Below are 69,951 nucleotides of genomic sequence, written 5' to 3' on the forward strand. Positions count from 1 at the left end.
AGATTTGTTTTAAGTTGTAATTTTAAATTGTGATATTTTAATTTGTATAAAGGTAAGAATATTAAATGAAAGTTCATCAAAAACTTCATTGTACACTAAATTTTTTCGTATATTACGCATATGTATCATCTTTCTCAACAATAAGTATTTCAATCCCTTTGGTAATCTTACTTTAAACAACGCAAATATAATTGGTCATGAGAGCATATATGTCTTGGCAAATATAATCTCCCATAGTTCAATGACTGATTTTGGCTTTTGTTAATTGTCATGGTGTAACAAACTTTATTGAAAATTGTTTCTTCTTAGCATAAAATATCATTTAGAATTATTTGTGGTAAAAACTATATGTGTTATAAGCACTTTTGCACCAGTGTTACTTCCTGAAGTATTTGCGACTCTATTTTCTATTCTCCTAGATGTACAATAATTAGTTTTATTCCATTGCACATTCCTAGGGTTGGATTGATGTTCCTGAGTAGCATAATTGACATTCCTACTTTAAGGTGCAACAATGGTTTGGGTATTATTGAAATTTAAAGAATTCAAGAACTTCACCGGATACATGAACTCTTGTTCAGTTATATATATTATCATTTGCAATATCCATTTGTTGAATTCAGATGCCAATAAATTAAGTTGAGCAGATGATGAAGTGTCAACGATCATACTTTTAGAAAACATAAAGATCTTGAAGAAACCAACAATGTCTCTTAGTGTTCTATCAAGGGATTCAAATGCCAACCTTTTAGTCATAGGTGTTTCATTCCAAATAATCAAATCTATTTGAATTATTAATTGAGCAAGCTGAGTATTTTACTTGATTAAGCTCGTACTATCTTCAAAAACATCTAGAGGTATTTTAAATCGACTATGAGTGTTGTACCTCAAGGTAGTAATTAATAATGATACGCTCCCTGGAATTTTTAAAAAAATAAAAGATTAGAGTACAATGAATTTAATACATATTAATATAGTGTGATTATTTAGTTTGTAAAAATGTATTTTTAAGTTACTAAAAAAATGTATTATTAAGTTCAATCATCATTGATTAAATAAAAAGATAAATATTTGTTAAATATTTTTTAGTAAGAATAATTCAAATATTTATCATCAATAACAAAAGTAAATATTAAAAAAAATTGACAAAAAAAATAAATAAATAAAAAATAACAAATATATGAGAAAAGGGAGAGTGAGACACGCTTCCCCCCCTAGCCACCACACCTGGCCTCTCCTCTTCTCCTCCTCCTTCCCTTACGACCACGAAACCACCAGCCAGGCCTCCGACAACTTCCGTCAAACTTGTGTTGCACAGGACAAACGACCACCGCTGCGTGACTTCCAGCGAGGCCCATAGAGTTCATAATTGTAGACTAAAGTAGTAGTGTTACCATGATATTCTCTCTATGGTATGGTCATATAATGGAGTTTGAATTGTGGAGGTATTTTCTTCACTGCCTTTTGTTCTTTGTGGGCTATTCTGTGTTTACCTCTTCCTCTATAATTGAATTATTTCTTGTTTGTTGGTTCTTATTGTCATTAAATTAAATAATAGTATTAAAACAACCATTTAAACCTTCCCTAAAAAAATGTCATTTAAACCTTAAGGGTAGAAATTGCTATTGAAATGAAGGAGTCTTGAGGTTTTACTTGCTTTTTGAGAATTTGTATTAAGGAGCACTTATCTGTTCGTGATTGTCTCCCCTGGTCTGCAACCAAGATGTGCAATTTCTGCAATGTCTACTCTTCCTGGGGTTCTAATTTTACTTTGTATTCTTTTAAGCTTCTACTACTTTTATTCTTACCTTGTAGTTTTGCTACTGTTTTGTACTGATCAATTTTGTTTCCTTGTTGTATAATCTGGGAGGAGCTTTTCCTCTGACCCTTTATATATATGATATCCTTTTCTCTTACAATTTTTTTTTATTCTAATTCAATAATAATAAACAATATTAACACTACAATACTATGTTTTTTCACAGGAAGTATACTATCTAGGCTCATTCTGTGGTGGTATCGAGCAAGGAGGGAGTAACTGTGAGTGTTTCAGCTTGACATATATATGTTTATGGTTTCTGATTTTATTGTTAGTGTTAGTAAATTTGAAGAACCTTGTGTAGAAATGAAATTTCTCTTTTTATAGGATATAGATTGACTTTTGTTCTATGAGATATTCATATAGAAAAGCATAAGATAGATATAGAGTAGTTATTTACCTGATGAAGCCACATCAAGCACAATCTTTTTTTTCCAGCCCTGAGCCTTGCAATGATTGTCCTATAGAGAAATTCAAGAGAACTAAGTTTAGTGATAATAAAATGTTAGTAAAAGACAATAAAAAATTGAAACCTTCTTGTCAATTAGATTTAGAACCATATCAGTGATTTTTTTTCCTATATATATTCAGAGTGTCCTATATCCATGATACTCGTACTTCTATTTTCCAATCTTGTATTGGAGGATAGATCAAGGAATGCAAGTTCTTTGTTGTCGTTAATGATCTTTCTCCTGACACAAAGAAAGAAGAAATGAGTAATAAAAAAAAAGATTTAAAATTAGCTAATGTAATAAAAAATGGCATACTTGTTGAAATAGCTAGTGGAAGTTGTCATTTTGCTCACATGGTGATGGAGTGTAAAATATCTATAACTTGAGTGTGTGAGTGATTTGTTTATATAGAGATACACAATAAATGCATGGTTTTATATGATACATTTATATTTATTTATTTAATGTAGGTAACTGAATAAATTTTGGACACTGACAATTTTATTTAGTTTCTGTATAATCAGTTACGAAATCTGTCATGGTTTGTTATGAGTCTATTCTATTCTCTGTGGCAATTATTGATATCATGAGTGGTGAGTTGTTGATGCTTTATGCAGTAATGAATCCCCTGTATCTATAGTCTTACATTTATTTTTTATAAGTTTGGTTTTACATCGTGAAGGATAATGACTAAATCATAAGAAAAAATGAAAAGTCATGAATTTAATTTGCTTGCAGGGAGAAACTGCTAGGTGAATAGGCATTTCTTCAAGACAATGTGTAACTGAAAAAATTTCAACATGAATAGGTGGAAAGCAAGCTTGTGTGGTCTTCAAGGCAATGTGTAACGGAAAATGAATTGGTGGAAAGCAAGTTCGTGGGATCTTCAAGGAAATGTGCAACTGAAAATTGATATTAAATTAGTCATTAACACATTGCTCATTTAAAGTTATCTGTCAAGCTTCCTTTTAGTTAGTATCCACTTTGTGCCTTCAAACACATGTAGGCAATACATTTTGCCCATCCATAGAAACTGCCCGGTTAATCAATGTTATACTATTGAATATATTTAATGTGTTTGCAGTGGGTTATAATTTTTATTCAGTTACAAAGTTGTTATTGCTTCTCTCATTAAAACATCATTTTTTTCCTTAGTAGAATCTCATGTGTTATGTGTATTTGTATTTAATACTTAGCTCAAGTGAGCTTTACTAATATATATAGATATAGATTAGTTAGTCCGTTATTAGTCCAATTATTGTTTGGTTTTCCATGAAGCTCCATGGTTTTGGAAACAAACACAGCTACTTACCTCCTCTGTTTGGGTCCTAACCCATGGATTTTGCCAAGTTCACATATTTTTTATTTTCGTGGCTGATCTTTATTATGCTCTATGGTTAACTCATAACAAGTCTTCAGATTTATAGCTTTTGTTGGACTTGATGCAGATGATTATTGCACCATTTGAAACATGATTTTTTGCCTCAGTCCTTTAATTGCCGCTTCTTCCTCAAAGACCAAATTCATGGTGTGGAAACATGCATTTTGCCAATGGATTTGATTGTAAATCATTTTAACCACAACAACCTCTTTTGATCTACAAAATCATGAAGTAGTGGTTACAAAATTGCTGTTTCTGCAATGTGGATGTGAGAAATTGTTGTTGAGGATCTTCATGTTTCACGGACAAGACTAATGTTGTGAAGCGTTGGAGGGTGTCATGGAAATCTAAGAGTAGTTTTGTTTAGGTCAGAATATGTCACGATGGGGATGACACAGTGGGGGAGCTCATCGCCCACCATGTGTGTTTGCCGAAATTTCAGAATGATTTGATGTTGAATTTGTGGTTGGTGACTTGTGAAGATAGGAGTTGTTTTGCAAGTAATTAAATAAAAGTAATATAATCTACCATTAATAAGTTGCTTACATCATATAATTGTGGTTGTCCTATATTAGTCCAAAGTACCATACCTAGTTACCTACATTTGAAATAAGGTACCACATCAAGCACCTTTTTTTAATTTATAATTAATTAAGTATTTTAATATTTAATTATAAATGAGGTTTTAATTTTAGAAAGTATGAGAAGGAAATATAGTATAGGAAAGTATGGAGGAAGGGCATTTTGATAATTAACCTTGAGAGATGGGAATAAGAAACTCTAGAGAAGGAGGAGGAGGAAGATCATGGAGGAAGAACTTCATCAAACATTAAGGAAATTCATGGCAAGTTGGCAACCTCCTTCTCAAGAGGATGAAGGCCATAATCAAAACCCCTAATCAGCTAAACTAGTTAGTACTAAGAACTAATTCTAATTATAAATATGGTCCAGGAAAGTTTAAAATATAATATTTACCTTGGAGTTGATGTGAAAATATTTTACCTGCATCGTGTACTGTGTATTGCATGGCAAAGGGTAACATGATCCGATGGTCCTTAATGGTCCATCCATGGACCATAAAAAAAACGTTTTAGAATTTTTTTTTCTCATCTTTAAATATATTCATAAAATATTAAACTAGTGAGATTAATTCATATTAAATTGTCCTTTTACCATATGGTCCTTGCAGGCCTGTTTCCCCACCGACGCCTTCCTCGCAACCTCTTGCAAACTAAGAGCATCTCCAATGCAAGGTTCTTAGTTATTATTTCTGAGTTAAGAACTAAGAACTGAGTTCTTAACCATTGGAGAGGGCTGACGTGAAGTTCTTAGTTCTTAAAAATAAGAACTAGTTCTTATATAAGAAGTTTTACTTTTTGAGTTCTTAACATAAAAATTTAATTTTTTCACTCTCATTCATCAACTCATTTAATTTAAGTATTGAATTATTATTTAAATTAAAATTAAAATTATATGAATATAAAAATATTAGTAATATAATGGTATTGTGGGACCAGATGAATAATGCTAAGAACTAAGAACTTATGGTTGAGCAAAATCTGCAAAGAATTGCTTAAGCACATGTGGCAGTACGGACCCACATGAATAATGTTAAGAACTAAGAACTCATGGTTAGAGCAAAATCTGCAAAGAATTGCTTAAGCACATGTGGCAGTACGGGCTCACATGAATAGTGTTTAAAACTAAGAATTAAAAACCTAGTATTAGAGATGCTCATCTCTAATACCCCAACCCATGCAAGATCAAAGAGCCAAAAGAAAGAGATTGGAAATCCAATGAAAAGAAAATATTCCAAGTAATTTCTTGTGGTTGAGGATCTGAATTCAATGAAACCTTTATAGATGTTTAATTAACCACAGGTGAAAAATTTAGATTCGAACTAGTTATCTAAACATAATAAGCTTTAATAGGGGTTGTCTAAATGACCAATAATAAAGTTTGGGTTAAATAATCAATCATCCAATCATATTGAAAATAAATGAGTTGGAAATAAATTAATAAATAAAATAAATGAGAATGTAAAGCATCATTAAAGAGTAAACATATCATATCAGCTTAATTTTATTGGACCAAATCACTAAAGTAGTCTACACTCGACTTAACTCCCATACCACCATTTCAAAAAAAAAGAAGACATAACTCCCATACCAGAATGTTTAGTCTTGTGTGATTGTGCCCAAACTTTTCCATTTGACTTAACTCCCATACCACCATTTCAAAAAAAAAAGACTTAACTCCCATACCAGAATGTTTAGTCTTGTGTGATTGTGCCCAAACTTTTCCATTTGATAGCCAACTTAGACAGTGTCTTTGTAGACGACCCATCTTCCATCATCGCACAAGCAGCAAACCCTTGCAGTTCTTTCACCCTCTTCCATATTTCTCCACCATCCAAACCCTCCATTACACCCTTTACAAGACCAACAATCTCCTCCTTCACCACCACACCATTGCCACCAATTTTCACCCTCAAAGCAATTTTCAAGCCATCAGTAACCAAAGCAGCATTCAATCTCTGTTCAGCAAACAATGGCCATGCAATCATCGGCACTCCATGGACAACACTCTCCAGAATCGAATTCCAACCACAGTGAGTTAAGAAAGCACCAATGGAACCATGACTAAGGATCGCACTCTGTGGTGCCCAACCAGACATAACAAAACCCTGTCCTTTTGTTCTCTCTAAGAATCCTGGAGGTAGAAATTGCAAAGGGTCAGAAAGTTCATTATCATCACTCAGGTAACTAGCTGTGGCACTATCATTTGGTGCTCTCACATTAACCCATAAGAATTTTTTCCTGCTCAATTCCAATCCCAATGCAAGCTCATTGATCTGATCTTGGGAAAGTGTGCCCCCACTTCCAAATGAGACATAGAGAACTGATTTTGGTGGTTGTTGGCCCAGCCATAGTAAACACTCTGAGCAGTTTTTATTGTTGTTGGACCAGGTTTGTGTGATAGGCCCAATTGGATGTACTTGTGGGGCACCATTACCGTTTTGGGATATTGCTTTCATGGCTTCTGGTTCCATTTCTGTGAAGCTATTAACTAGGATACCATCTGTTATGTGAAGTTGTTGGCAGCGGCGAAGGTAGAACTTGTATGCTGGACTTGACCTGTTCTGAATACTATTTGGGAGGTCTTTGCCATGAACAGATATGCAACCTAAAATTGGATAAAATGGATGTCATCATGTAACTAACTTGATCAGTGAAAATACGTATAAGAAACAAATACTAGTAGTACAATTTAAGTGCACAATTAGAGGTGTGACAGCAGCATCAAGGTTTTTCAAGTTTCTAGCTATATTAACATCCGCATCAAAGAATAATTGCAACATTATACTGTAACAACCATGATTGGAAGTTGGCAACCACAAGTCCACAACTTATTTAAAACCACAAATATCTAGCTACCATAGTTTGCATCAATTAAAGACACTAACCTAGTCTTAGGTTGGAGGGAAGCGCAGTGAATGAGGTTTTTTTAAGCTTATTTGACTCAATTTTTAGGAGCTGATGAGAAAGAAATCAAGGTTCTTCCGCATAAGAGCTTCTCTTAACAAATATGGTTATGTGACTTGTTAAGTGTCGCGTACCCTATGAATAAATTGAAGGGAATTGATTTTAACATCACCCGTATAGATATTCATCTCATCATCTTCCATATTTTTAATGTGTATAATGTATTATTTGTGTTTCACACTTAAGAGTGTGGTATGTCATTGATTCTCATACTTATAAGTGCGACTGGTGATGAGAAAACGAAAAAGGGTCATGTTAAAATCAATTACCAAAATACACTTGCTGCTAGCCTTAAACGAAAAAGGGTCACGTTATTCATATCACGCTAATATGAAATCAATACAAACCGCTAGATGTTAGATGTGTATATCATGTGACCTCTTTCCTCTTTCTTCCACCACTACCACCATCACCACCACCACCATCACCAACACCGTCACCACTGCCACCACCACCACCGTCACCACCACTGTCACCATCACCACCACAACAACAACCTTCAACTTCTCCCCCCTCTCTCTCTTTCTCTCTCTCCTCTTTTATGTTGTTACAGTTCATTTTTAGAAGTTTTTTTTTCTACAACCTATCGCACATTGAAAGTGCGACCTTAACGCAGTTTCAAAGTGAGACTGAACTGTCTCACTTTGAAAGTGAGACAGTTGTCTCACTTTCAAAGTGTGTGAGGTGTGATATGGGTCGCACTTTCAAAGTGCGTTCGATAAGGGTATTTTTGAATTTCTGGAATTGTTTTGAGTACAAATAGATGTGGGGGATCTGAATAACAATTCCCTATAGGGTTTATTTGTTAGAAATGGAAATGAAGAAGAAAAAAAAACTCATAAGTTAAACATAAAAATTTCTAGGAGTTTTCTCATTTTAGTTGAAAAAGCAAAAGTAGAAAAGAAAAACTAAAGTGGGACACACTTATAAACTTTTCCCTTCATAACACTTAGGAGAAGAAATTTGGATCATCTCCAACCATTTATTCTCTCCAGCCACTCCAACACATTTTGGGCCACTGATTTAATTTTACAATCCAATCGTTATAATTAATTTTTTTAAAAAAAATAAGTGATAATTATATGTATATCCTCTCCCACTTATACCTGTCAGATGTGCATCAGCGGGAGAGGATCTGAATTCAAGGAGAAGATGTGGGATTGAGAAGTATTTTAGTAATTTGACTACAATAACTCACTTTACATTTTCTATTTTTGTACATTGGAAAGATAAATTGCACCATTCATGGATTGATCTCAGGACCTCCCCACCTAACCCACATGTTCCCTAGCTTTTACTACTTGAACTATCATTCGAGGACTTTACATTTTCTAATAATAATTAAAATAATTATAAAACATTAATAATCTGCAATAATTAATATATTTTACTATACTTTTATAACTAATTTTGTGTGTCAAAAGTAATTATTAAATTTATTTTTTCAATTAAGGGTATTTAAGTCATTTCATAAATTTATTATTTTCTTTTTTCTCTTCACTTTCTCTCCAACCAAAACACTTAAAAAATCATCTCATTTTCTACTACTTTCTTTATTGTCTCTTTCTTTCTTTTCATTATATTTTCTCTCACTTTTCTTCTATATACCATACACACCCTTTATAATTAGGAAAAACTGTACCCTTGCAATATAAACTTTTCTTGTTACAAGAGGAAAGACCCTTGCAACATAATTTAGAGATTAATGCAAAATAATTAAATTTTAAACTTCAAAGAAATTAATTTAACAATTCACTCACCAGGAATCTCTATGGGTTGGGGATGATCTCTATACTCACAAGAAACAGTTTCATCCAGCTTTGACGAGTGCAGGCCCAGCGATAACATCATGATCGAACATGGAAAGTAGATGTAAGACAACATGTTCAATTCCTTACCAAACTCCATAGCTTCATGTGCAAACGCATCAACAACCAGAGCAACCACCTTGGAGCTAGAAGCGAGTGACCTCAACGCTTCACGCACCGACGGCATGGCGTCAGAAATCGCAATCTGAAGTTGAGTTTCAAGCGGGTCATTACCATTTTTAACGTTCACTGGAGGTAGGAAAATGCACTGTATGCTTGTGGGGAGAGCATTAAAGAAGGGTTTGGAGGCAATGGTAGGTGAATTACTGAGTGTGGGGATGATGCATGTGACTTGGAAATTGTCTTGGTGGAGATGAACGAGTCGCTTGGCAAATTCAAGGATTGAAACTTGGTGGCTTAAGGCAGGGATAGAGACGAGGGCTATGTGAGTTCTTGCTTCCATGGGAACTCCTAGTAAGCAAAGTACAAATGCAATTTAAATTGATGACTATGGATTGGAAAGTGCTGGAATATATACAGTTAATTCACTTGGCAAGTATAGTTATCGGTTATTTGGTTGCTTTCATTAATTTCTTGTACAGACAGTAACTCTTTTCATTAATGCTGCAATTATGGTTATTAATGTCCTTTATGCAATATTAATACATTAACTATTTTTAATGTATTAAAAAAAACATTAACTATTTTTTAAAAAAGTAACAATTTACTTTTGTTACTTTTGTTAATGTCATTAATAATATTAAATACAATATTAATACATTAACTATTTTCAAAAACATGAAATTACAATATTTGATTTTTTTTTCGAAAGTAAAAATTTATAAATAAAATGATGAGGAGATATACACGATATTAACCCTCTTCAAAGGGTTATGGATAGCTGTCATTTGGACTATATGAAATCTTAGAAATAATCTTATTTTTAGGAATGGACAATTAGACATTGCAAAAATGTTGGATGGTATTCAATTCAAGACATGGAGCTGGCTCAGAGGAAAATTAAAAGGCTTCCATTACAACCTTTATGAGTGGCAGGCTGAACCTCTTCTATGTCTCAATTCTCTGTAATCTTTGGTCTCTCTGTCGCCCATGTGAAGCTGCTATTGCAAGTGTCTCCACTGATTTATTATGACAACTTTTGTGGCTTTTTGTTAGTCTTCTTTCGACTGGTACAAGTGGGATTCAGTTTTTATTTGCTTTGTCCTTGTAGCGGTATACGTTGCCTCATAGTGTGTTAAACTTTTGGAGGGCAATTGCTGGTTTTTTATTAGCTTTTGCTATCATTTGTTCATCTTGTATTATATCTTTTGTACTTGGTTGGAGTACCCATTGTACTCTTTATTTATATCAATTTGGCTTAATAAAAAAAAACCCTCTTCAAAGGGGATCCAAAAAACCAACAAAACGAACCAAAAGTGCCCAACTAAACCCTACCAAAAGAAGCCCCCAAGGCCACACCACACCCACGAACACTACAACTAGAGGTATAACAGAGCCAAGAAAAACCACGAAATAGCCTAAAAAACCCACCCCAAAACCGCTAAAAAACTAGAAAGCTTATGAAGAAAGACATAAAATGAGAGGGTGACGCTTGTTGGCGTTGTCACTTTTTGTTTAAAAAATAATACTCCTTCCATTCCTATTTCACTGTCCACTTTGAGTGGAGGCGCACATATTAAGGGAGTGATTAATTTTGTTGATTTTTTGAAAAAAGTGAGGATTATTTTTCTATTTTACCCTTTAAAGTATGTGTTATCTCTCCTCATTTATTGTACTAACAAGGACATTGGTTGTAAAAACATCATTTAATGTTCTCTTGAAATGCTAAGTGAACAGTTAAATAGGAACAAAAAAATTATTCAAAGTGGACAGTTAAATAGGAACAGAGGAAGTATATAGTACAAGACATTTTAATTACATTTTTTTTTTCAAATTTGTTATGCTTTGAATCAATATAATAAAACTATTTTAATATTTCAAATGCATATAAGAAAAGATGAATTGAAATACAAATTTTTTGAGTTAATTTTAAAATCAGTCATTTAAAACTATTTGATATAATCTTGAATGTAATTACATTCAATACCTTTTTTTTTATTTTGTAGTAATATAAAAAATAGCCATAATCATTAAAAAAAAACTTTGTAGACATAGTACATCTTAATAGTATAAAAGTCATAATTGACTTTTATTAATTATTCTAATGTCATTTATAACCATTAAATGCAATAATATTAATACATTACTTATTTTTGGAAAAAATCACAATTGACTTATGTTTTTTTTTTACATCGGAAATATAAATTGTACCCGCCAGGAATTGATTCCTAGATCTCCCCCTACCCAACCCATATGTCCCACAGCTCCTACCACTTGAGCTATCCTTCGAGGACACAATTGACTTATGTTAATGTATTAATAACTATTAAATGACATATTAATACATTAATTAATTTCAAAAATATATATTAATTAATTTTTAAAATACTAGAAAACTAGATATTATACCCGTGCGTTGCACGGGTTTACTTACAATATTTTTTAACAATATATAAAAATTATTATAGTTTAACTAAATAAAAGTTAAAATATTTTTTAATTATAAATATAAAAAATTTGTGTTAAGACATTTCAATAAATATTATTATATTTCTTTTTGTATAAATAATTAATATTACTCAAATTTAATTATTAGAATAGAAATAATTTTAACAATAAAAAAAATTATTAATTTAATAATATGAAAAATTATTAACTTACTTTGAAATATTTAAATTACATAAAAAATAATAATTAATAAGTATTTAATGTCATGAAATTAGTTTTAATATTTGTTTTTGTACTTTTTACCTGGAAAGTCATTTGCTATGACATGTCATGACCAAGAAGAATAAATTCATTTTAACTATTTGAATTACAATAAGTGATAACTTAATAAATATCCTTTTGACAACAAAATAACCTAAAATATTATCTTGTGAATTTAATTTTTTTCAACTTATTTGGTATGCAAATGTTTTTTTAAGTCAATTTTAAGTTGATGAATTTTGTTATTTAATGTAAGTTGTTGAATTTCTTTATGACCATAAAATTTGTGATCATGTATATTTTCCCTTCTTTTAAAATATTCTTGAATCTGGATGCAAAATTTCTCCCTATAGTAGCATGTATGTAGTTACTCTGAAAGAATTGTAACAATGAGAAATCAAGAGTAAAAATTAGAAATCAAGAGAAGTTTATTTAGTGATAATAAAAATCTATTAGACAATATAAAATTCAAACATTCTCATCAATTAGAACCATGTTGCTAATTAATTCCTTGTTTCTGTATATATTGAGAGTGCCTCATATTCGTGAAACTCGCACTTTTATTTTCCAATCACCCGCAATGGAGGATAAATCACTAAGGAATGTGTGTTCTTTGTTGTTGTTGATGATCTTTCTCCTTAAACAAAGAAATAAGAGATGAGTAATATGTAATAAGGACAAACAATTTTTTTTTGCTAATGTGATGAAAAATGACATACTTATTAAAATAGGTTGTGACAGTTGCCATTCTTTTTTTGTAAGATGTTGAAGTCTAAGGTATGTATGATTTGAGTGTGATTGAGTTGTTTATATAGAGATATACAATAGTGTATGGTTTAGTGTAATTCATTTTTTTAAATTAATGTAGGTAGATGAATAGGCTCTTTTTATTATCAAATTTTATCAGTTTTTGCAGGGTGATTTATTGCTTTGAAATGACAGGTTATGAATTTGTGCAGAATTGATGAAATTGAGGGACAATAGATCAATTTCAATTTACATTGTTATAGTTATAGAAAAAGGTGCTCAAAATTCCAATGGGTAAAAATTTATTGTATTTCATGGCTGTGCTAATTTATTGCACTGTGTATTTTTCACGGTTTCGAATGTATCTTTCAAATGTGCTTTTCATGTATATAGAAGATTACTTTGAGCCGTTGAAGAAAATTCCGTTGGAAAAATTTCTTTAAGTTGACTATGTAGTCAGTTTCATATTTGTCATTTTCATTAAGTAACAAAAAAAAATGATTCCATTTAACTTAAGTAACTGAAAATGAAAATTAAAATAAATTGTTAATGTGTTTAATGCAATTTTTCAAGTATTTAATACTTATAGCTCAAGTGAGCTTTACATATATATATAGATAAGAAAATATAAATATGACACCATCTAGCTACTAATTATAGAATGAGAGAGAAAACTTATGAAGAAAAACATAGAATTAGAAGATGACACTTGTCGAAGTTGCCACTATTTGGTTTCGAAAATAGTATAGTCTATGATGTTTTTAGTTGTAGTTTTCGAACACCGCTAGACACAAATAATTTCTTTAAAATAATTGTTTAGCTAGGGGTTTGAAATACCCGCAAAATAAAGGCGTAATTTTGCAAAAGTGTGAGCAGCATTCCTAAACTGCAAAAAAAACTTAAAAGAATAAATGCAACAAGGGTTTTAAAACCCTTGAAAAATAAACACGCAACTTTGTGTCGCCCTTCTAAACTGCTAAAAAAAATTGTTTATATATTTTCTAAACGCAAATATATAATATGTTTTAACCTAGAATGCAAATTGTAAGCTACGTGTGTCAATCAGGGGTTGACTCTCATTATATGTCCACGAAACATTATCGTAATTGTATAGTGTCATAACGATATATTCTTTCTATTTCAAAATAACATAAAGAATACATATATTAAAAAAGAGGAGGGCTCCACTCACTCCAAGAGTAAGTTTAAAGAGTTACTCTCAATCCTCACCATTCATTTTATTCTAATTTAGTGGCTGTGATTAAAAAATGATAAACCCCTCACGTGCATTCTCCAAATTTGAAGCTGTGTTCTTCAGTTACCCATGTTTTCAGTTTTCACCCTAATTTTGCAAGGACTCATTTTTCTCCCAATTTACAACAAGCCGCAAATATGATGTGATCGTCCCTTATTTTTCTATCTCGTTCCCCAGTTTTCATTGCAGTTTTTGCAGCGTTGCCAATATCAAAGTCATGTACAATTTCTAACTCTGATATTGTAGTACCAATTAAAGTATGCATAGCAGGAGGATATATATTTAATTGATTAGAGTATGATTGAGAAACATGTGGCTTTTGAGTTTATGGGTTGATATAAGACGAACAAAAATTTAACAAATAATGAATGATTGGGGAAATTGTATTATGGTGAACAATGATGCACATACCCCATGCATTAAGAAATTTCGTGAAAATTCATTTGGAAAACCAGCACCATGGATAAGCTTATGTCACGATTAAACTAGCTCTGCGAGGCATAACCTAGGGTTTGATCGGGGAAGCAAAGCAGAAGGGATGGATAGCTGTCAATTTGGGGAAGAAAAAAGCGACAAAACGGTAGTCTAGAATGAAGTTAGAAGGGTCACGTGTGTGTGATTAATGAAGATCAAAACCGTTAAATTAGAATAAAATGGATGGTGAGGATTGGGAGTAACTCTTTAGACTTACTCTTGGAGTAAATTGAGCCATCCTCATTAAAAAAATGTAATTCTTATTGTTTACTATTTTTGTAAATAATATTTCATATTTTAGCTTTTAAAGTGTACTTTTATCTCTCCTTATTTATTCTTGTTATAGAGATTTTATATGGAAAAATGTTAATTAATGCTCTCTTGGGATTCTAAGTGGGCTGTTATTATCAGGAGCAGTGCTATTTAGCCCGACAGGTTTGGGCACGAAGGTGCACGAGAAGCAGTTAGTGACGGTTTTAAACCGCCACTAAATTGAGGTGCCAGAAAAAGTCGCAGGGTTTACACATTTCTTGTGGTTTTAAACCGCTACTAGTTTGTTATGCCAGAAAAAATCACAAGCGTTACACATTTTTGGCGGTTTTAAACAGCCTCGTGCTCCCATCGTGCATACATTCTCGTGCCCTATATCATTATCCTATTATAAAACATATTTTTCTCTTTAAGTGGATAGTTATTTTGAAACGGTGGGAGTGGTATCCTATTTTTGGTTCCTACAAATTCATCTACTTTGAAAGTATAATACTTTCTCCGTTTCAAAATAATTATCCAAAGAGGAAAAAAAATCGTTTTGTAATAACTGTTCACTTAGAATTTTAAGGAGCATTAATTGATATTTTGTCGTGTAGTGCCCTATCAGAAGAATAAATGACGATCAAGGTAAAAATACGGATTAGAGGATAAATAGGGAAAAAATTATGTTTTTATAAAAATTAAAGATATTTATTGCATCTTTTAATATGCGTGTTTCATCTCTTTCTGAATAATTATTTTAAAATAGAGAGTTTTTTTTTTTTCTATATTTCCAAGATACATTGGAGTATAAGTTTTCATTTGATATATTCTCTATAGATGGTTTATTTAAATATATATATATATATATATGAGTCATCCTTTTTTTATGTATCCAAATTGAGACTAAACCTAAGATAAATAAGGGCTAAGAAACTAAAGTTGATTGATTTTTTTTTATAAGCAATATGAATTATATTGAAAAAAAGTACAAGGAGTACTTCAACCCAATACAAGAGAAAAAGAAGGAAGAAGAAAAAACTAAGTTACAAGCATATACAATGAAAAGTACCCTTCTACTACCAAAGCTAACCCACTTTCATTTGATATATTCTCTATAGATGGTTTATTTAAATATATATATATATATATATATATATATATATATATGAGTCATCCTTTTTTTATGTATCCAAATTGAGGCTAAACCTAAGATAAATAAGGGCTAAGAAACTAAAGTTGATTAATTTTTTTGTATAAGCAATATGAATTATATTGAAAAAAAGTACAAAAGGTACTTCAACCCAATACAAGAGAAAAAGAAGGAAGAAGAAATAACTAAGTTACAAGCATATACAATGAAAAATACTCTTCTACTACCAAAGCTAACTCACTACCTCCTTAGGAAAAAGGTTTAGAAAAAATATCTCATTAAAACCTTACTAGGAAAAACTCCCTTGGGAAAACCTAGTGAAGGAAAAAGAGTGCCCCTCTCTAAAACCAAAGTGAATATCCAAGGAGGATTACAAAGTAGTTAAAATCCATTACAAAGTCCCCCTTTAGTTAATGGATTTTAACTAAAGTTGATTGATAACATTAAAAGTAAGAATGAAACAACTTTAACAATGAATGAATAAGTCAATCAATTCAAATATTTATTATTCAAACGGTTAAGTTGAAAAAAAGTAACGATTGAGTGAAATCAAACTAATGCAAATGACATGTAATGGTGTGGAGTTTTATTTGTGATACATTTGTAAATTTGTGATATGTATGAAATTCAAGTGCAGGTGTTTAAGTTCTTCTATTCGACCCTCAACTTTTTCCATATTAGTGCTAATTGTGTTAGGGTCCTTGTTGAAGATCCATCTTCTTTCATTGCATCAGCAGCATCATCTTTCAACTTCTCCATTCTTTTTCGAATCCCTTTACCCTCTTCACCTTCCATTAGATTTTTTACAATATCAGCTACTTCTTCCCTTTCCACTATCCCTTTCTCATTAAGCTTAGGCCTCAGAGCAACTTTCAATCCATTAGTTAACATAGCTGCATTCATCTTCTGCTCTGCAAAGAGTGGCCATGCTACTATTGGAATTCCATGGACAATGCTTTCAAGTGTGGAATTCCATCCACAATGGCATAGGAATCCACCAATTGCCTTATGACATAAAATTTCAATCTGGGCTGCCCAATAAGGAACAACCAAACCTTGCCCTTGTGTTCTCTCCAAGAACCCATTTGGTAGAAATTTTAAAGGGTCCTCATCATTTTCAGCACCAAATTCATCAATGATGTTAAATTTATGTGGTGGTCTTAACACCCACAAGAATTTCTTACCACTCAATTCCAATCCCCAAGCAAGCTCATTTGTTTGTTCATTGGTAAGTGTCCCACCACTTCCAAAGGAAACATAAAGAACAGAATTTGGTTCCTGCTTGTCCAACCATCTCATGTATCCAATGTCCTTTCCCTGATTATCATATGACCCTCCTTGTACAAAGGGACCAACTGGGTAAACATAAGGAACCGATGTGGGACTTGTCATCTTTTTTTCTTGCCATGCTCTTATTGTCACTGGTTCTAAATCAAGAAAAGTATTAATCAAGAAACCATCAGCTGAGTAGAATCTTTCATTAGCTTCAAGAAACACCTTGTATTCTACACTGGATCGATCTTTAAACTGGTCAGGAAGATCGGTGCCATGAATTGGAATGCAACCAGGTATCTCTATAAGCTCTGTCAGGTCTCTGTACTCACAAGTAATTTTCTTGTCCAACATGGGAGCGTACAAGCAGAGTGACAGTAACATGGCTGTGGATGGGAAATAAGCATAGGATAAAACATTGAGCTTCTTCGCCATTGGAAGCGCTTCGGTTATCAAACCATCAGCAACAATAGCAACAAGCTTTGATCTTGAATGATGCAAAGTCTCCAAGGCATTGTAAATTGAAGGCAGAGAGCGCAATATGGCGACTTGAATTAGGAGTCCAGGGTGAGGCTTATTATGAAGCATGTCTTCCAAGTTTGGTGGTGGAAGGAACATGTGTTCAATGTTTGATGGAAGAGATTCAAAAAGGGCTTTGACATTTTTGCAAGGAGGACCAGATGTGGGGTTGATGCAGGTAATGTGGATGTCTTGATGGAGATGAACCAATCTCTTGCAGAATTCAAGGATTGAGCGTTGATGGCTGTATACAGGAACTGTTACTATGGCTATGTGAGTTGTGGCCTCCATGAATTGAATGTGTGATTTGATCACCTATGATATGGATTTGTGTTAAAGTTAGAAGAAGTTGGTGAATTTATAGAGGTGAAATAGTTCTTTGCTGGTTTGAAACCTTTTTTCTGAAATGAGAAACTGATGGGCTGAGAGATTGTAACGCAAGGTCACCATAAAATTAATTGTAGTGTAGATATGTTACTGCTATGTGGAATTTTATTAAGTTTTTTTTTTTTTTTTTTTTACATAAGGAAGAAACACAAACAAGAAAGCAACTACTCTATGGCGTCATGATACAATAACAGAATCAAATTATACGGAGGTTGCATTCGAATTCGGTGTTATAAACCTTTTTGAGCCGCTTGGCGAGCCAACATATTACATCTTCTTACGTTAAATAAATTACAGTGATTAAGTTACATGTTGTTTTAATTAAGTTCATATTAAATATATAGATAACTAGCAAGTAATTTGTGTTAGACATAATATTTTTATTTCAATATTAATAAAATTGTATTATTTTTTAATACTTTTTATACTAAAAACCATTTGTTTAGTATTTAGATATATTTATATCATTTGATTACATATTGGAAGAAAAAGTATAGTTTTTAAAAGTGTTGTTCGCGGATTGAATTGAATCGGTTTTGAAGGAAAAAATTATTTAATTCAGTTTTAGTGATTTTGTTATTTTATCATCAAAGAGCTGATCCGATCTAATCTATTACAGTTTGGATTGCATTGGATTTTTCAGTTTTAGTTTAAACTCTTTTCCTTTGAGACTGTAATATATAAATCTTAAATATATAATAATTACAACAATAAATAATTTATAGAATCATTATAACATTCATATAATATAACACAACCAATATTTTCAAACTATACTTAATATCAAAATTTATTATTTAAATAAATAATTACATGATTATTTCTAAAGATCCCTTATGCTTGAAGAAGCATGGCAAAAGAATACTTGTACGTGCCTAGAGAGGCATGGGAAAGAATACTTAGGGCCTCTTATTATTTGTTGTTTGTTGCGCCAGCAGGATAGGATAACACTATCATGTCTCTTATCCTATCCTTTCCATTATGTGTAAAAGTTATTCTGAGGGGGGAGTTAGGATAGAACAGGATAGGATACCAGTTATATATTTTCTTTCAGTATCCTACCTCCAAATTAATTTATTTTAATATTATATAATTTATAATTTATAATAATATTAATTCATATATATAAATATTAATTTACCTAAAATAAGAAATAAATAAAATTATTATTAATAAATAGTAAAATAGACTACTCACTTACAAATATTGATTTATTAATAGTAATAAACTAATTTAATATTTTCATCTCCTATTATTTAAAAATTATTTATCTACTTTTATAATAATTTAAATATAAATTACTTTTAAAATAATAATATTTTTAATTTAGTTAATTTTTCTTATTTATCACGTGTCACAATTAAATGAAAACCAATTGGTTGCAAATATTGATTTTTTAATAGTTATAGACTAATTTTCTATTTTCATCTCCTATCATTTAAAATTATTTATCTACTTATATAATAGTTTATAATTTAAATATAAAGTACTTTTGAAATAATAATATTCTTAATTTAGTTAACTTTTATTGTTAATTATCACGTGTCACAACTATGTGAAAATCAATTGGTTAATTGCATAATTTTATTTAAAATATAGTTTATCTTCAAAACAATAAAATAGGATAATTAATAAAATTTAAATTAATTTTAGTTATTTTAAAATATAGATTCATTCATGAAAAGGTATAAAAAAATTAAATTTAATAAAATGATCAATTTTTAAATGTATTTTTTATTCAAATGTAAATTTGATACTTCATTTTTATATCTTGTCCTTATCACGTGCACCTCAAACACATTATATGATAAGAGTTTATCCTGCTCTTATCCTATCATGTTGCTATCCTATTCACATATCATGACCACCAAACAGGCCATTAGTTGTGCCTAGAGAGACATGATAAAAGAATACTCGGTTATACTTGGAGAAGCATGGGAAAAGAATACTTGTTTGTGCCTGAAGAGGAATGGGAAGAAAATGCTTGTAAGTAGAAGTCCATTCTACTTGATATATAATGGAAATCTTGGTGGTTGCAAAGGACTAGACGTAGCCCTCCAGTACTGGGTGAAACAGGATAAATGATGTGTGTGCATGTTCGCTGCCTCTACTTTAATCTATCGTCTGCACATCATGTTTTTGGACGAAACGCTTATTTGAATATGCCACTAGAACGTTCATAAGATTTCAAAAGAAACCTTAAATGGTGTAGTCAATCGAGATCGGAATACATAGACACAATCCAACCCCCTCTCTTTTTGTGTCCTTGTGTTTTCCCTCACTCTAAAGTAGTTTTTCTAAATAATCTGCTTTCAACTTTTTTTAAAATAATGATTTTTCAAAAATGTGAAACAAACATAACTTGATTTTTAATTGGCTCTAAAACTAAGGGGAAATAAACATACTCTAATTATTGGCTCGTTTGCCAATGTCTAAAAAAGTGATTTTACTTTTGAAAAAATAATTAACTTTATTTTAAGTGATTGCTTAACAGCATAAATATATTTATGTTTGTCAACAAATATAATAAGTGTCATCCACTTTAAGAAGTGATTTTAAACTGTTTGAATACAAAAGATTTCAAATATAAATTAGAAGCATTTCTTACCGTGTAAATTTTTTAAGAGAGTGTTCCATTTCGTTCCCTTCTGTTTCACCTTTTTTCACGGAACTAAAATGTCTCGTTCTATGAGCCTTATGTCATGTTTCATTTCACCCTAAAAATACGACAAACACAGAACAAAACATGTTACTCCCTCTGTTCCATAAAGTTTGTATTTTTTGCTATGATTTTAATATTTCAAATAGTTTGTTGTTTTAGGATACCAATGCATTTTTCCTCATTTTGTTTCCTTCTATACCCTTATCTATTAAACTTTCTCTATCCACTATGTTTATTGCAATTCTTGATATAGTTACCACTATCCTTGGAAATAGAACACCATAAATAAGGGAAATATAGTCAAATTGTACTATCAATAATTGCTTTCTTACTCTTTGCGGCACAATCTTAAACTACAAATTTTATGGAACAAAGTTCACTTTTCACCAGTCTACCAAACACTGAAAAGTAAAGTCATCTTTTTTTTGAAATTACCAAATTGAGATTAAACCTAAGAAAATTAAGGGCGAATAAACTAAAGTCGATTGATAACATTAAAAGTAAGAATGAAACACCTTTAACAATAAATGAATAAGTCAGTCAATTGAAATATTTATTATTCAAACAGTTAAGATGAAAAGAAGTAACAATTGAGTGAAATCAAATTAATGCAAAAGACATGTGGTTGGAGGAAAACGGAAGGGAGGAGAGAGGAAGGGAGAGATTTTTTAAATTTTATTTTGTTTGGTTCAAACTTTAGGAGGGGAGGGCAGGGGAATGGAGGGGAGCAAAATTCCTCCAACGTCAATTTTTTGTTCCCCAAAAAGTGGGGGAATTAGGAGGGGAAATAAATTTCGGACAAAAATAACTCTGCACAAATCTAAAAATTTCAATTTGTTATTCTAGGTTTCCCTTCTTTATTTCACGTTATTTCTATCCTTTCTTCTTCCCCTATCGCCGCTGCCCTTCTCTCTGGTCTTTCTCCGCCGCCGCCGCCTCCTTCTCAGCGGCGCCAGACCCCTGCAATGATTATCACCTCTTTGTCTTATGTGGTGCTGTCATCTTCACATTCATATGTAATCAAATTAAACCCCCTCTTCTTTTCCTTTTTTCTTAACAAAATTAAATCTCATTTTGGGGTTTTAGTTAATTTAATCATGTTTTTGGACATGAGTATTGTTTGTGTTGAGCAAATATTACAACAACCACCCGTTGAATCTTTTTCTTCCTGGTCTTCATACTCTGGGCATGTCTGCTACCATTTATATTGTGTTATTTTTTCTTTTTGAACTTATTGTGTTGTTAAATTCAAGTAAATATATAAAAAGGGTATAAAAATTATTTTAATTATAAAATCTTTTCCCTCCCCTCATGAACCAAATAAAAATAAGTTATTTTCCCTCCGCACTCCCCCGCCCTCTCCATTAAAATCCCTCCCCTCCTTTGAACCAAACAGTATGGTAAAGGTGTGGAGTTTTATTTGTGATTCATTTGTAAATTTGTGATATGTATGAAAATTATTAAGAACCAAAATTGTCAAAAACCTTCTAAGCTTCTGTTCATTTTTTATATGAAATTCAAGTGCAGGTGTTCTAGTTCTCCTATGTGAGTGTGACCCTAAACTTTTTCCATGTTAGTGCTAATTGTGTTAGGGTCCTTGTTGAAGATCCATCTTCTTTCACCGCATCGGCAGCAGCATCTTTCAACTTCTCCATTCTTTTTCGAATCCATTTACCTCTTCACCTTCCATTAGACTTTTTACAATCTCAGCTATCTCTTCTTTTTTCACTATCCCTTTCTCGTTAAGCTTAGGCCTCAGAGCAACTTTCAATCCATCAGTTAACATAGCTGAACTCATCTTCTGCTCTGCAAAGAGTGGCCATGCTATTATTGGAATTCCATGGACAATGCTTTCAAGTGTGGAATTCCAACCACAATGGCATAGGAATCCACCAATTGCCTTATGACATAAAATTTCAATCTGGGTTGCTCAATAAGGAACAACCAAACCTTGCACTTTAGTTCTCTCCAAGAAACCATTTGGTAGAAATTTCAAAGGGTCTTCATTTTCAGCACCAAAGTCAGCAATGATGTTAAATATATGTGGTGGTCTTTGAAGGAGGCCTAACTCAACCCAAAAGTTAGCTCAAGAGTTAAGGTTTGCACAACCATATATAAGCAATTGCTTGGCCACATCTCTAGCCAATGTGGAACTCTAACACACCCCCTCACGCCCAGTGTAGAACATCTGGAGCGTGGAATGAAACGGGTGGCCCAAATATGTGAGAGGTCTCCACAACAAATGGATCTAGGATAGGGGCCTAGACCCATGGTCAAACAACCATTCGCTTTGATACCATGAAGGAGACCTAACTCAACCCAAAAGCTAGCTCAAGAGTTAAAGTTTGCACAACCATATAAAAACAATTACTTGGCCACATCTCTAGCCAATGTGGTACTCTAACAGTCTTAACACCCACAAGAATTTCTTACCACTCAATTCCAATCCCCAAGCAAGCTCATTTATTTGATCATTGGTAAGTGTCCCACCACTTCCAAAGGAAATATACATAACAGAATTTGGTTCTTGCTTGTCCAACCATCTCATGTATTCAGTGTCATTTTCCTGATTATCATATAACCCTTTTTGTACAAAGGGACCAACTGGGTAAACACAAGGAACCAATGCGGGACTTGTCATTTGTTTTTCCTGCAATGTTCTTATGGTCACTGGTTCTAAATCAAGGAAACTATTAATCAAGATACCATCAGCTAAATATAATCTTTCATTAGATTCAAGGAAAGCCTTGTATGCTTCGCTGGATCAATTAACCAGGTCAGGAAGTTCAGTGCAATGAATTGGAATGCAACCAGGTATCTCTATAGGCTCTGTCAGGTCTCTGCACTCACAAGAAATTTTCTTGTCCAAAATGGAAGAGTACAAGCAGAATGACAGGAACATGGCTGTGGATGGGAAATAAGTATAGGACAAAACATTGAGCTTCTTGGCCATTGGAAGCGCTTCGGTTATTAAAGCATCAACAACAATAGCAACAAGCTTTGATGTTGAATGATGCACTAGTGTCTCCAAGGCATTGTAAATTGACGACAGAGAACGCAATCTGGCGGCTTGAACTAGGAGTGCAGGGTGAGGATTATTATGGAGCATGTCTTCCAAATTTACTGGTGAAGGAACATGTGTTCTATGTTTGATGGAAGAGATTCAAAAAGGGCTTTGACATTTTTGTCAGGAGAACTAGAATTGGGGTTGATGCAGGTAATGTGGATGTCTTGGTGGAGATGAACCAATCTCTTGCAGAATTGAAGGATTGAGCATTGATGGCTGTATACAGGAACTGTAACGATGGCTATGTGTGTTGTGGCCTCATGAATTTAATGTGTAATTTGATCACTTGATATGGACTTGGATTAAAGCTAGAAGAAGTTGGTGAATTTATAGAGGTGAAAGAGTTTTTCTCTGTCTCTTGGTTTGAAACCTCTTTCTGAAAACAGAAACTGATGGGCTAGTAGATTGTACTGTAAGGTCATCATAAACTGTATCTTCTAACTTAAATTTCAAGGTTTTGTTACTGTTCACCAGGTGCCATTTTTTTTTTGTTACAACTGAGGTTTCTTTTTGGGCCTGGCTCTTTCATGGGTTGCGTTAGGATACATGGATACTATCTTTTCAAGTAGGGTTAGCAGCTGTACTACTCTAGAAACCAGATTTCATTTTGATCAGAAAAAAAAAAACAGATTTCATCTTCGCGTGAATCCCCTCCCCCGACATCCCATCGGCCAGCTGTTGCCGTGCTAGTGCATTGAAGGACGATCCTTTAGGAGCTGGTCTACTATCTATGCTCAGGCAGCTCTTCCCCTAATCAATGGTACTTCCCCCTCAACAATCTTCTACTCATTTTCTCTGTTGCCTTATAGTCTGTTAGGCTATCAACTATTAGCTATAATCCATTTTCGTAGTCATTTACAGTTGTAATTTGGCTGGCCACAGCTTGCACTTCGCGTCTATAAATATAACCGCTCACACTTTGATCAGTTCATACGTTCATCAGTTCATTTTTTTTATTTGTTTCTGTTGTGTGTATTGTGTGGTTTTGAGTCTACTGTATTGATCTCAATGGGAGCATAGTTGGTGTGATAGCCCGCATTGAATGAAGGCAAAGCAAAATCATTGCTATGGTCCTCTGGAACTGCAAGAGGTAGTAATAGCAGCAACTTAGAGAATGAGAAACCGCTCTTAGTCCCTGGTTTGCACAATCTCCGCAACAATTGCTTCCTCAACGTTGTTTTGCAGGTTAGGTTCGTTCTCTTCTTCTTCTTCCTTCAATTTGGATTCTGCAAAGGACAATACTGAATAAATATTGCTGCATTCTACTCTTATCCAAGTGCGTGCCTCGGTTTGCACGTAATTCAAATAACTTTTTCTCATAAGTCAAGTGTGTGTTAGGATCAATGTTGTCAAAATCGATATTGGGTAGAATTAATTTTAGTAAAATTGATTTTGGCAAAAGTGAGTTGAGGAAGCAATTTATGTTTAAATATGTTTATGAAAAAAGTGATTTTTGTAGGGTTGTATTGTGAAATCGTGTTACGAAATCCCACAATTGATTGTCCATTGGAAAAGCTACGCTCTCTAGCTTCTCCACATAATTGATTTTGGGACTAGAATCAATTATAAGTCAATTAGCGAACATCTACATAACCACCTAAAAGTGATTTTGGTCCATGAAAATTGATTCTAAAGCTTTCAAACGTGGAACCAAAAACACATTAAGACTTGTAGTTTCCAACCAGAAGCGATTTCTGAAACTAAACATGCTATCAGTCATTATTAAGTATCACTGTTTATTTATTTTTATCATGATTCAAGTTCCACTGTGTTTGAGCTGTTCTTTCATTTGCTTAATGGACATTTCAGTTCTGAACATTCTTCATCATAATACCACATTACTTTTCTTAATAAAAGAGCCAATATGTGAACTATGACAGGTTGTCTGTCAAAGGAAGGCGCTCTACTAGCTATTAGAGAGTTGCAGGTTGTCCAAAAGCTTCATCATTTTCTTCATATCACAAAAGAGAGATACTACATGGACCATATGAGGTGTTTTGGTCTCTTCCACCTGGTGTGAACATGGATAATATATCAGCTGAATTTTCGTAAGTTATATTATTGTGTTTAACTGATTTTTTTATTATGGCTTCTTCTTTTTAATTGAATTCACAAACAATAATATAAAGCAAAATCCCTATTAACTTGGTCTTTTGCTTTATATTATCTTAGTTTTTGCTTTTGGGCAGTCACATGATTCATGAATGGTTATGTTACTATCAATGTTCAAAATTAACATTTTTCCTATTCAGTAGAAGTTATAAAATTAACTTTCTGAAACAACTTTGAAGAGCCTATTCCATTAGTATCTCATGAAATTAAGTTTTGAGCCCATCTTGTAGTGTCACCTCTTCAAATTTTCAAAACTGTTATTAAAATACGTGAAGGTTCCAAGTTTCCTAACTTTACCCAATAATTTCCAGGAAAGGAGAACTGGAGGGGAAAAGCTATCTAATTAAGTAGTTGTTGTCAAGTGTCTTTAGGAAGAGAAGGTGAAGCAAAGGTTAATGATTTGTTTCAAAACTTCAATTTTTGTAGCAATACACACAACAAGCACCCGGCTTCCCTGGTTTATTTTTGAAGGATTTAAAGAGCTTATCTAATAGTATCAAATATTGATGCTTAGACAAGTAGTTTATGTAAATAGTTTATGGCCTACTATATATAAGTTGTTCTGAACTTATTTACATAAGCTACTCAGGTCAGCTTATGAATAAATGTTTATGTCTACCCATAACCTATTTTGAGATTATTTCAAAAAGGTTATGAATAAGCAATGAATGCTTATTGACATAATTAAGCACCTAATTCAGCTGTTTATTCAAATGCAGCCTAAATTGATAAATGATGCATGTACTTGGAAGGACGATGTCTTTAAGTCCTCACGCACATGTCAAATGTTGATTATCAAGTCCATGGCAATTCATCTATCTCCCACAAATTCTCTTTGTTGAATCAACCACACTCTTTCACAGCTGCTCGCTGCCAATAGTATGGACTCACCGTTCACTGGTTTGTTTTTTATCTTCTACTCTGTGGCCAACTATCTGGGACAATCCATGTATTAGTTTGCTGGTTGACTCAACACCTATATCAAAGATCTTAATTACCCATGCCTCACAATTTGTTATCTTCTTGCATACAGATGTTACTAATCGCTTGGATTTCTCATCTGGCCGGCTATCTAACAGGAAACCAGGTTAGCGTTCATCATTCTTCTGCATACAAATTATTTACTCAAAATTTGGTATCATCATCTTCACAATTTGTTTGATGTTTTATAACAGCCAAAAGAGTTCGGAAATCTGTTTCTGTAGCAACATCCAAAACAAAACGATCCTGTAGAAGATCTGATTTTAGTAAGTTACATTTTGTTCATTTAATCCTCATCCTTAAATTACCATGAAGTTACTAATTATTCCTTTGTGTTTAATAATGACAGTGGTTCCTGGTGACCTAACTGCTCAGAGCTCAATTCATAACCCCACTCAACAGATCCCAACTATTCCATTAGGTACCTTGCTCATACTTGAAATTACTTGAAATTATGCAGTATTCTTTTACACTTATATATCAATTATAAAAGAAAGAGTGTTATTTTTTGTTCCAATTGGAATGCTAAATATTAAGAATTGTTTGATTATGTTTTACTAGATTTGCATCTTAAATTAACATTTGCTTCATGTGGGTGCTTTTCTTGATGTTGTTACTTCACAAAGACGTCATTTTCTCAACCGAACTCAATACAAATGTACAATTAGTGTTTGTTGAATAGTATGTCTAATCTTAAGGTTTAATAGCCTACCCAAGCAAGCAACAATGCCAGTTTCATTTACTGTGACTTAGCCAATGCCAAATTGTCGACTAGGCTCTTTTCTCACATGTCTTCTTCTTCCAAAGCATCACAACATCAGTTTTTATTTTTCTATCCCACACAAATTATCTTTGTTCAATGAACCACACTCTTTCCCAGCTGCTCGCTGCCAATAATATGCATTCAGCCTTAACTGATCTATTTTTATACTTATACTCTACGTCATGGGACAATCCATTGAGTATTTTGCTGGTCACATTCAATACCTTGATCAAAGCTTCATTAGTACCGATGCTTAACAGTTTGTTATCCCATGTTGTATACAAATGCAGATGTTACTACTCGCTTGGATATCCCATCTGGTCCTGTGACGTACAAGGAACCAGGTTAGTGCTCAACAATCTACTGTAAACGAATTATTTGCTTAACATTTGCAACCTCTTATCTCTTTGTTTGGCTTCGTATAACAGCGAGGAGAGTTGGTAAAACTGACACTGCAGTCACATCTAAAACAAGACGATCTCGTAGAAGAGCTGATTTTAGTAAGTTACACTTTGCATATTTAATCCCCACCTTTCAATTTTCTTCAAGTCGCTAATTATTTTGTTGTGTGTAAAATTGACAGCGGTTTCTGGGGAGCTAAATGCTCAGAGCTCGATTCATAACCCCACTCAACATATGCCAACTATCCCTTCAGGTTCCTTTCTCATATTTGAAATCATGCAGGCTTTTGATACATTTATCTCTTCCCTGTAAATGTAGTGTTGATTTTGATTAAGAATGGGGTTGAGTGTTATATTGGCAAACCTCAAGGGAGGGGAGTGTATTTTACTCTTTGTTTTTCTTTCACCAGGAAGGCTAAATATGTACAATTCGTTGATGTTGTTTTTCGATTTATACATCTTAAATTTCAATGATTCATATTCAATGTTGTCCAAATTATGGTACACAGAATACGCAGATTTCGGTGAAATCAATTGTTGTTGTCAACATTGCGGTGCCCAATTTTGGTTTGCAGAAAGGGCTGAAAAATCAACTAACGCTACTCATCCTAAGTTCCCTGTGTGTTGTATCAATGGGAAAATTTCGCTACCATTCTTTCAGCAACCTCCTGAGTTATTATCAAATTTATTCTCAGGCAATGACCCTAGGAGCCGGAATTTCTTGGATCATATACGGACCTACAATAGTATGTTTGCTTTTACGTCCCTTGGGGGTAAAGTTGATGGCAATATGAATAATGGAGGGGGGCCACCTCAATTTGTTATTAGTAGTCAAAACTATCATCGTATAGGTAGTTTGCTTCCTAATGAGGGTGATGTGCCAAAGTTTGCTCAACTATACATATATGACACACAAAATGAGGTTGCTAATAGAATGACTCACTTCGGGTAATAACCTCTATAAGCTAATTTTTTATAAATTAAGTATTGAATAATTACAAACACTTTATAATCTGGTTTATGTATGTCAATTATAGTAGATCATCAATCGTGTTGTTGTATACCACAAGGAAGTCAAAAGGCCGAATTGCTACAGGCTGCAAGTCTGATAATTTGGGATGAGGCACCCATGGTTACTAAGTATGCATTTGAGGCACTTGATAGAACCTTGAGAGATATAATGAGAGATAAGGTTAAGGACAACATGGACAAACCGTTTGGTGGAAAGACAATAGTTTTGGGTGGTGATTTTAGACAGATATTGCCTGTCATTCCCAAGGGTAGTAGAGCTGATATTGTGATGGCCACTGTAAACTCATCTAGGTTGTGGAGGCATTGTAAAGTTCTAACCTTAACTGAAAATATGCGGTTACTTTCGAACTCTTCGCCTGAAGAGAGAGCTGAAGTGAAATCTTTTGCTAATTGGGTTCTTGATCTTGGCGATGGCAAATTAGGAGAGTTTAATGATGGTGAAAGTGATATTATAATCCCCGATGAGCTATTAATCGAGCAATCGTCAGACCCAATTGCTGATATTGTGAGATTCACGTACAACAATATCGTTGAAGACACTGTAGGTGCTGAGTTTTACAAAGACAAAGCAATTCTTGCCCCGACACTTGATGAAGTTGATTCCATAAATCAATATGTGTTGTCATTATTTAATGGTCAGGAAAAGACATACATGAGTTCTGACTCAATTTGGAAGGCGGATGAACAAGTTGGAATAACAGCTGACTGGATCACGACAGAATTCTTAAATGGCATCAAATCTTCTGGTATCCCTGACCATAAGTTGGTGCTTAAAGAGGGCGCCCCAATCATGTTGATGTGCAATCTTGACATTTCTTCGGGTTTGTGCAACGACACGAGGTTAATTGTGGAAGATCTTTGCCCGAATGTTATTGGTGCAATTGTCATTACTGGTACGCACACAGGTCATAAGGTTTTTATATCACGAATGGACTTAATTCCGTCTGATCCGAACTTGCCAATTAAGTTCATGAGGCGTCAATTTCCTTTATGCTTATCATTTGCAATGACCATTAACAAGAGTCAAGGGCAAAGTTTATCTCATGTGGGTGTATATTTGCCGAAGCCTGTTTTTACACATGGTCAGCTATATGTTGTTGTTTCTAGGGTGAAGTCAAAGGCTGGGCTAAAGATTCTAATCGGTGGCGATAGTACTAGCACACCCGGTGCCACTAAGAACATTGTCTATAAAGAGGTGTTCCAAAAAATTTATAAATAGGAATGCTGGTTAATAATTATGTATCTTTATAAGACCTGTACTCTATCATATTAAGCACGTACCCGTTTAGACCATGTATTCATTTTTGGATCCAGTACATATATTGATAGAGCAAGATTAGCATGTTTTTAGTATGAGTATTGCTGGGAGAGCATGTTCTATTTCACTGATCAGCTGAGATTTTTCAAGCTGCAACCGCCTGATACATTTAAAGTCGTAGTTGTTCGTCACCCTTGAGTGTGTTTCGTTTATAATAATTTATGTTTGCTTGTAATCTTCCATCACTGCTGAAGCTCTTACAATTAGGTGGAGAATTTGCTTTGCGTCATTGTTTTCGTTTGACGTCTGTAATATATCGTATTTAATGCTTCGTTGCGTATTGTATGTGTTGATGTTTCAATTGCTGTTATTTGGAAATATATTTGTACGAGTGGTTTTAGTTGGAGGACAAATTTTTTTTCGAAAAAGCAAAATAAATTGATTGATAAGGAAATGACAAGGATATACAACCTCCTCAAAAGGCATCAAAAAATAGTCAAGCCCGCAACAACCCCACCCGCCCAAAGCACCACCCAAACCTGAAAAAGCAACCAAGACCAACCAAAAAGCCTAAAAATCCAGGGACATTTCCTTACAAATTGTGATATATATTTATCCTTTTTATTTCCAGACTAAATTAAATATTTTTATATCATGAAAATTTTGTAAAATCTATAGGTTCTACCTCCTATGCCACGATTAATCTGAATTATTTATTATGTTTAATATTAACCCCATCTAAAATACCCACTCTATTTTCGCAGACAGCTAAATATGAGTTTTTTTTATGGAATATATTTAACACTAAAGAATTTTTAAAAATTCTCATGAGAGGATATATGTAGTACTATTAAAAGAATAATTTTTTATTTAACTAAATCTTATTTATCACCATTTCTCATAACTAATAAGTTATGAATTATATCATATTAGTTAAATTATTTTATACCACCGAAATTCTGTTGTGAATATCAGGGTTTCAATTTGCAAAATAAGTTTCCACTTATTCATTGGAATTTTTTCAAAATAGCATATAATAAATCGTGATTATAAATAACAACAAAGATTATTAGATTATGTATTTACTGAGGTTTTGTGACATTTTTTTTTTGTTGCAATTGACGAACTATTAAGTCGTGTTTATCAAAATAATCATCATCGAAATGAAATACCGATACCCTTCGTGCAACGCACGGGTATAATCCTAGTTGTAGAAGTGTTGGGGTTATGTGGAGTTTTATTAAATTAATTAATTACAACAATTAAGTTACATTTTCTTTTAATTAAATTCATATAACCGTATTACATATGTGGATTGGCTAAATGACCAATGAGGGTTACTTAGGAAAATGAGTTATTTACATATATAAATTTCTAGTAAGTAATTCATGTAAGTTACGATACTTTTATTTCAATTTAAATAACATTGAATTATTTTTTAACATTGCCAATATTTTCAAAATTTACTTAATACCAAAATTTATTATTTAAACTAAATAATAACACTAAGTTATTTCTTAAAATCATATGGAATTCAATTTATATTATTTTTCTAGTTTACTAATTAGATATTATCTTGATGTATTCTTTTCATTTAATTCATAAATTTTTTCTATAATTCTTATTAGCATCATGATAGCATTAAATTTTTTAATTTAATATTGATCCCTCTCAATTAATACTAAATAAAAGTAATAAGCAATAGCGCGATTGGGACCGAGACCAAATTAGGAATAATTATTCTTTCACACCTCAAAAATGAGGTGGAAAGAGGTGGAGGAGAAGAGATAGGAAAAAAAAGTAAGAGAGAAAACATATAAAATGTGATAGATGATAAGAGAAGAGAGATAGAAATAAAAATAGGTGGAAATGGAGTGGAAAAAAAATGAGGTGTAAGTATATCATTATTATTGCCAAATTAGTGGTTGTTCTGCTACCTTAAGCGGGGAAGGTACTTTTTGTTGGTTGTGGGTTTTCTCTGCTGGGTAAATCTCTGTTCTTTCGAGGTTTTGATGTGACTTGATAGTATCCCGTTTTGGTTGAACCTGTCGCCGAATTTTGTACCTAATGGAGGCTTTTTCCAATGGTTGTGTGGTAATCAATCTAGGTTTTTGGTTCTAGGTGCTATCACTACCTGTCTCTTATTTGCAGCCTCTTTTTCGCAATTTTTGTTGGCGTTAGAAGTTATGTCGTTGAAGCTACGGTGTGTTCTCTAGTCTTTGCTGATCTGATTTTCTAGTTGTCGTCGGATTGTTGGGTTTTTATGTGTCGGAGTTGTAGGATGGGTTTGAGGTTTTTGCCTTGGCCTTGTTTTTTCTATGATGAGTTTAGTTTTTGTTTCGGTAGAGACGAGTCTTGGATCTTATCTCTTTTGGTTGATTTGGTCGTTTTGTTCATTATTGAGAGAACTTGTATCTCGATCCGGCAATGATTCAATATATAAATTTCTTTTGTTTTCAATTGAAAAATTAAATTTATATGAATAAAATTATGGCAGAGACTATTTGTGCCTCCCCGTTTTACTAAGTCCGCCATCTCCTTTTTTAAAAATTCCAACATTGCCCTTAGTAAAAAAACATAAAAAGGTAATATTTTATTTTTACTTCCCACTCACCATCTCCTTCTTCCTCCTCACCCTCCTCCTCACCCTCCTCTTAATCCTCCACTCCCAACTTCTTTTGGGTGATCTCAAGTCAAGAATAGAAGCTTACCCATGTAAGTTTTTACCTTTTTCCGAGCTTTTTTTAGCTTTCATCGCGATTTCGCGACTTCCCGACGTAACTGGTTAGTCCCGCACTTAAACATGCGGTAGTGAAACAAATTACACGCTCCCGCTAACATAAGTGCGGAAGTGTGAAATTTATACCTTCTTCTAACTTGTTAGCGGAAATGAAAAACTTAGTAATTTCAATCGTGTTAAGGTCTGGTACTGCTACCTAAATAAAATTGATTTTCCCGCACTTAAAAGTGCGGAATGTGATGTGTTGGAATAATAGTTCCGCAGTTTAAACTGCGGAAGGAAAATTCAGAGAGAATTCAGAGAGAATTAAAAAAATTGACTATCCGCAGGCTAACCGCACTTAAACATGCGGTAGTCATAAAATGTAACGCCCCAATTTCTCAACTGAGGAGTCACATTAGTTACCTAACAAAATTTATGGACTAATTTGTAATCCTAAAAAAACACAATATATTTTTTTTCCTTTTTGAAGCAACTGAACATAAATGAATACGTAACATAGACTTTATTCAACAACCCGTTCCCGACATATAATAATAGTGTCATACAATATCGTAAGCAGGTTTCCAAAATAAGTACGCTCACTGGAACAGTGGCGAAGATAAGGTTTAAACAACAGAGCTTTCAGATGGGGAAAGAAACTCAGACATAGTCCACCAAAAGGAAGAAGCAACTACTTCATCCACCTTTACACGACCGCACACGGTCACGGTCTCCAACTTGAACGGCTAAGCTTCAGCGGAAGGCTCTCCATCGCCTAATAGCATTACGCCCAAACAACAAGTAGCAAATAGAAAGGGTTAACTCCATGCAATTACCATGTATGAAAGAGAAAATCATGCTATTCAAATTTAATTACCTATCATGGTAAATAAACTAGCAACATAACTAAACCCATATATCAACAATTTAACATATAACATCAAATCAGATATCAAAAACCTCAACAATATAACATCAATTCAGATATCGACAACCTCAACAATACAACATCAAATCAGATATTAATAAACCAATAACTAAAATCCAACAACATAGGGTCAAGTGTTAGTTCCCTATAATGCAACTATATGCTGCTACCAAAATGGATCGATCAATAGTGTCTCACAAGACGGGACAGAGCGGGAAACGGACTCCCCTGAACTATCACCAAATAGCGCCCATGAAAGACGGGACAGACGGAGAACGAACTCCCCTGAATGCCACTTAATAACGCCCATGAAAGACGGGATAGTCCTGTGAAAATATCCACTCCACTGCCACTTAATAACGCCCATGAAAGACGGGACAGTCCTGTGGAAAGAAAACCACTACACTGCCACTTAAGTTTCAGCCCTATATGCCAAAATCAATCAACAACTCCCAAATCCAACAACCACGTCAAGCTCTATTGAGCGATGAATCAATAACTCAGTTTCGGAAAACATAACCCTGTCATATCAACTAGAAAGCAGTAATGACAGAAACCAGTAAACGGAGACACACGTCTCAATAAGTTCACTCGGCCGAAGCCTCTAGAAAACAATTGGCACAAGCCTCAGAAAACATTCAAAATAAGCAAGCATACAACATTTCAAAACATGTCAATATTTCAATCAATTGCCAATCAAATTAAACACCTTCATCTCAAACGCATGCAGTGCGATAAAAGCAGGCAAGACTCAAAGACACTCTAAAACTGAGTTACCCTTACCTTCGTGAGTAGAAGTTGGGCATGGAAGTTGTGAACCTAGAACAAGGAAACACAATCATCAACACAAGTCTCACTAGAAACAACACTATCTAATAAAACTGATCGAAACCGGAAATAAAGCTTCCAAAGCTTCGAAGTTCCTATTTAAGCACAAATTGACGACGGAGACTTAGTTCGCTAAAACGAGCATAACTCGAGCTACAGAACTCGGAATGACACGAAACCAGCGCCAAAATTTCGAAAATCGAAAGAGCTACGCAATGGCTCAGGTCATAGAGACCCAAAAATTATTTTTGGACACGGTACCCTAAGCAATAGGTTTCGGCCACTAGTTAAAATAGGGTTTCCGAACTTTTTCTTCGATCTAAATCGATTCCTAGGTATTCTTAGGCGATATCTAGGCCAGAGAAACTCTCAGAAAAATTATCGAATCGAAAACTGTCGCAGGGGTATTTTGGTCAATATTTTTAGCTCGGAAACTCAAAATCAGAATTTTGAAAAACAAATTAAATGGGGTCGATACCAACGGCGATTATGACGACTAATCTTACTAACGCTAAGCTCAGTTGAGGGTTTTAAGCCCAAAGGTTGGAACTTTAACCGAAAATGGGTATTATGAGCAGAATTGAAACTCGGCGGCAATTCGGCGAGAATCGACGAAATGTAATCCGCTAAACATGCTCATGGGCACGCAAGGAATAAGTTTAGATAGAAAGATGAAGTTATTTGGATAGTTTTGCAAAAAGCTCAAAACTTAGAGCACAGAAAAACATAGAGAAAAATGACAGAATTGACGGTCAGAAGTAAGGAAAAGCATCAGTACCTTGAGCCCTACGCGTAGCAACGAACTTTGGGACGATCAGGCAAGAATCGGCGAAAAACTCTTCTCCTCCTCCTTCCTCCTTGGCCGCGGGTTTGGGTGTGTGTGTTGGTGAGTTTTTTTGTTTTGTGTTGTCAAGTTTATAACATATATATAGTGAATGAAATGGAAAAGATATGTATCAAAGATCGGATAAGGATGGATTGGTGGAGGGATAAGGATGGATAGATATTTTGTAAAGATATTTTGAGAAGATATTTTGTAAAGATATTTTGAGAAGATATTTTGTAAACTGGTACAGATTAGTTTAGATATCGGAGGATTTAACTCATAGAGTTAAGATAAAAATATAAGAGTGATTTATTATATCAAAAATTATGGGGAACTCTATGAAATGATAAAATATAAATTTGAATTACTTTGAGAAAAATAAAATGATCTATGAACCAAGAAATGAGTAGAAACTGAGCTAAGTACAATTTATGGGAAATGAAAATTTCGCGATTCCGATCTTTTCTGCACATTCCTCCGTGAATCCTAAGATAGGTTCTGGTGGCAGAATTCCAAAACTCAAAAGAAGTTTCTTGGAATTAAGGTAGACAATCCAAAGTCGGTGTAAATCTATTTTACCCGAAAAACTACTTTTTGCAGTGAATGTCGGATGAGAAAACTTCTTTCTGAAGAAAGGTTGGAAACATCAAGAGAAATAGGTGTATGCGTGTGGAATCTTCGTTTGAAGCTCCGAATAGAAAAAGTCTTCATCAACCGTTTATTCTAGGTTTCTTGAGCTATCAGAGTTTTAGTTTCGGCAAACCTCCGAGAATTAGAATCGGACGTTCGTACATTCCAGGGTTTCGTATCGAAACGCCTGTCATGGAAGGATTAAGAGAAGTTCTAACATTTCTCTGAAGATTTTTGGAATTAGTTTCCATCGTGTCTTTAAGTGCAAATTAGTCGTTTACTAACGTTTTCGCCCTAGGTATAAGTGAATACTACTCGTGCTATAACTATATCGACTATAGTACTATTCTTAGTCATTTCCTGAACTTTCTTCTTCATAATATAAATCCAAACATTAAACGAAAGTCAAGTTCCTCTCACGCTTACACTGAATCCTACGCGTGAGCTGTAAATTATTTATCTATTTAATTCTAAAATCCTGGGTCTTACATAAAACCTGTCCGCAGTTTAAAGTGCGGGCAAGTCACGAAACATCCTCCCATGACAGAATCAAATCGAGGGACTGAATGAAGACACAGAATACAACTTCCCATGGTTAATGTGGGTTTGAGAGACTTGATTTTGTGAGGGTTGAAAATTTTGAAATTGGGTTGGAGAGGAAGAGGGGTTATACGGTTGAAAGAGGGGGGAGGGTTTGTAGGGAAAGATAAAGTAGTTTTTTTTTTAAATTTAAATTACTGAAGGGTATTTTGGTCTTTTTTCAGTTTTTGGGGATGACGCACTTAGTAAAATAGGAGGCGCAAATAGTCACTGCCTAAAATTATATATAGATAATAAATTTTAAAATATTCATTTGTCAGTGTTAAATAGTTATATAGAGATGTTTGGTTTTCTGTTTGCTGAATGTGAAAACACATTCACTCAACCCAACAAGTGTATTCCGTAGGCTGAATGTGCATTAGAAATCGTGATCTCGAATTCCAATGTTTCAAACGGACTTCCTAACTGAAAACCAAACATGCACATAATTATCAGTGGGGTAGGTGTAGTGGTTCAATACTTCATCATTTAAGCAAGAAGTTGTGGGTTCGAATCTCAGCTCTTGCGAATAGAAAAAACTTATTGGCCAACCCCCTACGGCTTAATGCGCTGACTGTGAGGCGAGGAATTAGTCTCACAGATATCAGTTATCGACCTTTTCAAGACAAAAAAAAAATAGTTATATAATTCATTTTTGTATCAAAACTAGAAAACCAATTTCCATTTTCTTTCTCTCTCTAAAGATGGATCCAGAGTTCTACCAAAACGTCGTCGTAATGAGGCACGGCGATCGCGTCGACGACGCCGAGCCTATGTGGTCAGCCAAGGCGACCCGTCCATGGGACCCGCACCTTGTTCAACCGGGTCGGGTCCGGGCATTCTCCACGGGTCGCAAGTTTCGTAAAACTCTCGGGTTCCCGCTTCATCGGGTCTTCGTCTCACCCTTCCTCCGCTGTGTCCAGACCGCCGCTGAAGTCGTCGCCGCCCTTTCCGCCGTCGGTGAAGATGAAGACCCCAACGCACTCACCGGTGACTCTGTCACCATCGATCCTTCTAAAGTTAAGGTTAGATATTGTTTTCAATGTTGAGTTTATTGAGATCAGAAAATGAATTACAGAAGTTTTATTTTATATTATAATTGTAGTTTTTTATTTTTTAAATTCTTATGCTGGTGTGTGTTTTGTTTATGAGCTACTATTTTAATGGTTAAAATTGTGATACTTGTTAAATTTTCAGTCTTTGATTTTTTTATCAACATTTATAATTCCACATTTTAGCTAAATTAAAAATGGTACTCGTTTTACAACTTTTAGTTAAGAATGTAGAAAGTTGTCTCGGAAGATAGCTCAAGTGGTAGGAGCTGATGACATATGGGTTGTGTAGGGGGAAGTTCAGAGATCGATTTCTGGCGGATGCAATTTATCTTTCCGATGTACCAAAAAGGGTTGAGCTAAGGGAATGAAGGGATTTGCAGGGTGAAGGGTCAGGGTTTGAATCTTGGTGAAAGAACTAATTTACTAACAATTAACAACTAACATTGGCCTATCAAAAGAAAAACCAAAAAAGAAAGTAGAAAGTTATTTGTTCTTGATATCTTGGCTCAAGTCGAAATTGTGTTGCGAGTGCAATTTAGTAAAAAAAAAAAATTAGTGATAATTATTTTATTTTATTTTATTTTACTTTGGAGCTATTTTTGTTTTTTAGATGAATAGATTTTGCAGTTATGTTGCTACACTCAATGATGGTGTTTGATTTGTCTTAATGGGGCGTTTGAAGTATACATGTCAAGTGTCAACACCTAAACCTTGGCCTAGTGGTGAATGCTGCATCTACATGCACGCTATAACATTTGTTTTCATGTGTAGAAGTAGAATTGTAGCTACTTGTGTGTTTGGATTTTCGTTACATTCATTAGAGGTCACTTTTTCTATTCAATTCATTATGAAACATGGGCTTCTGTTGGAAATGCTTTTAGACCTTGTTAACGAACATCATCGAAATTCGAAACATTATGAGCGCAAGAGTTATCATGAACTGAATTTCATCTCAATCCATAAGAAGAGGTCTGTTTAATTTTTATCTTAAAAGTTAAAAGTGTGTACTAACGTTCATATGCATTGGTACCAACACATATCCTAACATAGCCTTACAAGTTCTGAGTACTTTGTATCTAGATAACTAGATATGTATCAGAAATTCAGAAAATAGTATGCTAAAATTCTCCCCTTCCCTTCCACAACTACAGGTTTCTGTTGAATATGGGTTATGTGAAATGATGAGCAGGGAGGCAATCAGGCTTGACGTTGCTCCTAAAGATGGAAATTGGGGTTTTGATATAGCAGAACGTGAAGCCATGCTTCCAGCCGGGACAGTGGATCGAAATGTACAAAGGATCTATAAAGAGGTATAGAGGATTCTTCAGTCAACTACGAATTTTCAGCACTTGGCTATCATTTATATGCATGAAAACAGCATTAGTGCTAATGAAATTTTTTTTCTTTTTTTGATTGAGGAACTTTAGTTACCCAAGTGGGAAGAGCCACATTCACGCACAAAGGCTAGATATGAGCAAATAGTTACAGACCTTGCAGATAAACATCCTACTGAGAATTTGCTGCTTGTCACACATGGTATCCTATTCAATTTCTTCATTACTTAACTGCAATCTTCTCTATAATGCTGGATTTGTAGGTGTAGGAGAATATGATGGAAGGGCTCCTTTTGTTTTGGATGCAATCCTTTTCTTGCCCTTGCATGATTAATCAGTTTGAATAAAATTTACAGTAAAGTGAAAAAGAACCGGAAGTTACTGGTCAATGAATGGAGAAAATGGCCTATTTCTCAAGCATGCAAGTGATTTTGGCAAGTTGAAATGCATGTTTGATTCTGACAATATTGATTATGGTAAAAATGAGTTGAAACTAATGTGATTTATGCTTGGATACGTTTACTATAAAAATGATTTTCTTAAGAAAATAATAGGAATGTCTTGTAAGAAGAGCTAACATCACTTTCATATTATCAACTCTAAAGCTTGGTTTTTTTGCTTCGGCCTCTGCATGATTTTGTCTGCTTGCCTCGAAGTGCTTCTAAGAATTTCACCTAAACATAAACTTCTAATGATGAAAACCGTGTTAGAGAAGAATAGAAATGCTTATATGAATGAGCAAGGTGAAACCAAACATCTAAGAATTCTAATTGATTTCGCCTTTCGCAGGGGAAGGTGTCGGGACAGCTCTTTCTTCATTCAAAAAGGGAACTCTGGTTTATGAAGTTATGTACTGTGGATACGTGGAGCTTAGACGCCCAATTTTCAAGAAGAATCAGTCGTTTACTGCTGGAGAATTCGAAGTACTTACGAATAATGGTCAAACTGGGGTAAGCTATTCCATAGAACAGCTCTCTGAGCAATGAGCATCAGTTAAACTTCATATTAGTGGCCAATTATATGCCAGATACCCACATAATACTCTGATTAAGCATCGGTTTAACTTCATCCTCCTACATACCAATACAAAATGATGTTTACAGCTAAATTATTTATTTGCTAAGGATTTAATGTGTGTACTTTGTCAGTGTTACACAGACATTAAAAATAAACTTCTAATTTAGTTAAAATAAAAAAGAATGTAACACCAACAATGTGTTGGCCTAGTGGAAAACTAAGCTATACTTCCGGATGAGAGCACAAGTTCGAATCCCTAGCCAAATGTAATCATAAAATGATTGGATGTTGTTAATAGGTTTTACACTTACATAGTACATGAAATTTATACTCATTTACTAATTGCATGAATTGTTTTCTCTCAATTATTATTTTATGTTCCTTTCATAATTTTATTTAACTTATATATAGGGTTAATTGGTTTCTGTCCTACTTAAACCAAATCTTATATATACCTACCGAAAAAATAACCAAATCTTATATTAAATATATTTTCTGTTATCTCCTGGTTGTTTTGTTTTTGGTCAATCTCCTGGTTGTTTTGACCCCCATTTTTTTCTCTCTGCTTCTCCCACGATCCTAACAAAGTGCTAGTGACTGTTACTATTTATTTGCCACGAAGGAACTTATACTTGAGCAGTGCTGGATGTTGAACTAGTCATGGACAAAATAGAGGATGAATAAATTTTAACCAATCATGACTGCTCTGTACCGATTAAGTCCGATTTTGTTGGAATAGAATAGGGAGCATTGGTTATATATTGACACTTTCTTTTCGTCCATTTTTCATGAGCTCAACACCCGTAAAAATAGTGTACTATTTTCCTTCATACTTTGTATTTTATCAATACCTTTTATCATATAATTTTGACAAATAAATCCTTATAAATTTTGAAGCATTTGATAGGATATGGGAATAAGGTTTACTAAGAGGAAATTTTGAGATTTTTTCAAAAAGATTAAGTGAAGTTTCATATTCTGGTTGGTGGGTGGAGGGGAAGAACGTTTGCAATGAATTAGTCAAATAAATATGTGAAGATTTCTCTTAAAAAATTAGAATTTGAAAGTTTTCAATAGAATAAAACTTATTGGGAGGTCAAATTGCAACAATTTTACAACTCGAGGGACTAAAGTTTCTCAACTATGTATATAGTAGAGGAACTAAAATTTGAACTCTGTATTACTGTTTTACAAAACTGAGATTTTGCATGTCATAGGAGAATAGAAGCTTGAAATTGATTAGCTTATGACATAACTCTACCTGGATTTCCTAAAGGAGAATTTTTTGTTTTTTTGTGAAATCAGTGTTGGTATCAAAGCACTAGAATGTAACAAAAAAATAACTCTTGAATGTAAACTGGATAATTTAGATTTTGATCACAGCAAATGAAATTCAAAGCTTGGTTATCCAACGGAAAAACATATGTAATAAGAGTAAATACGGTGGAGGGTTAGAAGGAGTGGGCCCTTTCTCGTGCGGGGAGGGAGATATTGATCAATACTGCGCTTCAAGCCATCCCAACTTATGTTATGCCATATTTTGCGTTACTGAATAGGCTTTGTGATCAGATTGAGGGGTTTGGGAGTAAGTTTTATATGAGTAGGGACGCTAATAGGAGAAAGATACATTGGTTGAAGTGGGAGAAGTTGTGCAAGCCGAATGTGTGGGGTGGTCTTGGATTTCATGATTTTAAATGTTTTAATATTACCCTTATTAGGAAGAACTGGTGGGGGATTTTCTCGATTCCTAATTCCCTCCTTAGTAAGGTTTTTAAAGTTAACTGGTGGGGAAGGAGCCTTCCTTCTAGGTGGTCGAAGCCTGGTGGGGATGTGGTCAAGATAAATTCCGGCACCTTGCTTCTTGTTGGATTTTGGGTTAGTTGGATTCGGTTGTGTGGCTAGAGATTATGATGGTGTTGTGCTTGTTGCTATGGCGTGCGCCTATGTTCATGCACTCTCTCCGGTGATTGTTGAAGTGTTGGCTTGTTGTTTGACCATGTCTCTTGCGGGGGACCTTGGTTTCGGGCGTATCTATTTAGAGACTAACTATTTACAACTTTATGAGTTTTGGAGGAGCATTTCTCCTGACTCTTCTTATTTAGGCTCTATTGTACGAGATTGTAGAAACCTTGTTTCTAGTTTTGATTTGTGGAATTTTCTTTTGTTTACAAGAGTGGCAATAGTGTCTTATTTCTTTGCTAAGAAGGCTCACCCATCCTCTAGCTCTGTTTCGGTGGAGGAGATTCCTCCTGGGCTTTTTGATTTAATTCATCGTGATGTAATGGCCTCAAAGCCTAATGCTTTTTTCTTAATTAATGCATTTTCCTGTCAAACAAAAGTTAACAGAAAAACTTAAATATTGTATTTTTAACTCACCTAAAATGGTCTTTTTTTTAAACACTCACCTAAAATGGTCTTGAACACACTATTTTGCATTTCAACAAAAAAAAAGCACTGTTTTGATTTTTTTCCCCCAAAATAGTCTTTGCTAAGGCCTCGATGTGAATAAAATGGTGCTCTAAAACCATAAAAAATTAATACCAATACTGTACTGTTATCGGGCTTACAACTTTTGTATTATGTGGGCTTACCGAATTTGTACTATTGGGCCAGGCGACCCATGACCCGAACGGGTCAAAACACCATAATATATAAGGAGGACACCGCCCATGCGGTGGGGGATCCAACACTTTTTTACTCATTTGCTATCTTGTCATTTTCTACTTTTGTTGCCTAATTGCTTAGCCCTGACCGGAGATTTAGACCGGAACATTGGCGCCCACCGTGGGGCCGAGGAATTCAATCCTAGGCTTCAAACTCACTGAAAATGGTGAATCGATCTGGAGCAAACGGAAGGGACAATCATGTTAACCATGAAAATGTTCCGCCCGACATTTTGCAACAGATCATGGCGGATCTAACTGATCTTCGTCAACACAATCAACAACTGCAAACTCAACTTGCTGAGATCAACCAAGATCGGGGCCTGCATGAGGGCGATCGTAGAATGGCAGAGATGGTGGTAGATTTCCAACCGTTCACAGAAAACATTGCAAACACAACTGTTCCAGATAATTTGAAGACTTTGGTACTTGATTCTTACTACGGAGATTCTGACCCCAAGGATCATTTGGTGTATTTCAACACCAAGATGGTTATTGTGGGCGCTTCAGATGCTCTGAAGTGTAAAATGCTTCCTTCAACTCTTAAGAAGTCAGCAATGACTTGGTTTACAACGCTCCCACCGCGTTCAATTGCAGGGTTCATGGATTTATCGGCGAAATTCTTGTCCCAATTTTCAACTAGTCGCGCCCAGAAAGTGACTCCAGCAGCCTTGTTTAATTTGCAACAGAGGCATAATGAAAGCCTTCAATCCTTTATGGGGCGTTTCAATCAATTGTCCGTGCATTTGGAGGATAAAATGCCCGAAATTTTCATTGCGGCTTTTGAATTGGGTCTTCAATCAGGAAGTTTGAACAGCAGTTTGAGTCGTAAGCCCGTGGAGACAATGGCGGAGTTGCGAAGCAGGGTACAGGGTTTCATTCGGGAGGAGCAAAGTGATCGCATAAAGAGAAATCGTAAAAGTGCGGCGGTAACTGGCCAACAACAGCAGTTAGATTCGAAAAAGGCGGTGGTTAATGATCAGCGTTCGGGCGGAGCGGTTACAAAGGGAGAGAGAGGTTACAATAATTCAAGTCGTTTTGATAACCGCTCTAATTTTCGCAATCGTGCTCAGCCTTATGGAAATCGTGGTTATGGATCGATGACGTGGACCAGAAACCAACAAGACAGGTCGACTCCACTCGCGGTCAATTTAACTGAAGCATTGCACATGTGTCTGGAGGCGAACACAATTCGTTTTCCTAAACAACCAAAACGCCCACCAGGCAACGTGGACAGGAGTAAGTGGTGTGAGTACCACCGAATCGCGGGACACAATACAGATGATTGTTTTACCCTAAAGAAAGAGATTGAGGCATTAATAAAAGCAGGCTACATGCGTCAACTGGATGGGCGAAAGGAGTCGGAGGGAGCTGGAACCTCAACGAAGCGTGATGATACAGGGAAGGAAATTGAAGAGTCTGAACCAAAGAAGCAAGCTGGCGCTGAAACTAAAGGGCGCATTCATTCTATATTTGGGGGATTTCGAGGAGGAGGTATGACTAATTCTTCAAGGAAAAGGTATGTTCATTCCATTAATGCTGTCTATACAAACGATTGGGGAAGTTGGGGAGTCAATCAGCCCGATATTACATTCACTGTTAGAGATTTTGAGGGAGTACAACCTCATGAAGATGATCCCATTGTGGTGATGTTAAAAGTTGCTGATTACGAAATTGAGAGGGTACTGTTGGATCAAGGGAGTTCTGCAGATTTGATATATGGCGATGCATTTGAAAAGTTAGGGCTTACGGAAACTGATCTGTTACCGTACGATGGGGCATTAGTTGGTTTTTCTGGTGAAAAAGTATTTGTTAAAGGATATGTGGAGCTGAATACTGTGTTTGGTGAAGGTAAAAATGAGAAAGTCTTTGCCATTAAGTTTCTTGTGGTACAGTGCACATCGCCGTATAATGTGCTTATTGGAAGACCATCGCTTAACAAGCTTGGGGCGATTATTTCAACAAGGCATTTAACAGTTAAATATCCATTGGATAAGGGCGGAGTTGGAGCTTTGAAGGCTGATCAGGTGGTTGCTAGGAAGTGCTATTCTGACAGTTTCAAACAGTATGGTCACATGGGAAAAAGAGCAATGAAGGAGGGACATAGAGTTTTTGGAGTTGAGGTTGATCAAGATGAGGTTAGTTTGGACCCAAGAGAGGGCTTTTCAGATTTTAAGGTGACTCCAGAAGAGGAAACAAAGACAGTGAAGGTGGGCGAAAGGAATTTGAAGGTTGGGGTAAACTTAACTCCAATCCAGGAAAGCAGACTGGTGCAATTGTTAGCTGAGAACATGGACTTGTTTGCTTGGAGCGCCCAAGATCTTCCAGGAATTGATCCAGAGTTCATTTGCCACAAATTGGCATTGAACCCTGGAGTGAAGCCGATCGCCCAGTTGAAGCGTAAAATGGGCGAAGAGAAAGCATTGGCGGTGAAAACAGAGACTAATAAGTTAATTGATGCAGGTTTTATAAGGGAAGTGAAGTATCCTACTTGGTTGGCTAACGTTGTCATGGTCAAGAAGAGTAATGGAAAATGGCGAATGTGCACAGATTATACGGATTTAAACAAGCATTGTCCAAAGGATTCATATCCATTGCCGAACATAGATAAGTTGGTGGATCGGGCTTCGGGATTTGGAATGTTGAGTTTGATAGACGCGTACTCGGGCTATCATCAAATTCGAATGTATGCGCCAGATGAAGAGAAAACAGCATTTATGACGAACCAAGCGAATTATTGTTATCAAATCATGCCGTTTGGGCTTAAGAATGCAGGAGCAACTTATCAGCGATTGATGGACAGAGTCTTTGAAAAGCAAGTGGGGCGTAACATGGAAATTTATGTGGATGATATGGTGGTCAAGTCAGAGGGAATGGGCGGTCATTGTACGGATTTGGCTGAGGCTTTTGGAGAAATCAGGAAGCATAACATGCGTTTGAATCCGGAAAAATGCTCTTTTGGAATTCAGAGTGGAAAATTTTTAGGCTTTATGATTACTCGGAGGGGAATTGAAGTTAATCCGGATAAATGCAAAGCAATTCTAGAAATGCAGAGCCCAACATCGGTGAAAGAAGTACAGAAGTTAACAGGAAGGATTGCGGCCTTATCACGATTTTTACCATGCTCAGGGAGTAAGGCGGCTCCATTCTTTCAGTGTTTGAGGAAAAACAAAGCTTTTCAATGGACAGATGAGTGCGAGCGGGCTTTCCAAACTCTAAAGGAGCATCTAGCTAAGCCTCCCATATTGTCAAAACCAATTCCAGGTATTCCGTTGTCAATTTTCATTTCCATATCAGATAATGCTGTGAGTTCTGTCTTATTGCAAGAATGTAAAGAGGAGTTGAGAATTATATATTTTGTGAGCCATGCTTTACAAGGGGCTGAGACAAGGTATCAAAAAATAGAAAAAGCTGCACTAGCTTTGATTATCACCGCCCGAAAGTTGAGGCCTTATTTTCAAGGTTTTCAAATCAAAGTCAAAACTGACTTTCCCTTACGCCAAGTACTTCAAAAGCCTGATTTAGCAGGGCGTATGGTTTCTTGGGCTGTCGAATTGTCAGAATTTGGTATAGTATTTGAGAAGAAGGGACAAATAAAGGCGCAGGGCTTGATAGATTTTGTGAATGAGATGTCTCCGGAAGAAAAAGTACCAGAAGAAGTGGAATGGTTCTTGTCTGTTGATGGGTCATCAAATCTGAAAGGAAGTGGAGCTGGTATAGTTTTGGAGGGACCAGGTGGAGTAATTATAGAGCAATCTCTTAAGTTTGACTTCAAGGCGAGCAATAATCAGGCAGAATATGAAGCAATAATAGCTGGGGTGAGGCTTGCTTTGGAGATGAATGTACGTTGTATTGTAATAAAAACTGATTCTCAGCTTGTGGCGAATCAGATAAAGGGAGATTATCAGGCGAAGGATGTTCAGTTGGCTAAGTATTTAGTAAAGGTTCAAGAATTGTTGAAGCAGATGGACAAGTTTCAGGTAAATCATGTTCCGAGGGAGGAAAATACAAGGGCTGACATATTATCCAAACTTGCAAGCACGAAGAAACCAGGTAACAACAAGTCTGTAATTCAAGAGACTTTGAAGGGTCCAAGTGTGAAGGAGGATGATGTTATGGTGGTTACGGGCGGAGCAGCATTAGATTGGATGGATAGAATTCGAATGTGCCTGGAAGCGGATGGGTCAGATTTAGCTCTGCTTTCAAAGGACCAAATACGAGAGGCGAGTCGTTATACTATGATGGGCGGACAACTTTACAGGAGGGGCGTAGGAGTACCGTTGTTAAGGTGTGTTAGCAAAGAGGATGCAGAAAGGATTATGTTTGAGGTGCATGAGGGGGTCTGTGCCAGTCATGTAGGAGGAAGATCTTTGGCTTCGAAGGTGTTGAGGGCAGGATTTTATTGGCCAACTTTAAAGGGCGATTGTATGGAGTATGTTAAGAAATGTGAAAAGTGCCAAGTTTTTGCTGATCTTCACAGGGCACCTCCTGAAGTTTTAAGTTCAATGAGTTCTTCATGGCCATTTGCAATGTGGGGCGTAGATATTCTGGGTCCATTCACTCCAGCAGGGGCGCAAGTCAAGTTTGTTTTGGTGGCGGTGGATTATTTCACAAAGTGGATTGAAGCAGAGTCAATGGCGAAGATAACAGCTGAGAAGGTTAAAAAATTTTATTGGAGGAAGATAATCTGCAGGTTTGGAGTGCCAGCAACCATTGTTTCTGATAATGGAACACAGTTTACAAGCAAGAAGGTCAGGGATTTTTGTGCAGAGATGGGAATTGAAAACAGGTTCGCCTCAGTGGAACACCCACAATCTAATGGGCAGGTTGAAGCAGCAAACAAGGTGATTTTGAATGGCGTGAAGAAGAGATTAGGCGAAGCAAAAGGATTATGGGCTGATGAATTGATCACAGTGGTTTGGGCTTACAACACAACACCCCAATCCACTACTGGAGAAACACCTTTCAAGCTTGCTTACGGAGTTGATGCAATGATTCCAGTGGAAATACAAGACATGACTTTTCGAGTGGCTACATATGAAGAAAACCAGAATCGGGAAAATGTTCTAGTAGACTTGAACTTGGCAGATGAGGTAAAAGCAGAAGTTCGTTTAAGGGAGGTTGCAGTCAAACAAAGGTCAGAAAGGCGTTATAATACACGAGTGGTGCCTAGGAGCATGAAAGTGGGTGACTTGGTATTACGCAGAAAGGCAAAAAGTCCAACCGATTCAAAGCTGACACCTAACTGGCAAGGTCCATACAGAATTCTGCGAGATTTGGGGCAAGGGGCTTACCACTTGGAGGAGTTATCTGGGCGCAGGGTTCCAAGGGCATGGAATGCACAACACTTGCGCTATTACTACAGTTGAAGTTGTGTTCTGTTTGCTTCGTTTCAGTGTGTTGTTATTCAGTTCAAAGACTACGTCGTATTCATTGCTTGTGGTTTCTGTATTTGCTTAAGTGTCAAGACTATGTGGTTTGTCTATTAAGACTTGGTAGCATGCACTCTTTTCTCTACCCATTAGGGAGAGTTTTTAACGAGGCATGATGTTAATTTTTAATGAAAAAACAGGTATGCACTCTTTTCTCTACCCCAGGCGGGAGAGTTTTTAACGAGGCATAACCTTTAAAAATTTCTTGAGTGCTTTGTTAGCATTTAAGTTACTTTTCAACTTAGGTCTATCAATTGGGCGATTCCAGACAATTGAGAAAGAGTAAGTCTCTTAAAACTAGAGCGTTTGGCCACGAATTCATAAGCATAGCCTTAACTTGGATTAAGCTTGTCCAACTTAAGCACAAAGTCTCCAAGCGAGCAAATTTCTATATCAGAACAAATTGCGCTTCTGATCTCTTTATTTTTTGATTCAATTCAAAATTACAAAGGCCTTATGAATTCAAAGAATAGTTGTTAAGGAAATATCAAAGTTTTCCTTTTGTGCAAAACTATGAAAGTTTCTTTTGCGTGGAAAGCTTGAATGAACCCATCGTTCTGTGATTAAAAGGAATCCGGGTGAAAGGTATATGGGTTGTGAATTATTTAAATTTGTTCATATTATTGATATGTTGTTTAGGGATTTTTCATTTGTTCATATTTTTGATACGTTACTTTGGAGTTAATCATATTATCATAAGTGGAAGTGATGAGTCTAGGTGAGGAAGGGCGATGCAGAGTTTAAGGTTTAGCAATAACAATGAGATTTTCAACGTAAGAACGCTTGTATTAAAATAAAGGAGAGGCGGTACGCCTTAAACAGACCGGAGATAATTGAAAAGCAGGAAAGCAAGAAACTACATCATCCACTTGGTATAAGACCAAGCAGGAAACAAAACATCATTCTCTATTTTTAGGGCGAAGGATCAGTGGTTTTCTCCTGCACCCTCCTTGTCATTGGCGTCTTCACCTTTGCCATCATTTCTTTCTCCTTCATTTTCTTCTTCTTCATCTTCTTCTTCTTCTTCCTCGAAGTTGGGCAGAACCAACTTTCCGTCAATGATCCTTGCATAAGGATCAATACCGTCAGTGTTGATGGGCAGGTTTGGGTTGAGGAACAGAATTTGCTCTTTGGCCTTGTTAAAGCCAGCTTCAAGTTGGGAGAGGATGGAGGCCTTCAAGGAGGTGGTTTCGGTGGAAAGATTGGCGACAGATTCCTTCAAATCTGTATTCTCAGAGATGAAAAGGCTTGCCTCTTCCTTCATCTTCTTATTCTCTTCTTCTTTCGCCTTCATCAAGGCTTTGTTTTCTTCAAAGGTCTTCTTCAATTTCTCAAGTTCCAAAGCCAGGTCTGCGGCTTTTTTCTCATTGACTTTGTTAGATTTTTCCAACAGTTTCACGGTCGATTTCAATTGGGCGTTCTCTTTTTCCTTGTCTTCAAGCTTCTTGGCTGTAGAAAGCCCATCGAAGCTACTGGATTCAAGTTCTATCATTTTTGAAATTGCAGCAATTTCCAGGCTCTTGGTCATAACAGCTTGACAGGCTTCTTGAAGCCCAATTTTTCTTATTTTCTCTCTGTCAGCCTCGAACACAAGGTTCGTATCCACCAGGGTGTTGAAGTTGATACGGGAATCCCATAAAGAAGTGACTTCTTCTGCAGTCATGTCTTCAAACTCTTTAAGTTCATACTTCCACGAAGGGGGCGGGGCGCTGGAAGATCCATATTGGTTGGCACCTTTGGATACAAACTTTTTCATTGAAGACTGAATGTTAGCCTTCTCCGTGGGCTTCTCAGAATCTTGATTTCTTTTCCTTCTTTTCGGGGCGGGATTCTTGTTAGTTTCAGAGTGGCTTCCTTCAGGTTCAGTCAAAGTCTTGGCAGGAGAAGGTTTGTTTTTCAATGCTTGCTGTTCACGACGGAAGCGGAGAATGTCATCTTCAGAGAGGCGTGCCATTCTAGCTGCAATGAAATGAAGAAGCAGAAAGTCATAAATCTTTGGGCGAAATAGATGGGTAGGAGAGATATAAAAGGAGATTCTTACCAACAAAGCTGGCTAAGTCCCTCTTTCTAAACGCCTCGTAAAAGTCATACAGGTTTAAGTTAATTGTTGACAAGAAATCAACTTCATGTTTCTCATCAATTGTTAAGGAAGATTCAGGTATTTTGTAAATCAGTTCGGGCTTATCAGTCCAGTAATATGGGAACCGAGGAGTGCCGTCATCATAGTAGAAAACGTCTTTACTTTTTTCAGATTCCCTCAGTTTGAAAAATTTTGCTTTCCAGTGTTTGTAGTTGCTCCTAAACAGAGTGAAAAGCCCACTTCCTCTAGCGGAAGATAGAGAAATGTACTCACCCTTCACTTTCATCCCAGAGGTTTCAAAAAAGGAGAAAAATTTCTTACAGGTAGGAACTATGTTCAGGCAGAGGCATAACAATTCAAAGGCCCTAAGATAAGCCCAACCATTTGCAGATAGTTGAGTTGGGGCGATATTCATTAGGGATAGGCTGGAACAGGTGAAGTCTGAAAGGGGAAGCTTATATTCGAGGTCAAGAAATATGGTTTGGAAGAAATACGTGTAGTTTCTTCCGCTAGAGTCAGGTTTTCCAAAACAACAAGGTTCATCAGGGGCGCATGCGATTATGTCTAAGTAGGCATCATTTCCGTCAGCCCTAAAAGTGTATTTGGTTAGCAGATCCATTACTTTAGGAATGGTATGGAAATGACTGAATCTAGTTGTGATTTTTCGTGAAACCCATAGGGAATCAGCAGCTGTGGGGTTCTTACGATTCTTAGGTGCCTTACGGGAATTTTTTTGCAACCATTTTTGAGAACCTACCTGAAATTAAAAGGAAAAGGGGTTATCAGGGTGGAGAAGTTTTGTGAAAGAGTCGTTTATGGATATATTAGGCAGATAGGTCTCAGTATTCTGGGTAAAAGAGTTTGTGTGCAAGAAATTTGATTTGATATTTGATTTTGAGTTCAAGAGAAGAAATGGAGAAGAGGGGATGTGAACATTAAAGCTGATAAACAAATAGTTGAAGGGGATGAGGATTTACCAGGAGGAAAAGAGTAGAGCTTTGAAGAAGACGCGGAATGTTCTTGTAAAATTCTCAGAAGCCCCTTTTGTTTCCCGAGAGTAAGCAGCAAGCACCTGTTAGGATTTTGTAAGGAAATTACTAGAGAGGTTGAAAGTAGTGAGAAGTGAAGAGAGGTGGTGCTTTTATAATCGTAACTAGGAGTAGTCGCGTGGTTTCATATACATTTTTAGGCTTTAGGAGAGGAGACGTGTCCTTTGTTGAACCGGTAAAACTTCTCTGGTGAAACGTCTTGGGGAAGTAAACAGTCGCGTTTCTTCAGGTTTGAATGTAATAATTACTTTTTTACTAGTGCCGTTTGAAAGGAGTCAGATAGTGGGTATTAAATGCTGAGTGGAAATGAATTATGAGAATTGTCTGGTTTTGTGCCATCACGTGTTAGGGAAGGTAGATTCAAATTTCAAAATATTTGCATATCTTATTTGTGATTATGACAGGAATATGACAGTGAAGTGATGGGAAGAGATCTCAGTCAGAATCTTAGAAACGAGAGCAGGTGGAGTAATTTCAGTAATCGACAAGGGCGAAGCTTCTTTTTGCTTATTGAAAAAGGCGAAGATTCATTTGCTTGTTACAAGGGCGAAGCTTATGCTGTTTATTACGTGACATCTTTGCATGTAACAGTTATTTAAGTTTAGCGTTACTGACTTTGTATGTTTAGGGGCTTCGAGTATTGTATTGTGGGCTTACTTAAAAGACACGCTGCACCTTAAAATGGCTTTTAAGCTTAGGTGTCTTGTGGGCTTGTGTACTGTTATCGGGCTTACAACTTTTGTATTATGTGGGCTTACCGAATTTGTACTATTGGGCCAGGCGACCCATGACCCGAACGGGTCAAAACACCATAATATATAAGGAGGACACCGCCCATGCGGTGGGGGATCCAACACTTTTTTACTCATTTGCTATCTTGTCATTTTCTACTTTTGTTGCCTAATTGCTTAGCCCTGACCGGAGATTTAGACCGGAACAAATACTAAACAACATTTGAGAAATTGAAATACTCCATTGAAATTATACAATTTGCACTAAAACTTAGAAGAAAGAAAATCAAAAATTAAAATGAGATTATTTTTTAAATATGAAATCTCAAAATTAGATAATTTTGAAAATGGGCATTGGATGAGCATATAGAAACCATTGAGCTTAATAGCTTAGACAATTAAGTAACAAATATTAATTTTAATAATCGGAGCAACATTATTTTACAAAGATTATAAAACAAGTAAATTCTATTACTCAAAAGTATACGAAAATAAAGTTCAAAATAAAAAGTATACGAAAATAACTCAAAAGCCACACTTTTACATGTCGATTTTTGGGTGTCCTGAATTGATCATAATTAGCATCAATAATGTCAAATTACAATTACAGGCAAATTTTCAAATTTTCATATAATTTTCAGCTTGCTATTCCAAGCATGTAACAAGCTACAAATACAAACAATAAAATAATAAAGATCACAATACTCAGAACTTTTATGGGCTTGCAGGTGCTTCCATGTGATCAAACATGTCTTCTGGGAAATCATCAAAGAAGCTACCACTGTTTTTGGAGTTATGATCAATTGTATCCCTTGTTGTCCCAATTCTGCAACTTCCTGATGGATCAAAGAAAGGGAACCCAATGGGGTGTTGAAGACCCAATCCAAATTCAGATGAGTCCAGAGTGCCAAACACATCACCAAAATTTGGCTCATCAATTCTGGTTAAGAGATCTTGGCTTCCCATTGAGAATGTGAGATCAGTTTGGAGTTCTGAAATTTGGGGGAAGGTGATTTGTTCAGTGCTTTTGTAACAACTCTCATCAAAAGGGGTGAACTCTTGCTTAACATGGCTTGTCTCAGAACTTAAAGGCTGATTGGACTTTAGAATAAGATCTGGTAGTGGAATCATTTTGATAACTTCAGAATTGTCAATGAAAGAAAATGAACATGACTGAGGCTTTGATGATGGTTCTCCCTCTGATGAAGAACTGAACTTAGGAGCCTATACATGTCAACAAAATAGTGTTATAGTCATGAAAAAACTGTGTAGTGAAATAAAAAACTCTGCACAAAGAACATTTTTATTCATTTTTCAAGTCATTTACAGTATTCTCTTAGCAAGGAACTTATGTGAATTTGTGGTTTCTGCAATGGTAGTGTGCATAGGGTAGCATTAAGAATTGACCACTATTTTCAACAAAACAAACAAGTTCTTGGAAGTAGTTTTTTTCTATCAAATTTTCAGCTATGTTTTGTTTATGAAATTTGTTTTGACTGAATCGTCAAAACTTGGTCCCTGAAAGATTTTGCTGAAGAAAGAAATACATTTGAAAGGAACCAACATTTGACATTTAACACATTCAGGTACTTTTATTTGTTTCTTCGAGAGACTAAACTGCAATAGGAAAATCTTTCAGGGCCAAGTTGACCATGCACTCTATGGCCTATATGCATTGTTAAATAGCATCTTACCATCTTGAGAAAAACAAAAAAAAAAAACTCAAACTTGAAACTGGTTGTAGTGTTTCAAATTTTCAATTCAGTTTAACTAGTTTATAAAGTTTGAAATTTTTGTATTCAAAACTGAATTCTGAAGACAGTAGAATGGGTGAGAAATGCACAGAAACAGAGGAACAGTTTCTATTTACCTCCAAATTTGGAACATGAAGCATGGTGGGAACTTTAGTTTTATTCTTCTGCGATTTGGAGGTTGTTGCTGATGTCTGCAGAAGCCTAGCCAACCTCTTTTGCCTACTGCTCCAGAAATTCTTCACATCATTGTCTGTTCTCCCTGGCAAATAGGACGCAATCTTAGCCCACTTGTTCCCAATTTGTGCCTGCAACTCTATCACCACCCTCTCTTCCTCAAGTGAAAACTTGCACCCACTTTCATCAACAAAAAAACAAAATATGAGATAAATAAAAAGACTCATCAAAACAATTTCATCTGATGTAAACACAAATATTCCGACACTAGAAACAAACATCAAGCAAAAGCAACACAGGGATTCAAATTGCAGTCCGTAACAGCAATTGCAGCCGCAACGTCAAGCAACTAGAGATCCATTGCCGTCTGTAACTGCAATTGTGACCGCAACGTAATGTTGACTTACTTCTTGAGGTTGGGTCGAAGCTTGTTGACCCAGCGAAGACGGCACGATTTGCCAGTTCTTTGAAGAAGGCCTTTGGATCGAATGGAGCTCCAATCTCTTGGACCATACCTCTTGACATGGTTGAGCAGCACTTCATCTTCTTCTGCTTTCCATGGCCCTTTCCTTATATGCTCTTGGTCTTTCTTCCCATGCATTTTTTCCACAGAAAGACCAACACGACAGAAAGTAAATTTAACTGTGATTTTTCTTGCTTCAAATGCTTCAGTTTATTGTTTTCTGTTTGTCCTTAAACCACTGCTTCTCGTACTATTCCATGTTCCCTTTGTTTGCGGTTATGGTGGTTATTGCCTTTTCCCACTAACACGCCCACGTTGTCCATCTTATATTAATAATAATTAATTAATTTATTATTATTATTATTATTATTAAGACTTTTTTTGAATGGATTAATAACACATTAGTCACAAAAAACCTTCACCGGTATGTCATTAAATAAAGTGAATTTTATATATTGTAATTTAAATTTTTTAAATTCATGTATTATTTATTACATGTGATAATTTTTTCTATTATATTATATTACATCGCATTTTATTTTTAAAATTGAATGTTTTAAATCAATTAATTATGAAGCAATTTTGGTGAATAGAATTCTATTCGGAACCATTATAATTATTGTGGAGGGTTTGCATGAATGTGGCTGAAATAGTTTTAAATGGAAGAAATGAAGCTTAGAGAAGGGAGAGTTATGTCCTCCTCTTCTCTCCCTCACCATCTTCGTGAAAAAAAATTGTGGCCTGAGCTCATCATTGTCTCTGTATCATCATTGTCATTGTGTATTTGCTAGGAAGAACACCATGTTCATGACAAAGGAGGAAGAAGAACAAGAAATACAAAGCCTATCTTATACCAGAAGTGCTGGGAAATAGTGTAAGGAGATAGAGTGTCAATAGTGCAAAAAGTCTTCACAACAGCATCGTTGGAGGAGAGTCTCAACCATACCTTCATCGTCCTAATCCCGAAAGTTAACGCACCCCAGTCTTTTGGCCAATTCAGACCCCTCCGCTTCTGTAATGTGGCATACAAGGTGAAAAAAAAGTAAGGGAGGAGAGGCCCTAAACTGATTATCGGGGAAACGAAGTAAGATATACTCCTACTATTCGGAGACTTATATACTGTCTTGCCTCCGACATTGTCCCACACAAAAAGAAAGCGCGCAGAGTCCCAACCAGACCTGTAGTGTAGGTCCGCTAACGTAAAGCGAGGAGTTGAGCCTGAACTTGCAAACCGAAGTCACTTTCGGAATCATACTTCCTACAACTAACACGTGTCCAGTCTAGGGGGAACGCGCAGCGTGTGGATCGAGTTAGGTTTTTCATTAAAGGAACCCCAAAAATCATAGGTTAACATGTAATCATGTTGTGTTTAACTAATAATGTAATTAGGCATTGTTTAGTGAAGTAGGAAGATTTAGTGGTGAATAGGAAGATAAGTATTTGGAGTTTGTTGCAGAAGAAAGTAAGTTAAGAATCTAATCTTTAGTTAAATAGTCAAAGTAAATTAGTTAAAGTGATAAATGGACTATCTATAATTATATTAATGTAATTAGAGGTTGGATAATGTATTTTAATGATAATCCAAATTACTTAAGTTAATAAACTAGAAAGGCTTTGGCTGTGAAATTGAAATACAAGTAAAGGTGAATTAATAAAGATAAACACTTAAGTCTTTTAAATAAGGAAAAATGAACTAAATAGGATCGGAAGAAGGAAGCTAAGCTAATGAATATGTTAGTAATTTGATATCTAATGACTAGAGATTTTGGACTAACTTTTTAGTTTTTTTTTTTCATATAGTTTGATTGATTAATTAAGGTATTTTTTTTTATCGTTTTAGGACACTTTATGTTTAGTTCATGCTTTTTATGTGTTTTTGTATAAAGTAATCATATCTCTTTCAGTTTTCAATTCCACAAAATAAAGAGAGAAATATTCTACATTTTTCTCACATCTTTCTCTTCTATTTCCATCATATAAAATAACCTACAAAATTTACTTTTTTTTCTCGCATCTTGTTCCCTACTCATCTTCTCTCTTTATCTACTAAACCAGACAAAGCATAAGGAGGTTGAATATTTTGTTCCTCTGCTATTCACTTTTTTTCTTGTATCAATACCTTATTTTCTAACTACAAGATGCGACATAGTGGTTAGCTCCCTTCATCTCTTAACTATGAGGTTGAAAGTTGAAATGCTCGCAATGGAATTAAAGCGCATATGGTAGCTAACCATTTACGCTTAGTGAGAGCACTCACGACAAGATGATTAGTCATTACTGACGACCCTAAATACCCTTACGGTGGATTCACCCATAAAAGATAACTTGTTTTCTGACTTTTACTGCTCAAAAGCAAAGGTAAATTTGAACAGTCAGTCCGTGAATAGATCTGTTTTCCAAGTTAATAACCCACAGTTTTAGTTGCAAAACCCTCTTTCAATCAACTAGCCCAGCTAAGCAAACCAAACCAAAATCCCAAATCCCAGCCTATAAATAACCATTGCACTAAGTATCACTACACACTAGCCACTAACTACAACTTAGATCTATCTGTGGCGGTGTTTCTCTAACACAATCATTCATTCATCGCAATTCCCGTCACCACCACCGTCACCATGGAAATCATTGATGGCGGCGGCAACAAGTTCCTCAACACCGTGCTCCTCCTCTTCGCCACCGTCGCCGTCGCCAAGCTCATCATCACCTTCATCATCCCCAAACCGAAGAAAAACCTCCCCCCAATTCTCGGCGGATTTCCCCTCATCGGCGGCCTCATCCGCTTCCTCAAAGGCCCGATCGTCATGCTCCGAGAAGAGTACCCGAAACTCGGCAGCGTCTTCACCGTCAAACTCTTCCACTGGAACGTCACGTTCTTGATTGGTCCTGAAGTCTCCGCGCACTTCTTCAAGGCGTCGGAATCTGATTTGAGTCAGCAGGAAGTGTATCAGTTCAATGTGCCTACGTTTGGACCTGGCGTGGTTTTCGATGTTGATTATTCTGTTAGGCAGGAGCAGTTTCGATTCTTCACGGAGGCTCTTAGGGTGAACAAGCTTAAGAGCTATGTTAATCAGATGGTTGCAGAAGCTGAGGTAAGTGAATTCATGGATCTAGTTGATTTGTGATTTTGGCAATGTTCTATTGGATTTTGGATTTGTGTGATTTGTGATGTTGGATTTGACCATCATAGATCTGTTCATATGCTTTGTTTGACTCTTTTATGATTCATACACTACATTTACATGATTGGGCATTCAATACTTTCATTGTATGATGTTACTGGAAACACTTGCTATGATCTGTGCACATTTCTGAGTCTAGTAAGCTTAATTGTGACTTTATGATGTTAATTGAAGGATTTCTCTAATGATGTTGAAGAATTTGCTTTTGGTTTTAATCATTGATATGAAATTTGAGATGATAGATTTTAATAATTTTGTAGTTTGTAATAATGAGTATGATGAGTGTACAGTTTCATTTAGTTTTCAATCAATGGGTATTGACTCCCAAACTTTTTCTGGATCCAAATTACTAATGTAATGGGTTGGATACACGGTGGAAAACCACAGGGAACCAGAATCACGGTGGACAGAAGTAACTTCCTTTAGCTTTTGTGGCTGTCTACCTAATTTTGGCTCCTCAGTGGTCTTTCACCGTGTATCCAAAATTTCCAAACATACATTATGTTTTATAATGCACCTCCCACTCATTCTATATTTTGATTAGCTGGAGAAGCTCTTCATTTCCAAGTGGACTTGACATGGTGAAATGGAACCAAATCTGGCACTTGATTGTTTCTTTTATGTTGATGTTGATTTTGATAATGGTTAAGCTACTCCGTTGTAATTTTATTTGTTTGTGTTGTTTCTTATCCATGCACCCAATTTGCAGGACTATTTCTCGAAGTGGGGATCAAGTGGTGAGGTTGATTTGAAGTATGAGCTTGAGCATCTTATCATCTTGACTGCGAGTAGATCTCTGTTGGGGCGAGAAGTTCGTGACAAGCTCTTTGATGATGTATCTGCATTGTTCCATGACCTTGACAATGGGATGCTTCCAATCAGTGTTCTCTTCCCATACCTGCCAATTCCGGCTCACAAGCGCCGTGACCAAGCACGCAAGAAGCTTTCTGAAATCTTTGAGAAGATCATAGTTTCTCGCAAAAGTGCCAACAAATCAGAGGATGACATGCTGCAGTGCTTCATTGACTCAAAATACAAAGATGGTCGCCCTACAACTGAAGGTGAAGTCACCGGGCTCCTCATCGCTGCTCTTTTTGCAGGACAACACACCAGTTCAATCACCTCCACTTGGACTGGAGCATATCTCATGTGTAACAACAAGTACCTTTCTGCTGTGGTAGAGGAGCAGAAGGTGTTGATGGAGAAGCACGGGGACAGAGTCGATCATGATGTTTTGGCTGAGATGGACGTCCTGTATCGGTGCATTAAAGAAGCCTTGAGACTCCACCCTCCATTGATCATGCTCCTGAGAAGCTCACATAGTGATTTCAGTGTCACAACAAGAGAGGGGAAAGAGTATGATATTCCCAAGGGTCATATAGTTGCCACATCCCCTGCTTTTGCAAACCGGCTACCTCACATTTTCAAGGACCCTGACACTTACGATCCTGATCGGTTCGCTGTGGGAAGGGAAGAAGACAAGGCGGCTGGCGCATTCTCATACATTTCCTTTGGAGGGGGCAGACATGGATGCCTTGGGGAGCCCTTTGCTTATCTGCAGATTAAAGCAATATGGACTCATTTGCTGAGGAATTTCGAACTGGAGTTGGTGTCTCCTTTCCCTGAGATTGATTGGAATGCCATGGTTGTGGGAGTGAAAGGAAAAGTCATGGTCCGGTATAAGCGAAGGGTGCTTTCCGCTAATCAATAGGACCAAATGTTTCAATGTTTGGCGTGGATTTCTTTTTTAAGCAGTTCTTGTGTTGTTAGTCTTTGCTGTTTCAACTTGAGTCCATGTTCGCTGTTAATTTGACCATGGATGTCTAGAATCTTGATCTTGACTCTCTTTTGTAATTGTGGCAAGTGATTTTTAATTCAGTTTTAGTGAATCTGATGTTAGTCTCATGCAAGTAGTTCCCCCAATCCAAGTGAATTGATTAGATTAAAAAGCTGCATTGGATATTTTGGGGCTGTATCCCCCTGAAACTGTTTTTGGTGTGATCATAACTTGCTGTAACCAAACTTCTTGGAAGTTCATTATTCATTACCATCTTTCCATCAGCATTTACTGATATGATCACTGATCACACAATGTACGTCTGTTATGAATTGCCTATGCACGAAAAGCATGCCAGTTCTAGTACAGTTAAATGAGAAATTACAGAGTCAGAACTTACACTCCAATCACTATAATGATGTAATCTAGAAAAGGTAGTTCAATATATAATTCTCAAGCAACTAAAGGAAATCACTGATAATACGACACAATGTGAAGATGATGAATATTAGGACCGCAATCCCCAACACAGTAGAACTGCTTCTCCAAGGGTCTTTGAAGTAAACCCACTTTAATGTACCCAGAGTCCTGTTCCAATCACTGTTATAGTGTTCATTGAGATCTTCCATAACCTTGCGGTAACATGTTGAATTTGTGACAACATTTTTGCAAAGACTGTTAACCAGAGTTGCCAGATCTTCATCACTTCTCAGTTCATGGACAATGGCTTCTTTCTCAACCAGCAGTTCTGCATCATCTTTGGTGCGAATAAGAGAGTTGATTACAGAAACATAATTGCAAATGTAAGGCTCCTCAGGATAGTGGCACTGCTCAAAGGCTATTAGGTTCCTAAGAACACATTCTGTTGTGTGGTCCACTTTTAGCTGGGGGATTTGAAGTGGAGCTCTGAAGATTTTCTTCTCAAACTTTATGTCAAGTAAGCATCTATTATGAACCTTCTCAAAGCTCACCCCAACCTTACTCAACTTTGTTGCAGTCCTCAGTAGCACACACTCTTTCTCAGAATTTTTGTGCTGAGTGCTCAGTTTCATGGGTAGATAGGTATATCTAACCAAATCAGTGAAATGTAGAGATTTCTCCCACTTCTTTTGCTCAAACTTTCTTTCTGAAGATAATTCCTGATAAGGGTAACAAGATGCTAAGTATTGGTGTGCAAGCGTCACAAATCGCGTATGCATTTTGACACTGTTTTGTGGCACAACTGTATCAAATAGTTTCTCCAACACATAAATTGGAAGCTGATTCTCAAGTAGCAACAAGTCACGCTGGATAGTTTTGCCAAGACATGGTTGAGTTACTACAGGATCATCTTTGTGGTCCCATTTTTTTGCTTCCCTCAGAAACAGCTCCATGATGAAAACAGCATCCAACATTATCATGTGCACAAATTGTTGCTTGCTGATATCAGGGAATTTCTTTTGGTAACAGTGTCGTATGTTTTGCTCTTCTTGTTCAAGGAAGGCTTTGTAACTTATTAAATCATGTTTCCTAAATAGGCGTTCCCAAAAGAAATGAAAGTATCTTTGTTTCTGCTCTTGCATTTCCTTCAGCTTTTTGTTGTTATGGTGGATAGGGCCAATTGAGATCACTAGAGGAGTATAAGCCTCCTCTTTCACCTTGAAAAGACTAGCAGGAACATTGTAGATGCAACACTGAGGCCAAAGTGCAGGGTCAACATTTTCTGTGATGTTAATTATTTGTTGGATATGATATTCATCAGCAGATTCCATGAGATCTCCTTTTCTGTAGCAGTTGAGTAAGCAGATCAAGAAATAAACAAAGAAATCACTTGAGATTGATACAAACAGTTATTTGCTTGTAGTAATTTCCTTTCTACTGTTTACTTTAAGAAGAAAATTGTTTTAAAATAGTTAAACTTGTGACTTCAATACCATGGCCAGCTCAATATATGTTTAGGATTATGACAAAACTTAGACATGCTATACATGCATATTTATCACATTATTAAAATAAGAAAATATTAAAAAAACTGGACGGGTGAGTTTTCCATCGGGCAACAACACAACTAGTATCGAACGGCTCAAATTTAAAGAAATTGATAACAAGTGTATAGTTGATCGTTTAAATCTAAATCATCCAATCTTAATTTAACGACTACTGAGCCATGACTGCAGCAACTTTAAGAAATTCAGAATACATAAAAAGTCGGATCCGGTGAATATAAGTTTCTTTTAAGTTAATATAACTATTGGAAGACTTGATAAAAAAAATAACAAATTAGAAGATAGTTCTTTTACAATAAAATACTTGCTAAGATACAAAGGATCCATCCATCTTCATGTGCAGACATAAAGTGCTGATACCACAAAGAATATGACTTTGCCGCTTTGGTTTAATGGTATTGTTGTTTTGCAAGATAAAATTAAATTGATAGATATCAATATATCATCTATACAAACAGAAGTAGGACACAACTCAGCAAGGGTGGAAAATATCACTTGTAAAGTAACCAATTGGCACCACACATTAACAAATGATACAAAACCAAAATTTAAGCCAGAAAAAGGTAGGAGCAAAGAGACAGAAGCCAGAGTGTACTTTTTTCTTGATATTGAAATAGAATTTGTTAGGGAAAAATGAAAAAAACCTGAAAGTCTGTTTCCTCCAACAAGTTCTTTGTTACAAGCTTCTGGATCTCCAGTTCTAAACTCTCCTCAATCTATCTGCTTGTACTGAAGCTTTTAGGAGTGTACAAGTTTTGTAGATTTATTAAGTGAAACATTGCAAAGTCCAAGGAACCGAAAAGTTAGATAGTACAGACTGTACAGTGCCAAAAGAAGAAATGCAACAGAACAGAGAAATTGATCATTAAAAGTTAGTGTTCTAATATAGTTAACATAATTAATGATAAAATAAATTCCTGAAAGAATTGAAATTAGTAGGAATTCTTGAAATACATACTACTATACTAGATATTATACCCGTGAACGCACAGGTTTATTTTAACATCATATAAAATTATTATAGTTTAAAAAATAAACTATGCTTTTGCTGATTACCTTACAAATCAGGGATTTGGACGATTGGATACTATATGGGTTCTTTGTGAGTCAATGTGATGGCCAATCAAGATGATGGATAGTTGTTTCAAGGCTGTGGAATTTTTTACTTATGTCATTTGGTTTGTCTTGTGAAGTTTGGCTCTGTGTAGTTGCTGGCATTTATTCTTGATGTTAAATTGAAGGGGCTGGATCAAGTTGCTTACTGTTACAGCATGGATAATATTATGCAGCTTTTTATCTCGTGGACTTTTGGCTTTGTGTAGTGTACTGGCATCTGTTATTGAGGCTAAAGGGGCAGGAATAACGTGCTTATTGGTGGTACAACATGACTAAGCATTATGCAGAATTTGATATGCAGATTGAGCTTTATTAGTACTTCACGGGTATATACAAAGTTGGGATGGTTTGCTGGAGTCATGGCAAGGCTTCCTTGTTCTGTTTACTGTAATAATTAAGTTTGAAATGTTGCTTTGGCTAGTACTTTTCGTCAATTTCATGTATGGTATATTTTTTCTGGTATAGCTTGTTGGAAGGTATTAATATGGTCATAATGAGGGTTATTATTTGGAAGTCCGGAGAATTTGTACTTTTTTTTTTCTTTACTATAGTTTTTCCTAGTAAGATTTTAATGAGGCACATTTTCTAGTCTTAGGTTTTTCAATTTCAAAAGGTGTTTGGCCTTGTGGTTGTCCCCATCATGAGAGGGTTGTTCTCATGATTTTATAGTTTCAATTAGGTTAATTTATTTGTCACCTTCTCAACACTTGATACTTTCTCAATTCTAACAATTCCGTATGACAAACTAGATGCTTATAAAAAAAATATGACAAACTAGACAATGAGTTCTGGGAAAAACTGTTAATTTCAGACAATTTTGAGTGAATTATTATTTTTATCTATCTCTTTTTTTTCCGAAAGTGAAATATATATAAAAGGATAAGTTGAGAAACATTCTCTCTCAATATGGGTACAGTAACCAAACGATAACAACAACCACAATTTCTAAATGTGATTGTCTAAAGAGAGGGTGATTTTGACAACCCCATATTTTTAATACAATTAAGACCTAAATGTTTATCTCCTTAGTCAAAAGTTGAAGTGATTTATGTGGCTCAGATGGTTTGTATAAGACGGATCACCAAATGGACGACATCTTTTCTAAAGCTAAAAAGTTGATATCAATATTTCTAAAGAAAGATAGAAAAGAAGAGAAATAAACCTCACATCATTTCTTTTCGGTTTTAACTTAAGTGAGTCATGACGTTTGCATGCTTGAAAGCAAACAACATATTGAACTGCTTTAGGATATTTTGAGGAACCGTTGTAGAAAAATAATAGCTCGGTCATTGGATTGAGGATTTGTAAATATAGTGAAAGTTAGTTGTTGCAGCCTATAATTACAATTACAAGTTAATTGAGTATTTGAGTTGATGTATTAGGCTGCGTCTAATACGTGTTAGTATACAGTGTGCCTCAATGTGGGGAAGTGATTGAATATTATGTTTAATAGAGAGACTTGTTTGTAATTTATGAAATGATGGGAAAAACTAAAAATGCCCCCAATTGTTTGGGGAATACTGTGCGTCACACTATCCACTTACCGATATTAGACATTACCTCATTATTAACTATAGCCTTCAAAAAAAATTATAGCGTTCAAGTCGGCTTCACAACCACCCGACCTGAGGATGACCCGGCCGATCCAAAGACTTGTATCAGACCATCCGCTACAAAATTGGGCAGAATAGTTCAGGAAGGGGCACCTCGCCCGACAGTGTCCGCTAGACTACAAGAGGACCGGGATCAACTAGTCAAGGCAAGGTAGACTAGAGCCACTTGTATGCTCGAACAGCCTGTTTAAGGGGCTTCCCCCACACTTGGAGAGACAAAGGACTCTAACTCATAAATACAGTTTCTATCGTTGATTACATAACACATGCTATTCATTCTAAGCATTTTTCACTTTCTATCTGAGTTTATGAAAACCTCTCTCGCTTAAACACCGACTTGGCGTCGAATATTCTATGTGCTTCCTCTGCTTTGATTCTTTTTGTTTTAAAGCAAGTTCTTGGATATCAGACTCGGGAAAAACATATCACATTTGCATATCTTTGAGTTGGTTTAATAATTATAAAAGGATAGATCCAATTTTTGAGATGTTGCCTAATGGGAATTCAGTGGCTGATGCTGATGGTATAACTGGTGTAGTTCATGTGACTGAATCTATAGTTTTGATGGATGTTCTTACATACCTCAATTTTCCTACAACTTAATTTCAATCCCAATGATAGCTCGTGATTTGAAATGTCAAATGGCGTTTAGTGATAACACATGCTTGATACATGATCTGAAATTAAAGATGATTACTTGGAGTAGCTTTCATCATGGACTTTATTACTTGGATATAAAGCCAATTGATATGAAGTTTTCTAAACAACATTTTGGTTCTCATGTAAATAACCAAGTTTGTTGTGCTTGTCACGGCCAGAATCTAAGCTGTAGTAATTAACAGAAAATCTCTTCAGCATCTTCATATCACAGATGATACTTTCAAGTTCAGTACTAAACTACTAGTAGCATCATTACAACTCATGATTCAATGCATTTTACAGATGAGATTACTACGTTCATTAACACACTATTCATTCATAATATAACTAAGACACACATATATAATATGATGAAGCATGTTCAAGTCTTGATGATAATCCCAATCCAAACTCTGAATTGCAGAATAAACTTGCTAGAACACAAAACGGACAACACGGAGGAAGTTGAACACAGTAAAAACCAGCACAGCAACCCCCACCAGAGTGGAGCTAGCTCTCCAGGGATCCCTGAAGTAAACTAACCACAATGCCGCAACGGTACGGTTCCAAATGTTCTGGTAATGCAGATTGAGCTCATTGATTATCTCAGAGTAACATGTCGTGTTCGCCACGACGTGTTTGCAAAGAGCATTAACTAGAGTGGCCACTTCCTTATCACTCCCTAATTCATGCACAATAACCTCCTTCTCAACCAGCAACTCCACATCAACCTGAGTGTGTATCAGAGAATCAACCAGAGAAACATAGTTACAAATATATGGCTGATCCGGATAATGACACTGCTCAAGAGCAATGAGGTTCCTGAAAACACATTCAGTTGTGTGATCAACCTTCAATTGAGGGATCACGAATCGCGCTTTGACATGGTTCATCAAGTTTGTGCAAGTGAAGCAACCCAAGCAGAGGAAAGAGCTCAGAAATCGCTTCTTCTCGAAGCTTATTTCGAGTAATCTTCTCTTCAAATCTTTCTCAAAGCTCACACCAGATTCCTGCAACTTTGTTGCAGTTTTTAGCACATTATGAGATCGACCACTTCTGCCTAAATCTGTGCTGGGAAGGTAAAAGTACCTTATCAAATCAGTGAAATTTTTGGGGCATTTAATCCTATCTTTACCATTCTTCATTGAATTGTCCGAATTCGGGTTTTTCTTCGAACTACCACCTCCAATTGAGCCACTGAAGTAATGTTTCTTGGACTTGTTCTTGTCCATAACCAGCTTTGTTTCATCAGAGGAAGATCTTTGAGTGTCATAAAATGCGAAATACTCAAGAGCAAGATCAACAAAGCAAGAGTGTTCTGTTTTTTTGCTGTCATCAGGGACAACAGAATCATATAGCTTCTTCAGAACAAAGAAAGGTAACTGATTTTCCAGCAAAATCAAATCCCTTGCAATGCTCTTGCTCAGCCATGTCTGTGTCAAGATGAAATCCTCGCTGTGCTTCGACCTAAAAGACTTTGTCTGCACGTAATCATGCTCGTGTTTTGACGAATCCGATAATTTCCATGAACTGTTCCTCAGCAAGAGCTCCATGATGAAAACAGAATCCAAAAGTATCATGTCCACAAACTTCTCCTTGTTGATGTCATGGAATTTCTCTGCATAACATTGCCTAATTTCTTGTTCTTTGCTTTCCAGGTAGAGCTTGTAGCTCTTCATCGCGTGCTCGTTCGATACGCGATCCCAGAAGAAGTGGAAGTACCTCTTTTTTTGCTCCTGCATTGGGATCAGTTGCAGGCTGTGAAGGTGAATGGGACCTATGGAGATCAATTGAGGAGTGTAGGCTTCCTCGTTCACCTTGCGAAGACTGTGAGGAACCTTGTAGATGCTACATGCGGAAAAACATAGGTCTTCTAGGACTTGAATGTTCACAATGTGTTTCACCATTTCAAATTCTGTTTTGGATAACTCAAATGGAGTGTCACCAGATGCCATTGTTAATGCTGCAACTCAGCTTCAACCTCCTTTTCCCTGCAGGTAGCAGTTGAGCAAACAGATATGAATTTGATAATGGTAGAACATAACATGAAACAGATCATGTATGCATGTTTTTCTATCAGTTTAAAGTCTTAGAATTGTTTATCATGATGTCAAATCCTCTATAAAGAAGTGTTGTGAAACTGGACATGTTAGAGATCGAATATAAAAGATATTCCTGGTCTCCGTTGGTGATATTTATCAACAGTTAAAAGTTCAATTATTGAACAGGTTATGGAAACACATTGCCCAAGGAGCAACAAAAACAACAACAAAAGCCTTGTGCCACTTAGTGACACACAGCTATATGGATCCCACTTGAGAGCTCCATCAAAAACTAGATTTCGAACAATAATATTTTCTCCTTTTTGATCTTTCTCAACCCCTTTTCATAGGACTAAAAACCATGTTATCAGCTCCAAGTGTCTTCTTTATATATGTTCATACCACCTTTACCTTTACCGATTTTATGTGATGCTTAATCCATATTAAAGATATCGGCTAGTTTTAAGTTGAATATCAAAGGCCTAGCACAAGCCTCCAACCCTTTACCGGACTTAGGTCAGGCTATGCAAGTATAGAAGGAATTATGCCCCATAAGGGGTTAATTGTTAGGCTTTTCAACCAATTGTTAGGCCAACTGTTAGCAGAAATACTAAACTTATATTTAAACATACACTTAGGCTTTTCAACCATAATAACTAGTTTCTTATGTTATAAAACATGTGAAGACAAAAAAATTAAATATGTTCCAAATTCCTAACATATAGGATCACATTCAAATAAGTCTCTAAATCTTTTTTTTCAAGAATTTTAGGGCCGGTTTGATCACTGTTTCCAAAACAGTTTTCAGTTTTTAAAAACTGAAAACTTGTTTGGTAAGAGCATCTCCAATGGTTGGAACCTATTTTGGGACTTAACTCAATTCTTGTGGGCCCAAATTGCCACATAGGATTTAAGACACTCATAAGGTCTTCATACACATTTCACTCTAGTGGTTGAGATCTTATTTTACTTTTGTCTGGACCCACAGTACTCAATATATTTATATTATTTATTTTCCTCCCTAATTTTCACTTTGATTATGGTATTGAAGGAGAGAGAAAAAAATATTATTTTATTTAAGATCTCACATTTGAGAGTACATGAGCTAAGACACGGATCTTAGCTTTTGCTAAGATCTCATGCCATGTAGGATAGCTCCAATGGTGAGATCTAATAAGATCCGGATCTTATTTTAAGGTCCCAAAATAAGGACTCCATTGGAGATGCTCTAAGACTTATTTTCAAAAACAGTTTTTGAAAACAGTTCTCATCTTCAGTTTTTAAAACTAAAAAACCAAAACAAGTAAAAGATGTTTTCAGTTTGAGTTTTATTTTTCAGATATCAGTTTTCTAAATGTTCGAAAACATGTCATTCAAACTGTTTTCTTCTTCTGAAAAACTGTTTTTAAGAATTGTTTCTGAAAACTGTTTTAAAAACTGAAAACTAAAACTGCTATCAACCAGGCCTTTAGTCTTTTGACAAATCTTTTTAATTCAAATGAGGACAAACAATATCATGATGCTTACTTGGTTAATTCACATGGACTTTTTACACTACTTTTGATCATTCTCCACCCATTTTTCCTTCACCCTCCTCCCACCCAACCTCCACAACAACCATTTTTGGTTCAGTGGGAGCTGGGTGGTGGCTGAGTAGTGATTATGGAGATTGTGTGAGAGGAGGAGGAAGAAGACAAAAGGAGGATAATGACCGAAAGTGATTAAAAAACTTTTAGAATGGCCAAAGTGATGTGAAAAAGACTCATGTAAGCGCCATCACATCATTTTTCCTCATTTAAATTTAAAAAATATATATTAATGACCAAAAGTTGTAATTCTTTTTTCCTAAAACACTATTTAAATTTGATTATGTATTTTAGGAACATTTAACCGAAAAAGAAATACCGATCTATAGAAATGTTTTACCAAGGAAAGATACAGATCAGTTTAATAATTTTATAGAACTGTAAGAGTATGTTTGGAAAAGTTGATCGGTTTCCATGTTGAGATAAGTGATTATTTTATTCACTAGAGTCTTCTTTCCTCCGTAACTTTTACACCTTTTGATTCCTTCCCTCTACCTCTCTTATTATCTCTTGCTTTTAATTATGTGTGTTTCTCTAAACAGTTGATCATATGAGAAAAAGAAATCACTTGATCACTAGACCATTCTGTAAAAACATTACCAGTTTCCCCAAAGGCAGACAAAGATCACTTTCATTTCTAGAACTTAATAAGAAAAAAAATATAAAGAAAAAAGTAAGGCATTGCACAAACCTTCAACCCCAATAGATGCCCAAACAAACTAAGCACCAGTAGACAAGTGAATGAGCATGTCCAACAAGTAGCTAATCAATCATATTTCTCATAGAAGCTTGTAAACACATAGTGAATATACAATGATTTACCAAAGAACAAGATGAAAGTTGAAAAATATTCAAATACCTGTGTTTCACTGGAAAAATCAGAGTGTTAGGTTTACCTTCAATAGGTGCCACCAAACCCTGTGTCCTTGCTTGGTCTGTTGTGTATGTGTGTGCTTTTAAGAGTGAATACTAATGAAGACTCCATCCACTTTAATAAATTATGAGACCGCTGCTTTTGTTTGATAGCTAAATGATGTTGACAACTCATCTATGAGCAGTAATAGTGAAAAGAGAGGTAGAAAATGATATAAAGCAGAAAGAAAAAGAGATAATGAAGGAAAAATTGGTTGAAACCAATTAAGCTGACACTCATAGAGATATATAAATATAAATAGAAAAACCAAATATGTGATATGTGAAGACGTGAAGTCATGAGAAAAATATGAAAAGAAAATTGGTGAAAATAAGATGTAAATGATAAGAGAATGATCAGCTGTTGCTTTAAAAAAAAAGAGAACGGTGGTGTGAATAAATGATAAGCTAATGATAAATGATAGGGTAAATAATAGAAGCATGTTGAAAATGAATTCTATAGAAAGAAAGTGAGAGAACAATATTTATAGAAAAAATTGTTTGACACTCATTCTAATGACACTCTAATTAAATGTGGTAGGCATGGTGGTGAATGTGGTGATGCAATGAGACTACACAAAAGTTGAGGAACTTGCAAAATACATTTTTATGTTCAAGTCAGCTCAAAATTAGATAAAGAAATAAATTCGAAGTCTAAAAGAACAATAAAA

At 35.5% G+C, this 69,951-nt stretch overlaps 9 protein-coding genes and 1 pseudogene across 16 annotated transcripts; 4 read left to right on the top strand and 6 right to left on the bottom strand.

Moving 5' to 3' along the window:
- Window positions 1-5,642: 5,642 nt before the first annotated feature.
- LOC130742571 (hydroquinone glucosyltransferase-like) lies at window positions 5,643-9,505 on the bottom strand. Its single transcript, XM_057594662.1, has 2 exons — window positions 8,958-9,505; window positions 5,643-6,838 (listed from the first exon to the last, which is right to left on the bottom strand). Exons 1-2 carry the CDS (start codon window positions 9,466-9,468, stop codon window positions 5,925-5,927), a joined length of 1,425 nt encoding a protein of 474 aa, XP_057450645.1. The 5' UTR covers window positions 9,469-9,505; the 3' UTR covers window positions 5,643-5,924.
- A 6,858-nt stretch (window positions 9,506-16,363) lies between these two features.
- Window positions 16,364-18,308, bottom strand: LOC130743497 (hydroquinone glucosyltransferase-like). Its single transcript, XM_057595750.1, has one exon. The coding sequence runs from the start codon at window positions 17,792-17,794 to the stop codon at window positions 16,364-16,366; it is 1,431 nt and encodes a 476-aa protein (XP_057451733.1). The 5' UTR covers window positions 17,795-18,308.
- Window positions 18,309-21,886: 3,578 nt separating this feature from the next.
- LOC130743498 (UDP-glycosyltransferase 72B1-like) lies at window positions 21,887-25,339 on the bottom strand (annotated as a pseudogene).
- LOC130749458 (uncharacterized) lies at window positions 23,675-30,447 on the top strand. 6 transcript variants are annotated; one of them, XM_057602819.1, is made up of 12 exons: window positions 23,675-24,804; window positions 25,500-25,667; window positions 26,043-26,122; window positions 26,451-26,631; window positions 26,765-26,818; window positions 26,907-26,978; window positions 27,062-27,133; window positions 27,766-27,819; window positions 27,904-27,975; window positions 28,059-28,130; window positions 28,386-28,824; window positions 28,914-30,447. In XM_057602819.1, exons 4-12 carry the CDS (start codon window positions 26,613-26,615, stop codon window positions 28,996-28,998), a joined length of 939 nt encoding a protein of 312 aa, XP_057458802.1. In that variant the 5' UTR covers window positions 23,675-24,804; window positions 25,500-25,667; window positions 26,043-26,122; window positions 26,451-26,612; the 3' UTR covers window positions 28,999-30,447. The 6 variants fall into 6 exon arrangements, with proteins under 6 accessions (XP_057458802.1, XP_057458804.1, XP_057458806.1 ...); XM_057602821.1 differs by having other exon boundaries at window positions 26,043-26,111; XM_057602823.1 differs by lacking the exon at window positions 26,043-26,122 and having other exon boundaries at window positions 23,675-24,379; window positions 24,610-24,804.
- LOC130743499 (uncharacterized) lies at window positions 29,006-30,127 on the top strand. Its single transcript, XM_057595751.1, has one exon. The coding sequence runs from the start codon at window positions 29,006-29,008 to the stop codon at window positions 30,125-30,127; it is 1,122 nt and encodes a 373-aa protein (XP_057451734.1).
- Window positions 30,448-37,340: 6,893 nt separating the features above from the next.
- On the top strand, window positions 37,341-40,419 carry LOC130749257 (uncharacterized). Its single transcript, XM_057602585.1, has 4 exons — window positions 37,341-37,704; window positions 38,886-39,044; window positions 39,162-39,270; window positions 39,858-40,419. Exons 1-4 carry the CDS (start codon window positions 37,384-37,386, stop codon window positions 40,052-40,054), a joined length of 786 nt encoding a protein of 261 aa, XP_057458568.1. The 5' UTR covers window positions 37,341-37,383; the 3' UTR covers window positions 40,055-40,419.
- A 12,335-nt stretch (window positions 40,420-52,754) lies between these two features.
- On the bottom strand, window positions 52,755-54,754 carry LOC130743500 (transcription factor DUO1). The gene is made up of 4 exons (XM_057595752.1): window positions 54,724-54,754; window positions 54,376-54,610; window positions 53,911-54,148; window positions 52,755-53,264 (listed from the first exon to the last, which is right to left on the bottom strand). Exons 1-4 carry the CDS (start codon window positions 54,752-54,754, stop codon window positions 52,755-52,757), a joined length of 1,014 nt encoding a protein of 337 aa, XP_057451735.1.
- Window positions 54,755-56,905: 2,151 nt separating this feature from the next.
- LOC130742524 (obtusifoliol 14-alpha demethylase) lies at window positions 56,906-59,515 on the top strand. Its single transcript, XM_057594621.1, has 2 exons — window positions 56,906-57,520; window positions 58,320-59,515. The coding sequence occupies exons 1-2, from the start codon at window positions 57,047-57,049 to the stop codon at window positions 59,319-59,321; spliced, it is 1,476 nt and encodes a 491-aa protein (XP_057450604.1). The 5' UTR covers window positions 56,906-57,046; the 3' UTR covers window positions 59,322-59,515.
- Window positions 59,516-59,783: 268 nt separating this feature from the next.
- LOC130742525 (UPF0481 protein At3g47200-like) lies at window positions 59,784-62,199 on the bottom strand. The gene is made up of 2 exons (XM_057594622.1): window positions 62,017-62,199; window positions 59,784-61,151 (listed from the first exon to the last, which is right to left on the bottom strand). The coding sequence occupies exon 2, from the start codon at window positions 61,136-61,138 to the stop codon at window positions 59,849-59,851; it is 1,290 nt and encodes a 429-aa protein (XP_057450605.1). The 5' UTR covers window positions 61,139-61,151; window positions 62,017-62,199; the 3' UTR covers window positions 59,784-59,848.
- Window positions 62,200-64,936: 2,737 nt separating this feature from the next.
- LOC130748108 (UPF0481 protein At3g47200-like) lies at window positions 64,937-69,354 on the bottom strand. Of its 3 annotated transcripts, XM_057601254.1 has the most exons (3): window positions 69,228-69,321; window positions 69,060-69,087; window positions 64,937-66,731 (listed from the first exon to the last, which is right to left on the bottom strand). In XM_057601254.1, exon 3 carries the CDS (start codon window positions 66,693-66,695, stop codon window positions 65,175-65,177), a length of 1,521 nt encoding a protein of 506 aa, XP_057457237.1. In that variant the 5' UTR covers window positions 66,696-66,731; window positions 69,060-69,087; window positions 69,228-69,321; the 3' UTR covers window positions 64,937-65,174. The 3 variants fall into 3 exon arrangements, with proteins under 3 accessions (XP_057457237.1, XP_057457238.1, XP_057457236.1); XM_057601255.1 differs by lacking the exon at window positions 69,060-69,087 and having other exon boundaries at window positions 69,265-69,354; XM_057601253.1 differs by lacking the exon at window positions 69,060-69,087 and having other exon boundaries at window positions 69,228-69,348.
- Window positions 69,355-69,951: the final 597 nt, after the last annotated feature.

This window comes from Lotus japonicus, chromosome 3, assembly GCF_012489685.1.
Source record: "Lotus japonicus ecotype B-129 chromosome 3, LjGifu_v1.2".
Lineage (NCBI taxonomy): Eukaryota > Viridiplantae > Streptophyta > Magnoliopsida > Fabales > Fabaceae > Lotus > Lotus japonicus.

Bases quoted from the DNA above. Each gene is read 5' to 3' on its own strand.
- LOC130742571 (XM_057594662.1), bottom strand. From the start codon at position 9,468: ATGGAAGCAAGAACTCACATAGCCCTCGTCTCTATCCCTGCCTTAAGC. The intron at 6,839-8,957 runs GTGAGTGAATTG...ATCCAATTTTAG, and splicing joins CCAACCCATAGAGATTCCTG to GTTGCATATCTGTTCATGGC.
- LOC130743497 (XM_057595750.1), bottom strand. From the start codon at position 17,794: ATGGAGGCCACAACTCACATAGCCATAGTAACAGTTCCTGTATACAGC.
- LOC130749458 (XM_057602820.1), top strand. The intron at 26,979-27,061 runs GTAAGTTACATT...TAATAATGACAG, and splicing joins CTGTAGAAGATCTGATTTTA to TGGTTCCTGGTGACCTAACT. The intron at 27,820-27,903 runs GTTAGTGCTCAA...TTCGTATAACAG, and splicing joins TGTGACGTACAAGGAACCAG to CGAGGAGAGTTGGTAAAACT.
- LOC130743499 (XM_057595751.1), top strand. From the start codon at position 29,006: ATGGTTACTAAGTATGCATTTGAGGCACTTGATAGAACCTTGAGAGAT.
- LOC130749257 (XM_057602585.1), top strand. From the start codon at position 37,384: ATGGATCCAGAGTTCTACCAAAACGTCGTCGTAATGAGGCACGGCGAT. The intron at 37,705-38,885 runs GTTAGATATTGT...CCACAACTACAG, and splicing joins TCGATCCTTCTAAAGTTAAG to GTTTCTGTTGAATATGGGTT. The intron at 39,271-39,857 runs GTATCCTATTCA...CGCCTTTCGCAG, and splicing joins TTTGCTGCTTGTCACACATG to GGGAAGGTGTCGGGACAGCT.
- LOC130743500 (XM_057595752.1), bottom strand. From the start codon at position 54,754: ATGGACAACGTGGGCGTGTTAGTGGGAAAAG. The intron at 54,611-54,723 runs GCAATAACCACC...GAAAAATCACAG, and splicing joins GGGCGTGTTAGTGGGAAAAG to TTAAATTTACTTTCTGTCGT. The intron at 53,265-53,910 runs GTAAATAGAAAC...TGACATGTATAG, and splicing joins TTCATGTTCCAAATTTGGAG to GCTCCTAAGTTCAGTTCTTC.
- LOC130742524 (XM_057594621.1), top strand. From the start codon at position 57,047: ATGGAAATCATTGATGGCGGCGGCAACAAGTTCCTCAACACCGTGCTC. The intron at 57,521-58,319 runs GTAAGTGAATTC...CCCAATTTGCAG, and splicing joins AGATGGTTGCAGAAGCTGAG to GACTATTTCTCGAAGTGGGG.
- LOC130742525 (XM_057594622.1), bottom strand. From the start codon at position 61,138: ATGGAATCTGCTGATGAATATCATATCCAACAAATAATTAACATCACA.
- LOC130748108 (XM_057601255.1), bottom strand. From the start codon at position 66,695: ATGGCATCTGGTGACACTCCATTTGAGTTATCCAAAACAGAATTTGAA.